Source organism: Humulus lupulus, chromosome 7, assembly GCF_963169125.1.
Source record: "Humulus lupulus chromosome 7, drHumLupu1.1, whole genome shotgun sequence".
In the NCBI taxonomy this organism is placed as follows: domain Eukaryota; kingdom Viridiplantae; phylum Streptophyta; class Magnoliopsida; order Rosales; family Cannabaceae; genus Humulus; species Humulus lupulus.
Genome location: NC_084799.1, coordinates 117,135,928 through 117,208,016, shown reverse-complemented (window position 1 = coordinate 117,208,016; position 72,089 = coordinate 117,135,928). Strand labels below are relative to the sequence as shown.

At 37.0% G+C, this 72,089-nt stretch overlaps 2 protein-coding genes and 1 long non-coding RNA gene across 6 annotated transcripts; 2 read left to right on the top strand and 1 right to left on the bottom strand.

The window, feature by feature from the left end:
* Nucleotides 1-15,320: 15,320 nt before the first annotated feature.
* LOC133788576 (putative B3 domain-containing protein REM4) lies at nucleotides 15,321-32,831 on the top strand. Of its 4 annotated transcripts, none has more exons than XM_062226099.1 (8): nucleotides 15,321-15,792; nucleotides 30,610-30,812; nucleotides 30,909-31,197; nucleotides 31,284-31,441; nucleotides 31,588-31,867; nucleotides 31,950-32,102; nucleotides 32,233-32,356; nucleotides 32,476-32,831. In XM_062226099.1, the coding sequence occupies exons 1-5, from the start codon at nucleotides 15,753-15,755 to the stop codon at nucleotides 31,765-31,767; spliced, it is 870 nt and encodes a 289-aa protein (XP_062082083.1). In that variant the 5' UTR covers nucleotides 15,321-15,752; the 3' UTR covers nucleotides 31,768-31,867; nucleotides 31,950-32,102; nucleotides 32,233-32,356; nucleotides 32,476-32,831. The 4 variants fall into 4 exon arrangements, 2 of the variants coding, with proteins under 2 accessions (XP_062082083.1, XP_062082082.1); XM_062226098.1 differs by having other exon boundaries at nucleotides 32,188-32,356; XR_009873286.1 differs by lacking the exons at nucleotides 31,284-31,441; nucleotides 31,588-31,867; nucleotides 31,950-32,102; nucleotides 32,233-32,356; nucleotides 32,476-32,831 and adding an exon at nucleotides 16,574-16,717 and having other exon boundaries at nucleotides 15,352-15,792; nucleotides 30,610-30,741; nucleotides 30,909-30,923.
* Nucleotides 26,804-29,735, bottom strand: LOC133788577 (probable homogentisate phytyltransferase 1, chloroplastic). Its single transcript, XM_062226101.1, has 6 exons — nucleotides 29,647-29,735; nucleotides 29,143-29,424; nucleotides 28,883-28,984; nucleotides 28,369-28,464; nucleotides 28,164-28,235; nucleotides 26,804-28,082 (listed from the first exon to the last, which is right to left on the bottom strand). The coding sequence occupies exons 3-6, from the start codon at nucleotides 28,940-28,942 to the stop codon at nucleotides 27,984-27,986; spliced, it is 327 nt and encodes a 108-aa protein (XP_062082085.1). The 5' UTR covers nucleotides 28,943-28,984; nucleotides 29,143-29,424; nucleotides 29,647-29,735; the 3' UTR covers nucleotides 26,804-27,983.
* A 6,078-nt stretch (nucleotides 32,832-38,909) lies between the features above and the next one.
* LOC133789869 (uncharacterized) lies at nucleotides 38,910-40,066 on the top strand. Its single transcript, XR_009873751.1, has 4 exons — nucleotides 38,910-38,946; nucleotides 39,066-39,224; nucleotides 39,299-39,375; nucleotides 39,972-40,066. It is a non-coding gene; the product is annotated as an uncharacterized LOC133789869 (long non-coding RNA).
* The last annotated feature ends 32,023 nt before the right edge of the window (nucleotides 40,067-72,089 follow it).

Sequence of the window (72,089 nt, the reverse complement as noted above, 5' to 3'; positions counted from 1 at the left end):
AGAGCTTCGATGGCGACGTGTACATATGCGGCTGCTCGACTACCACAGCAGGGGTTTCTCAGAGGAACTAGGGCCAAACCCTATTTTGTCGCTAAGGTCGGCTTGTTGTAAATTTTTTAGATGTAATTAACCTTTTAAACATTATTTTGGGATCCCATGTATGGTGTGGATGCTCAATATTCCATGCCTGTAAATGAGAGCTCGTATTGGACACTGAGCCCTCTATCAATGAGAGCTCGTTATTGGCCTTTTGCAAATAGTAGAAGCCCTTGGACTTGGGAGAGGGCATGAGGTTATACAGGAAGCGCACCTCTTGCGCCGTAGGAGGACGTTTAGCAAGTATCGCGAACGCCACAAAAAGGCAACTCAAGGTCAACCAACTGTTGGGTGACAGCTGAAGGGGGGCCAGGTCGAAATAGTTAAGGACCGCTACGAAAAACGGGTGCAAGGGGATGGTACCACCCGCCTTCAGAATGTGTTCACTAAGGGCCACGAGGCCAGTCCTGGGGCAGTTGGCCCGGCATGCCTCCAGAGGAGCGTATAAGGCATACTCTGGGGGAACATGATAGTGCTTCACAATTTCTCTCAATTTATTCTCTGACACATGCGACACCAATGCGGATGCCAGTAAAGGAGCGTCATCCGGCTCCTGGGTAGATACCTGTCGTCATGCCCTCAGCATATCTGCAAACCCAAAAGAAAAAGGTGAGAAAGAGACAAAATACTTGACCCTCCATTTTCTCCTCCTAGCAAGAGTCTTCCACCAGGGCACCAGCCGCGGAAGCGCTAAGCTAGGAAAGATCGAATTTAAGGGCTGAGGGGAAGCAGGAGCGGCCCCATGACAGTCATAAGGCGAGGATGGGATGGAGGGCTCAGGTGGAAGGTGTCCTTCCATAAACTCCAACTCCCTCTGCAAGTCTAAAAGGGTCGCCCTAAGGCTCGCTACGTGGTCGCTAAGGTCGGGGGGGAAAGCTGCTCCGTCTCCTCTCAACGCCGAGTCGATTTCACTCTCCACCACCCAAATTTTACGCCTAAGTTCAGTCATGTGCTCAAGATGGCGGATATGGGCCTGCCTTAAGGAGTCATAGTCCTAGTAAGGGTTTTCCTCAGGGGACTCTGAGTCTGAGGATAGGTCAATAAACTCAACCCCCAGAGGTATGTCGAACGGACCGTCACTAGCCATGAGGCCTCGTCTCAAAAGAATTGCTACAAAACACAAAGGAATGGGCTTAAAACCTCTAGGTTCAAGCGCCCTAAATGATCCACTACAGGGTATAAACAGGGGGGCATGCAACTGGGCTAACTCGCAGCAAGCTTAAGCCAAAATACCCCATCTCGAGTAACGCTAGTTTGGACCCAATGAATATGAGGGAAAAAGAAAATGTACCTCAAGCAGGAAAAATAGAGTGCAGTCGTGGTCTACAGGAGGTTGAGGGCCAAACGCGCCGGCAGAGTCAAAAAAGAGCTGAGTGGTCGAAAGCACGCGTCTACAGAAATAAACAAAAAGGATGCGTTAGCCTCCAAATAGACATACCAAAAATTAGCTCATATGTAAAAAAAAAAAATAATAAATTGATGATGAAATGAAATGAAAAAATAAAATGAAGGAAACTATGGCAAAAATGAGGATATGGGGGATTGAACCCCTCACCTCTTGAAAGTGGAAGGATTCTCAAAACCACTAAGCCAAGGAAGTAAGGTGAAAATAATTAGCCTTGCATGAAGGCATATTTATAAGAATCAAGGAGAATAGTCTACAAGAGCACCTAAAGGTCCTCTCCTAGACTGGGGGCCAAGTGTGGATGCTCAATATTCCATGCCTGTAAAAGATCCAAGGCGCGTGCTAAGGTCCCATAAAGGCCTAAATACATGTCTGAGCCGCGGGACGCTCGGGCCACCATTCTCTTGCAACAGCCTTGCATCACCTCATGGCGCATGTGCATCTCGCGAGGCCCCCACCTCGCATCATCTCTCGGCGCGCCCAGCGAGGCGACTAGCGCGTCACAGCCGCACACACATCTCGTGAGGCCCCAGCCTCGCACCACCCCTCGGCGCGCCCAGTGCCCCACGTGGACCGCCTCGCGCGCCACGGCATTCAGCAGGCAGCCTTGCGAGCCCCAGCGCCTCGCGCGCCACGGCATTCAACAGGCAGCCTCGCGAGCCCCAGCGCCTCGCGTGCCACGGCACTCAGCAGATGGCCTTGCCTCGCGCGCCACGACCCTCAGCAGGCGGCCTCGCGAGCCCCAGCGCCTTGCGCGCCACGGTACTTAGCAGACGGCCTCGCCTAGCCTCACCCCGGCTGCGCCATGAGAGCCTTGAGGGAGGGCATCTCGTGCCCTTCACCTGGAGATGCATGTCCTATGGGGATCTGTGGAAACCCCACCATGTAGAGGTGAAAGCCCAAGTATGATTCAGAAAGGTCATGTTAGTACAATCTTGTACGGGGTACGGCTTTTAAGACCCCGTACGCCTGACCATGGCACTCATGCAAGACAAGTAGTTGGAGCACTAGGAGAGAGGGCCTGGCCTACATGCTCCTAACCAGATGTCAGAGTCGACACCACTACCACCTGCACCACTCCTCTAATAGTCGTATAGTCGAGTAGTGGAGACATCCTCATGGTACCTGGCCATGTACTTGTACCAACAACACCACCTCTGAAACCACTCTCCTGACAGTGTACTTACGTACCACCTGGTCCCCTGGACCACAGTGTATCTAGGGCCATTAAAGCCCACTATATAACGAACCCCAATTCCACATGGGAGGGGGTGGGGAAAATTTACTGTAGCAAGTGCACCATAGTGAATACAAACTGATTTCACCATTGTTCTTTTGCAATTGTTCTTGGAGTTTATACTTAGATTTCTAAAGCTTTTCTTTTGATAATCTTCACTTTGCACTTTTTCTAACTTAACTTAGTTTACGAGTTCTCACCGTCAACATATGGAATTAAACGTTTTAATGAAATGGTTGTTCCTTTTGACTAAAAATTTTAACCATAAACCGTTAATCACATTTAGTTACACGTTTATGGCCAAGAGCCTTGTTTAGAGAGTCTAGCACTATTTAAAATACACAGTGTAATGGTCTTAGCTATCCAGGGCGTTACACCCAGCCTTCATAAGAACACAACAAAAACTATGTCTCGGGGCATCACAGTAAACCACAAACTTATCTTGTTCTGTTGGAAGACTCAAAACTGGAGCGGTAATCAAATGTTCCTTCAGTTCCTAGAAGTTGTTCTCACACTTATATAACCATACAAACTTCTGGTTCTCACATGTCAACTCTTTCAGTGGTGAAGGAATTCTGGAGAACCCTTCCATAAAGTGCCTGTAATAACCTGCCAAGCCCAAAAAACTTCTGATCTCTGAGGCATTCCTTGGCCTTGGCCAATCTCTAACTTCCTCAATCTTAGCTGGATCCACCTTGATTCCAGCTCTACTGACATTGTGACCAAGGAAAATCACCTGTGGTAACCAGAACTCACACTTCTAAACTTTGTAGACTGTATGTGCTCTCTCAACCTCTGTAAAACCAACCTAAGATGTTGCTCATGTTCTGCCTCTGACTAAGAATAAACCAATATATCGTCAATGAAGACGATCACATACCAATCCAAGTAATCCTTAAACACTCTGTTCATCAGATCCATAAAAGATTTGGGGAAATACTAAAACCAAATGACTTGACCAGGAACTCATAATGCCCATATCTGATGCGAAAAGTGGTCTTCGGTATATCTTCCTCCTTGATCCTCAGCTGATGATAACTAGATCCAATATCTATCTTCGAGAAAACAATCGTATCCTACAATTGATCAAACCGGTCATCTATCCTTGGCAGAAGATACATGTTCTTAATGGTAACTTGTTCAGTTCCCTGTAATCAATACACATCCTCAGAGAACTATCTTTCTTCCTTACAAATAAGACTGGCACACCCCATGGAGAGAAACTGGGTCTAATAAAAACCCAAGTCTAACAACTCTTGTAATCGTACATTCAGTTTTTTCAACTCTGCTAGGGCCATTTTGTACGGTTCCCTAGACACTGGTTGGTCCTTGATGTCAATTCAATAACAAACTCTATCTCACTGTGTGGCGGCAACCCTGGAAAATCCTCTAGAAACACATCCAGAAACTCACATTCTAGTCTAGTCTCTTCTAGTCCCACTAGCACAACCTAGATGGAATCCACCACACTAGCTAAGAATCCTATGCAACTGTAACGCCCTACTAACCAAAAGTCGTTACCATGTGGGATCAAAAATTTTATTTGACTCGCTAATCGAGGTGTTAAACCCAAAAGTGTAATCAAATTAACGTAATGACTCATTTAATAAAACTTTCATATAAAAGATTTGTACTTTCAATAAGATCATAAAAAAGTTACATTAGGATCCCAGAATATTGTTTAAACCATATTTACAATTAAAAATTCATTGTACAATTGACCTAAGAAACAAAATCAGACATTATAATGTGCTCCTTAGAAGTACCCCAACCGTGGCGGCTAGGTAGGCCAAACATGTACGCATCACTCCCTGCTCTCCAACTCATGGTTGATCGACCTTTTCCTTGCCCTTACTTGCACCATAGAGCACCCGTGAGTCGAGGCCTAGCAAGAAAACTTCACAACACAACATACAATAATTTATTTCAATAAATGCATAACTAATCAAATACAACAGACAATCCACAAGTTTCTATTAAAATTTACAATAACGGCCTAAGCCTATCAGGGTGCGTTACCAGACACAAAGTTCATTGTCTTAACTGAGCGAGTGAGTACGGCACCCTTAGATGGCCTTGCCTTGGCGTCCTACATTCAACATGCTTAATGCCAATCTTGGCCTTTGCCGCTCCTCGCCTTTGCCGCTCTAGGCCTTTGTCGCTCCGTCACAAACACATATATTACGTAATAGGTACAAGCATTTACATATAACACTGAGCACAATATAAGGACAGATAATCAAGTCAATTTTCTTACCTTGAGTCCCGAGCTGACAGTACAAGGCAATCCCAAGCACGATCCCTAATCTCGAGCCTTAGCGGTTAACCTAGTCACAACGTAATAATAAATAACCATCACAATCTAAACCAATTAAAAGCTTCGGAATAATATACTAGCCTCTCGAACCTCGAATTCTACTAAATCGGGTAGCAGAATCCTTCCCAAGCCCTTAAGTTTGAGTTCTCGGGATTATACCCCTAATTGACAAACATTTCCCATTTGAGTCGCGGCTCTCCTCAGAGGCGTTGCGGCCCTCTACAAGCCAGAGAGTAACCTAGGGATTTCCCTAGACACGCATCGCAGCGTGCCCTACCTAGCGTCGCAACTCTAAGGCGGTTCAGCAAACCACCTAGGCCTTCGAAGTTCATGTGGTCGTGATGCTCAAGAACAATACCGCAGCACGACCCAGCGAACCCCGTTTTTCCCCAACTTTTCCTGCGTTTTCCCCGAGCCATACTCTCTAGAATTCAACTTAAATATGCCCTATAGCCATAATTGAGTCTAAGACTCTTAACAACACAACATGGGCATCCTAACTACCCCAAAACAAATTACAAATCCTTCTCCTAACTCAAAATTCACAGTAAACTCCAAGACTCAAAGAAAGCAACTTTTAGAGCTTTAAACTTAAACTTACCTCTGATGAATCTGATCCTAGTTGTCCCTTGCAATTGTGTGCTTCCTCTCTAAGCCTCAATCCCCAGCAATCCTGCTTCAAAATCTCCAAGGCTCAAGAGCTTCAATTCAAAAACTATGAGAAAAGTGAGGGAGAGGGAACTCGCGAGAGAGAGAGAGAGAAGGCAGCTGAGTTATTTTTTTGGTTCTAGGCTTCCTTAGGTTGTCTAAGTCTATACTTAGCATCAAAAGATTAAAAAGCTCATATCCCCATACCTTACTCCCTAATGACCCAAGGGCGATATCAACATTTGCCATGTTTCCCGCTAATTACACAAATTGTCCAATAAATTCTCAATTAATCCCGACATACCCAAATAATCGCTGTATCACTAGTCATTACCTGATAAACTCTGAATACATGTTGCGTACCCCAAAATATCCCTAGGCTCACCCCGAGCCAGGCATTTGACCCCGTTGTGACTATTCTGCTAATCCGCCCACTAGGCCTGCCTCGGACCCCACATCTCAAATGTATCCCCATAACACCGGGGTCTCACTCATAACTCATACATAATACAAATATACCCTCAACGGATCAAAAATTACAAATATGCCCCAATGTTCAGATTCAGACCCACATGCATATTTAATACACATAAACATGCACAACTATTCACATTACCATACAAATCATTTATACTATATAATGACACGTATATTCAACTAATTCCACATATAAATATGATTATGCCCTCCTGGCACAGTAATCAAGGTACATAGCCTAAATGGCAAATTTGGGATGTTACTACTATCCCCTTTTTATTGAAATTTTGTCCTCGATATTTTTTCAAATATCTCGAGATACCGATCCCGAACATCTGACTCTAACTTCGAAGTCAAGTTATTTTCCCTGTTATTTCCTTGTAACACCCTCACTAGAGTGGTAGTCTCATCCCGTAAAACTTTATCTCTCCTATCCAAGATTTCCACTGGCCTTTCCTTAAAAAATAAATTCCACTAAAATTCCAGGGTCTATTCACCCAATCAGGGGTAATACTCAACACTTCTTCCCTTAACATTGGCACCAACAACACCTCATGAGCATTTACCCATGCTAGGGTAAGGCTAATATGTAGGCCCTTGGCCTAATCCTTATTAGGATCTCACAAGTCTATCAAATCAATAGTCAAAACTCTTCTTTCTTTCCCAAACTATCTTACCCTTTTTAGTCCACAATACTCTGAGAAATGTGACGTCTCCAATCTTGTAACTCCATGTTCCCATGTTTAAATATGCAAACTCTTATTGTTGGGAATGGTGCCCTTAAAGAGATTGTAGATGGAAAATGTTTTAAATGAAATAAATAATTTAATTGAATTATTATATATAGACTATGTCTGATATTATGTTGATAATATTAAGTAAATATCATAAAATTCCAAAGTTCATCTATGTGGTCTTAATCTTGTATTGGTATGAGAGGATTGAGATTGAGATAATGAACTTAAAATAGTTTGCAAAAAAATAAAGTTATGGAATATTTAGATTAATTACTGCTACTACAGTTCACTAGTATTATGAATACACGTGACCAAGATTTGGGTCACTAGTGTAGTAGGGCTAAGAATAATTTTTTTGGGGACTCAATGATATATATGGTTGGGGGCATAGTTTAACAGATATGGAATTTATACCTTCTTATAGATTGAATAATTGTTCCCTATTGGGTTGATTTTTGAACTGAAAAAGTTATAAACGCTCACGTCGCAAACTTGCTGTGACACAAACTTCTCTAGTAAAGTCAATGTTAAACTAGGAACAAGATATAGTAAAAAGGGTAGAACGATAATTGTATTCCCTTTTAATTATGAATCATTAATAGAGGATTAACGTTGTATGTAATGATTATATCATTGGGCACTTTATTCTTTAATAAAGTACTTTGTAAATATATGGCTATAATTATCAAGAGTACGATCTTATATATTTATTGTAATGCCTTGGTTAACCAAGACCGTTACACTGTGTGTTTAAAATAGTGCTTCACTCGCTAAACAAGTCGTTTGAATTTAAAAGTGTAATTAAAGACTAAATCAAGGTCAGGTATTAAAAGATTTGGTCAATGAAATGATTATTTTTCATTAAAATATTAAGTTTACACACGGGATCCCAAAATCATTTTACAGACTTGTACAAGACAAATAGAATACATCCTAGCTATCCTTAGCGGCAAAACAGGGTTTAACCCTAGTTCCTCCCAAGCTATCCCGACTGTGGCGATCGACCAGGCTGCATATGTACACACCACCCCTGAAGCTCTCCAACTCATGGCTGGTTCCGCTATCTCTTTCCCTTACCTGCACCACATAGCACTCGTGAGCCAAGGCTCAACAAAAAAACATAAACTAGCATGCAAAACTACGCAACAATATAAATGCAGTAAACATAAATCGTTAGATTCGATTAACAAGGGAATATAAGTAACCAACGAATAGTAATATTCAACTTAGTCAAATACATAAACAAAACTAATCAATCAATAGAAATGATTAAGTGTGAACCACACTTCCATTTATGGTATAATATCCAGGCACAGCTCCCTTAGGCCGAGCCCCTAGTCTCTTAGATGACCCGGCACCCTTAGGTCGGGCTGCGTTCCACATGCTTGCTACCGGCCCCCGGCACCCTTAGGCCGGCCTACAAACAGATATAATTATAAATTCACAATGTTTAGCAAGTAATCAATGACAGCGTATACAAGCATGCCCATCCAGATATTCTTAGCTACAAATATGTTTATATTCATAATATACTCATTAACAAGGGTTTAAAACCCATTCACAACTTGGGTGCAGTTTTCTTACCTCAAGTCCCGAGCAGCTAGCATATGGCAGCCCCAAGCACGATCCCTAATCTTGAGCCCTTGCGTATAACCTAGTCACAATGCGGTAGGGGATAACCATTAAAATCCTAAACCAATTATAAGATTTGGAATAATATACGAGCCTCCGAGACCTCGAATCCTACTAAACTGGGTAGTAGAATTTGTCCTGAGTGCTTAAATTTAGGTTCTCGAGCTAACAAAATTATTCTGGCTAAGTCTGCCTATGCGGGTCGCAACCTGACCCTAAGGGTCACGGCACGCCCCCTAGTCAAAGGCATGACCCCGAGTCGCGACTTGCCCCTTAGGGTCACAGCGCGCCTATGAGACAGAAAGTCCCTGTGCTCCTGGGGTCACGCGGGTCATAGCGCCCATGAACAGGATCGGGACGCGCCCCGCAAACCCAGAAAACCCAGTTTCTTTCTGCATTTTCTCCGAGCTAAACCCACCAAAATTCATCCTATACCCAACCTAAAACTAATTTTAAGCCTCTCAAACATTCCCTAACACCATAAACAAAATAAGCACTAATAGATTAGCCAAAACCCCATCACAGCCCAAAAATCCAAACCTAGAGTTTAGAACTCAAGAACACCATAACCATTCTTAAAATTCATTCAAGAACAGAGAAATTCACTTACTCTTACTGTAGATTATGTGCCTGAGTTAATCCTTCAGTGATCCTAGCTCCATTTACAACTTAAATCAACAAACTCCCAAGCTTTTTCCCTTCCCAAATGATCAAACCGTCAAGGCACCAAGGAGAGGGGAGGAAGCGACCAAGGTGAAAGAGAGAGAGAGTGTTGCCTTATTTCCTTATGTCTATAGGCTTCTAGTGCCTAAGTTGTCCTCGGGTAAGTCTATCTTCCTACTAAAAAGACCATAACAACCCTTAAGCATACTCTTACCCTTTAATAGCCCCATGGGCAATATCGCCATTAGCCCCAATTCCACTAATCCTCAATTTGTCCTATAAATTCCCAATTAATCCCGACATGCCCAATTAATCCCCAAATAATTGTACGCTAACCAATAAATCCTAAATACACACTAAGTCCCCAAAATACCCCTAGGCTCGCCCCGAGCCAAGTATTGGAGCCCTTTGTGACTATTCCACTAATTCGCTCACTAGGATTGCCTCGAGGCGTATATCGCAAATATATCCACATAATAATGTGGACTCAATCATTTACACACATATAATCGCATTTATGCCCGCTACAGGCAAAAACTACAAATATGCCCTTATTATCAAGAACGGGGCCACATGCATATTTAATACACATAAACATGCATTTAAATCCATATTATCATATAAATCATGTATGCCACGTAGTCACACATTTATTCAGTTAATTCAACATGTATACCCTATTATTCCCTTCAAGCACTGAAGTCCAGGCACTTAGCCTTAACAGTAAATTTGGGACATTACAATTATCCCCTCCTTATTGAAATTTCATCCTCGAAATTTATTCAAACGTCTCGGGCCTCCAATCCCATGAACCTGACTATATCCTCAAATCTAGTCCTTGACCTTGCTATCTCTTTGTAACACTCTCAAAAGAGTTATAGTCTTATTCCATAAGACTTTATCTTATTCAACACAAATTCCACTAGCTTTTCCTTGCTCTGTAAATCCCACTAAAATCCTAGGGTCTCCTCACCCCATCAGCGGTAATACTTAACACTTTTTTCCTTGACATTAGCACCAGTAACACTTCTTTCCTTAACACTTTTTTTTTTGAAATATGGTTATAATCTTTTCTTAAAAAGATAGTACCATATTTTCTGGAAGGATTGATTTTAATTAAATAAAAAAATTGCAATATCCCTGAAAAGGGATACTGCTATTCACTCATGACACAGTCCAGGGACTATGCCATGCATGTAGCAGTATACTAATTATGTATCACAATTGTTTTTTATTTTTTATTTATTTAATTAATAAGTTGAAAATAGATATTTTTAAATTTGGTAAGTTAGATATTTATCTAAATTAATTCCTATCATCATTATGATATTTTTATATTACTATTATTATTAGGAATAATAAGGTAATACATAATCTTTTTCTCTATATATATTATAGAATAACAAGAAGAAAACAAGTTAGTGGTAATTCAAAAATAGTTTCAGAATTTGTCAGACAAGAAATTGTCATCTCCTTCTTTTATTCTAACCCTTCTCAAGCCATAATCCAAGTTTTCATGTGTTGAGATATACTTGTGATTTCTAAATTCTAAACTTGTGTTCTCTATGTGCCCACACACATCTTGAGGTGTAGAGAACACTCTAGAAGATTGTAGTTTGGGTACTCAAAGTGTTGGATTGGAAGATCGATATATATACAAAAAGACTCAAGGATACTTTATAGGCTTCAAAAAGGTAAATATTTATGTTCTTGAATATTTGTATAAATGTGTATATGATATATATAAGTATGTGTATATTTATATATATATATATGTTGCATGATTAATGATATTGCATATTAATATTTCTGTCTGGATGTTTTCTTGAACATATAAACTGTTTATATGAGAGATGGAAATATTTGTGTTTAACACACTGGGCCCACCATGCCAATTTCGTTGTGCACTCTAATTGTTTTTCCAACACTTATGTCCTTTAAAATAAGCATACACTCCTACCCTAACAATCCTTAATAACTTCGTTGGTCCTCTGAACCGATTCTTTACCAAGATACTTTTTCTCCCTCGTTTCATTTCCTAAAATAAGTACTTCTCGTTTCCCATTTCACAATATCTTATTATGAGTCACTCTAGTCGTCAACCGACATTCATCATCGTGACAATCCACTCAAGGGACCATACTTACTTCAATGTTCCAAAAATTACATATTCGAAGTAAAATACTCAAAGTTTGAGTTGTTCCTTCAGGTTGTCAGCTTGTCTGAAGGTAGCCAATCATTCAAAATAACACTATTATATTCATCGGTCCCCATGCCCCTTTCTAGAACTTGGGAAAAATAAAATAAAATGGTCTCCTGTTAGGCACTATCAACTTCAGTGCCCCATGAACATGTACGATCCCCTTTCGCACATACTCATTCTAATGATGACTCACTCACCCAACCAAGAGTGTACTAACTTAATACGTCGAGTCACAACTTCTTGTATCCATTCATCTTACCTGTATTCTTAGGTGGTCCACCCCCCTACAGTCCATAAATATATTCCTCCATACTCACTCTAGGATGCCCTAGAGACATAATTGTCTCTCTGTCTTCTGGTTATCATTTCTCACTTGTTAAAAGATTTGGCAATGCGCCTCCTGATATACAAATTTTTGGTCTTAACGCCCATTCAAAATTCTTGGATACAACAATCATAAGGGGTGGTATAAGATTCATCCAGAATCTCTACCTCGATGTCAGCATCCATCGAATCGCTCATCCGATCCTCATATCTTAACCCATCCATGCTAAAATGGTAGGATTCTTATCCATTCCTACAAGAACCTTCTTCTGTATTTCATTGTTCATAGAGGTATATCTATTAATTATCAATCATAGGTTCTATGTCGATCCCGGTCGCTATCTCAATCTAACCATGGCTAACCGGCATTATTGTTAACTTAAAGTCTCATGTAGAGCATCTATGTTCTTATTCCTTTATCCACCGTGAAGCAAGAACAATCACCTTTTCAGTATACACACGAGTGCACCTTAATCCTTGACGTACTGCACTACAACTCCATGTTTTAAGCAAGGACAGTGCCCATCGCACCATCGTCCTATACCAATCCATCACATGCATATTCTAATACCATCGCGTGTTAATCAACCCTTATTTCAACTTCTGAGAATCCGGTACAAAACTATCCACTCAAACAAACTTTTGGTTTCTATGTTACTTCAGTCAAGGGTATGGAAATTCCCGAAGATGCTTCAAGTAAAAGTTGAGATGTCTTACCGATTCCCAATGCTTCAAACCCTAAAGGCGTTCCTTTAGAAAATTCCTTATTGTTTCTATCTTGTTTTACTCATATGCAATCCCATCACTTCCCATAATGTGACCTTGAACATACTCTAGAGAATTTGAAACTTATCCCTACAGGACCCTTATCTGTAACGCTCCGCTTCCTCCGCCTCGGTGGTATCAGCGAAAATGTTATTCGTGTTTTGTTCTTAATCGAAAGTAATCCAAAATATTCTTGATCGACCCAGATACAACTTGTCCACACTATCCCTATATTCTTTTAAGAATTGGTCAGTTCAAGAGCCTTCACTGATAACCCATCACATAATACTTGGTGCGACCGGCGATTCATGAAATGTCTCTTTCCTTTATCCTCGGCTAGTAATAACCAGATCGAGGATTCCTGAGAGCATTGTCCTACCTTGCAACTGGACAAATAAATTCATCATTCTTGGCAATGGATATCTATTCTTAACAATTACTTTATTTGGCTATCCATATGCAGTCCACATTCTTGCAGACTTGGCATTCTCCTTAACAAATGGCATTGACATGTCCCATGGTGAGATGCTCCATCTGATCACCCTTAAGTCAAATAAATTCTTCGACTGAACCTTTAATTCTTTCTGCTCAGCTAGCGACATTCTTCATGATGTCTCTACTACTGGTTCTATTCCTACCTTAATCACGTAGCACACTCAATTCCTTGACGCGACAGCGATCCTTGCGAATCCTTGTAAACCCATATTAAACCTCACTGACCAATCTAGTTTCCCTCTATTCTAACTGACATAACCCTAGTGGTACTTACCACAATAGCTAGGCATCTCGTAAACACAGCCAGGTCCTTTCCTTTTAAACCTGGAAGTCACCATCCTCTCTTACAGTCCATGATTGTCCCTTATTTGGCAAACTAATCCATACTTAGGATCATAGCAAAATCCTCATATAACCATCTCAATCTATTATTACTTTCTACCCATAATACTCTGACCCATCTCCTGGAAATTACCAACTTTCCCTAGCATACACAAGATCTCAAGCCCCCAAGTGTAATAACCATACAATATGTACCACATATCTATGTCTCCACTAAGAGATACGTAGCACCAGACTAAATCAGTACAATATAAAGAAACGAGAACTAGAAATCCAACCTATCACCTCCGAGGAACCAGCCTCGGGCTCTGACTGTATTAAGGCAGACACTCGAGCCGAAGTTGGGCTATCCGCACTCCTTGGTTCTCCCCTCTTCGATCTCAAGCAATTCTTCTTGAAATGTCCAACTATTTCACATAGAAGACATGCCTTCACTTTACAATCTCCTCGATGGAATTTCTTGCACTTGGCGCACACTGGATAACTTCTCCAGACCTCGTTGCCGCCCTAAATACTATGACCCCTCCTATCAGGACCAAGAGTAGTAAAACTATTAGGGGTCTTTCTTTTATGGTCACTCGGGCCTCCGCCCGTACATGATCCCACAAATTGGGGCACCATTGTTTGATCTTCCTGCCCTACGACACTCTCACTCCATATTTCATCTCATGTGTCCTCTATAGCAAAGGACATCCCTACCGCCTCAACGTAGGTAGAAATCTCATGTACTGGAGCGATCCTAACTCTCTGGCCTACCCCAGAGTTTAGTCCTTGAATGAATCATTCCTTCTAGGCCACATCCATTGGTACCAAATCAAAAGTAAAGTTTGCCAACCCATCAAATTCGTTGACATACTCTGTCGCTCTCTTACTACCTTGAACCAAGTTCATAAACTCATTAGTCTTCACAACTCGAACTGCGTCACAGTAGTACCTCTCGTTGAAAAATTATTTGAATTCCTCCCAACCCATCATTACAACATTCCGGGTCTAGAATACCACTTCCCACCATTTCGGTCATCCTCTCGCATCATATACACGGCGCAAGCTATCTATCACTGCCTACAACTCCCATATAGTAAAGGATGGAGCTAATCAAGCCCATCCGTTATTCAGCTCTTAACGGATCCAAGCCTCCATCGAAAACTGGAGGATAATGCTTCTGAATTCTTTCATAAAAAAATTCTCATCTGTTTCCACCCTCAGGCTGAACCGAAACTGGTGTCATTGTTGTCAAAACATACGGAGCAACGTTCCCTAACGAAACCCGCTGTCTCAACCACCTAATATCTTCCTCCTGCTTTTGCAATCTTTCTTGCAACACTAGAAAAACACCCTTTTAGGATACTTTTTGAGGGCACTCACCAAAATGCGAGCCCTAAAAACAACTCCTGGTCTTTTTATGGCTCGCATTGCGAGTCCTAGAAGAATTCTTTGTGAGCCCTAAAAACGGATGCGTGTCCTAAAAGTTTGATTTGTTTTTTTAATAATTGCCTATTGGACTTTTTAGGGCTCGCGTTACGATTCTTTAAAGAATTCTTTGAGGACTCGCTAATAACTAATGCGTGTCCTAAAATTTTTATTTAGTTTTTTTAATAAATACCTCTTGGACTTTTTAGGGCTTGCGTAGTGAGTCCTTAAAGAATTTTTAGTAATAATAAAATTGTGAATAATACATATATATCATGAAATAGAGTTTGGTGTGGTGGTTTGCTACCCATTTAACTTACTATAGGTCCAGGGTTCGAATCTCATCTTTACAATTTTGATTTTTTTTTAAAAAACAATATATATGGAGTTACCAAGTTTCGAACCCTCACCCAATAAGTTAAGTTAAGACATTACCATTTCACCAACACATCATATTGATAAATAAATGACTATAAAAATATTTCTATCATAATATCCACACTTAATTAATTGAGGCTTTAAGTTAGAATTAAGTAGTTTAGGGTTTATTTTTTTAGATCTAAAAACCACAACGAAAAAGAAGAAGAAAAGGGATCTGGGCTTGGGGCTGGCTAGGGGTCGGGTGGGGGGAAACCGGGGTGTCTAGGGGGCTGGCCTCAGGGCTAGCTAGAGGGCTCGGTTGATGGCGCAAGGAAGGGTTCGGGGCTGAACTGGGCTAGGTCTAGGTCGACGGTGCAGAGAGGGGCTCAGGCAGGGAGGGCTCGGGCAGGGAAGGGCGCGGCTCGGGAGGTGGGTGGTGGTCGACGGCGCAAGGGCAGGGCTCGTGGGCTGGGTCGACGGCTAGGGTTCTCGGGGCTAGGCTGGGCTAGGGGTAGGGTGGTGGTCGACGGCGCAGGATGTGGGCTCAGGTAGAGGTCGACGACGATTGGGCTGGGCTCAGGGCTGGCTGGGGATCGGGTGGTGGGCGAGGATAGTAGGGATGGCATCTCAGGTGGTGGGCGATGGCAACAGGGGCTGGGCTCGGGTGGTGGCATCGGGCAGGTATATTTTTTTCATTAAACATTTTTTTATTAATAATTATTTATATTTATTTTATACTGAAATGTTCTATTTAAATTATGTATATTGTATTGAATTTGATTTTGGGTATATTATGTTTTATGTTTTTAGGATATAGATTACCAATTTCATATTAAATATTTCATTGTTTTGAAATATTATGTGGGGATAATTTTTGAATTTTTATTTCTAAAAATCTGAAAATTATAGTAATTGTATATATAATTTAGATAGTTATATATATATATGTAACACATTCTTTAAACATATATATGACATTAATTAACAAGAAAATAAAAGTGTTATTTAGGTTTTGAAAAGTTGCCTTCAAAACAATATATGTAGATATTTTATTGTTGGGTTGATGAGAAGGTGTCAAAAAGTAAATACATAATTTATTATTTAAATTATATTTATGTGAAATTTTACAAAATTAAATATAATGTTGATATTAATGTGTAGGTTAATGTTTCAATTTTTCTTAAAGCATTGGATTAGTAGTTGTCTTGCGAGATGTATGTTGTATTTGATTTTTTTTATTTTTAATATAAATTGTATAACTTTAGTAGAGGTTGGATATCTTATATATTCATCCGTAGTGAAGTACGTTTGAGAATTCTGTGTGCCATGATGATAACGGAAGGTTGAAAACTTGCATGTATTAGTGAAGTAGGTTCTGAGAATTTTGTGTGCTGTGGTGATATATGGATGAAAACGTGTGTGTTGTTTGATTTGTTTGAATTGTTTGTGGTTATTGTGACAGATGGCTAGGCTAGTAAATTAGGGGATATGCTCTCCAGTTTTCTCTTCAAAATTTTAATGACACTACTCCTATAAATGATATCGCAATGAATATGTTGTCACACTTGGACTGAGACATTGGTAGCAAGAGAGTTGTGTAACAATTGTGAGTAAACTTATTTAATTACACTACAATAAAAATCTAGTTATAATTTTTCATGTTTGGTGTATTATAATGTGATTTTTCATGTTTCATGGATGATTTTAGAAAGAAATTAATGGCAGCCAATCCTTACTTTAGAAAGATTATTGATGACGAGGGTGAGTACAAGGACAAGAATTAAAAAGATATGTTGTTTGACAATGAATTTAGTGTTTTATTTTATTTGTAATTTTTATTAGAGTAAAGAATTCTTGTTTGAGTGGTTAATTATTTACTTTGTAAATCTAGTTATATATTTTTTAATGTTAAGATGATTATGTTATAGACAAGGCTATATGATTTTTGAGTCAAGTAGTAGTGTTATATTTGTTCCAAAATTTGTTTGATTAGATTTGTAAATACTTTGTATAAGTTTTGTTATTTTAATCTATAATTTTTTAGATTAATTTGTATATAAATGGTTCATTTAAATTATAATTTTTAATTTAAAATAACAATAAATAAATTTTTTAAAATATAACTTTTAAGGGCACGAGAAGAGAGCCCTAAAAACCTTACTTAAAGGCACTCAGCAGGATCTTTTAGGACACACGGACATTCTTTTAGGGCTCGCTGATATTCTTTTAGGACTCGCAATGTGAGTCCTAAAAAACCTCAGTTTTTAAGGCTCTCAAATAGAGGACTTGCACCCTGCAAGACCTAAAAAGCCTTTTTTGTAGTAGTGTTGCTTGCCAACAAACATCTGCTGTCAATCCCATGGGGCAGATGGAGGATTATGGCCCCGAATATCATTTGCAACCCCAATATTAACAATGTCTTGTCCAATTGACTGCCTTGGATACATAACTTCGAAATCTTTCTGCAGTCAATGACTTAACCTATCATGCATTATAATCATATCCAAAACTATTCCACGAGCAGGGCCAAACAACGCAATAACCACATACAATATGCATACCAAGACATAAGTCTATAACATTCATGCATCAATTATCAAGCCTTACTCCCACAAAATAAATTTATATACGCCATGCTCTCTATATCAACAAGCAGATAGGACGATTCAAATAAGCAATTAGACAAATATTTTACGTAATCTCGAGCTTGTCTTTGGCAATGAGTGTACATGTTCAGTCAATCTGCAGGAACCATAAACCTTGGCACACTCTGATACCAAGTTGTAACACCCTACTACCCTAGAGCCATTACCATGTGGGTTTAAAATGTGTATTTGATTCGCTAATCGAGGTGTTAGACCCAAAAGTGTAATTAAATTAACATAATGACTCATTTAATAAAAATTTCATATAAAAGATTTGTACTTTCATTAAGATCATAAAAGAGTTACATTCGGATCCAAAAATATTGTTTAAAATATATTTACAATTCAAAAGTCACTGTACAGTCGACCTAAGCGACAAAATTAGACATTTTACTATGCTCCTAAAAAGTACCCCAATCGTGGCGACCAAGTAGGCCAAACATGTACGCACCGCTCCGTGCCCTCCAAGTCATGGTTGATTGACGTTTTCTTTGCCCTCACCTGAACTATAGAGCACTCGTGAGCCGAGGCCCAGCAAGAAAACTTCACAACACAACATACAATATTATTTCAATAAATAAATAACTAATCAACCATAACAGACAATCCACAAGTTTCTATTAAACTTCACAACAGTGACCTAAGTCGGTCAGGATATGTTACCAGGCACCAAGTTCACTGTCTTAACCGAGCGGGTGAGTACGGCACCCTTAGATGGCCTTGCCTTGATGGCCTACATTCCGCATGCTTAATGCGGATCCCGCCTTTGCCGCTCCGTAAAAAACACATATATGACGTAAAAGTTACAAACATTTACACATAACATTGAGCACAATATAAGAACAGATAATCGGGTCATGCCCTGGTTTACGGGCACAGACATTTTTCTTACCATGAGTCCCGAGCTGATAGTACAAGGCGATCCCAAGCACGATCCCTAATCTCGAGCCTTAATGGTCAACCTAGTCACAACCTAATAATAAATAACCATCACAATCTAAACTGATTAAAAGCTTTGGAATAATATACTAGCCTCTAGGACCTCGAATTCTAATAAATTTGATAGTAGAATCATTCTCGAGCCCTTAAGTTTGAGTTCTCAAGCCTAAAAACCCTAATTGGCCGACATTTCCCATTTGAGTCGTGGTGCTCCTGAGAGGCGTCAAGGCCTATTGAATTCGTGGGGTAAGATTTCTTGTACATTCTTAAGTTTTCATTAAAGTTTCCATTAAAGTTCTTAATTTTGAATGCATGATAATGGTGATATGGGTAGATGCGCATGGATGATTATTTTTAAATGATAGAAATGCATGCTACGGTCTATATTGTTGTTATATAATGGTTAGAAACATGATCGGAATGAATAAAAGGATGATAATAGATCTAGTGGTTAGAGTTTGAAATAGCTTGACGAGGAAGACAAAGTTAGGGATCTTGAACCCTAACCATGCATGAGCTATGTGGTTGTATTAAATGAACAAATCAAAAGTAGGCAGCGGAATATATGGACCCATTTTAATAAATATTAATAGCAGCCAGGATCATACACATATATAAATATTAAATCACATACAAATAGATCAGGGATTACCTCTTATAGCCTATCAAGTTTCCTTGAGTCTTTTTTATATAAATCAATGATCTTCCTATCCAGTGTTCTGAGATATCACACTCTAATCTTCCAGCCAATCCTCAAACACACAAGGATGTGTGTAGGCACGTAGGACTAAAAATGTTGATTTATGTCACTCCCTAGATGTACTCAACACATGAGATCTAGAGAGTTTTGACAGAGAGAAGGATTAGAATAGTTTTCAGGTTTAGAGAAAACTATCTCTTTATAAAGAGAGTCTGTATTTTTATTATTCAAAATAATAATCAAGCATTTTTCTGAAAGTCACGTACTATCAGACTTATAAAGATATTTAATCTAATTAAATAATCTTTATTTAATTAAAAATATAATTCAAATTAAAAACTGAATAGAAATGTTTATTTAATTATTTATTTAAACATATTTAAAAAGAATAATTATATAACTGATTAAACAAACTTTTTTTAAATTCAAATTTCAAATCCCAGGGATAAAAATCCCTGAGTTAGGTGCCACACATTATACTATACAGTGTGTGTCGCCCAGCACTATTAGGGTTTCCCTAATTTTCTCATTTGTTTATCTAATCAACTTTTAAAACAAGATATTGATCCCAACATAAATATTAGTTAATTCAAAATTAATTTTATCTTAAAATATCAATTTTAAATTAAATAAATAAATATCATATTATAAATAAGATATTTATTATTCTCTCTCTTTATATTAATCCAAACAAGATTAATATTAATTTTAATCTATATTTTTTCAAAATAAAAATAATATAGTTAAATAATTAATTAATTCAAAATTAATCAACTACCCATAATTATCACATAATTATTTCCTTGCCCTGGAAAATTAATTCCTTTGCAATTTAGTCATTTCTCTTTACAAATCTTTCTTTTGACATCCTTACACTTGACAGTGTAGGACAGAGGTCATCTGGGGACCATGGACCTATAATACGAAGCTCCAATAAATCAGATTATTAATTAAACTCTTTAACCTAATAATCTTATTTATTAATTCTATGATTACTCCACTATAAATATGGAATTGCACTCTAAGTAGTTACAGAATTATATTTACAGAGTTTTCTCTAGTATTCCATTGATCTAATCAATATATGTAGTTATCTCCTTCATTATTGGTTCGTTGATTAGAGCTAGTCAAAATTATCATTTTACCCTTCTAATTACTTCTTGATCCTTAAATATCATTAATTCACAAGTGAATAAGTAATCTATAATCTAATTATAGATTTGAGCTCAATTACTATTCAGTTCCAGAATCAACCCTTAAGGGAACCAATAATCGATATTGTAATTCATGTTCCCAGCCATCCATGATATTGAATCTCCAAAACAAAAGTCATTAGCCTAATTATTCTAAGAGCCCTTAACGAGTGAATCAAAAGATCCAATAAACATAAATAGGAGTTCATGAATACTCAGGATTTAGACTGATCTACAAATGATCATCTAATATGATAAGAATTAAATATTTAAGTCAAACAGCAAGTTTATAAAGATAATTAATTATCATCAGTCATGTCATATATAATCTCTATTATATACAACACCTTTACTAAGATGTTTATCCGCATCAGTAATCGGAATCTAGGTTACTTGCATCTCGTATGCTTAGCAAACCGTACTAGTAACCATTCATCAAAGATTCCTTCCTTTAATATGTTACTAACTATTTTATTCATTATATATGATCTTAATTCTCTAGTACTATTACAAGATCATATTCTCATAAATGAATATGGAATTTTATTGATATTATTATATAATTAATTCAAACAATAATTATAACTATCACTAATAATAAAATTGTACTTTTATTCAAAACCAATCAAATGTCTTTACATGCTTTTAGGGCACTAATCCTAACAATCTCTCATTTTCCCTTAAAGCAAGTGAGGCATACCCCTTAATCCCATATTGCGCACGTGACCCATGAACGACTTTGCAGGAGGTGTCTTGGTTAATGGGTCATCCAGGTTCTATTCCGACGCTATCTTCATAGTAGTCACATCACCTCGGTGTACAATCTCTCTTACCAGATGGTATTTCCATTCTATATGCTTCCCTTTCTTGTGGCTTCTCGATTCTTTGGAATTAGTTATTGCTCCACTGTTGTCACAGTATAGGATTAGTGGCTTATCCATATCTGTAACAACTTCCAGATCAGTGTATAACTTCCTCAACCAAACCGCCTCCTTAGCTGCTTCACTAGCCGCTATGTGTTCGACTTCCATGGTTGAATCAGCTATGCTAGATTGTTTAATGCTTCTCCAGACAACAACTCCTCCACCAAGAGTGAACACTGACCCAGATGTTGATTTTCAACTGTCTTTGTCTTATTGGAAATGAGAATCAGTGTATCCAATAGGGTTTAGCTCACCCCCTGAATATACCAGCATATGGTCTCTCGTTCTCCTAAGATACTTGAGAATCTTCCTTACTGCAATCCAATGTTCCAAACCAGGATTTGATTGATAATGACTTACAATCCCAACTACATAACATATGTCGGGCCTAGAACACAACATAGCATACATCAGACTCCTAACTACTGAAGCATAGGGATACTTTCTCATATCCTCTTCCTCTTGAGGAGTCTTGAGACATTGTTCCTTGGAGATATCAATTCCATGTCTGGTCGATAATTGACCTTTCTTGGAATTCTCCATAGAGAATCTTTCAAGCACCTTATCTATATAATTAGCCTGAGAAAGTGCCAAGAGCATGTTCTTCCTATCCCTTAGGATTTGGATTCCCAGAACATAGCTCGCCTCACCCTAATCTTTCATTTGGAACTTTTCAGCTCACCACTTCTTTACGTTTGACAATGTCTCTACATTGTTCCCAATGAGCAAAATTGCATCAACGTAAAGAACTAAGAAAATCACTACTTTTCCTTTGATGTGTTTATACACACATGCTTCTTCGATATTCTGTTCGAAGCCATATGTTTTAATTGTTTAATCAAAAGTGATATTCGAGGATCTAGATGTTTGCTTTAATCCATAAATGGATTTCAGCAACTTGCACACCTTTTGATCTCCCCCTTTCTTTATGAACCCTTCTAGTTGTACCATATAGATACTTTAATCAAGATAGCCATTTAGAAATGTTGTATTGATGTCCATTTGCCATATCTCATAATCATTGGCAATCGCTATGGATAAGAGGATACGAATGGATTTGAGCATGGCCACAGGAGAAAATGTTTCTTCATAATCAACACCTTCTCTCTAAATGTAACCTTGGGCTACAAGCCTCACTTTGAAAGTCTCTAATTTCCCACTCTACACCTATTTTCTTCTTGTATATCCACTTACACCCTATGGGCCTGACATCTTCAAGTGGATCCACAAGTTTCCAGACAGAATTGGAATACATCGATTCCATTTCTTGGTTCATGGCTTCTTTCCATTTCTCCTTTTTCAGGATCACCCATTGCCTCTTTAAAGGTTAATGGATCGTCCTTGTCTGTATCAGAAACAAGGGAAACAAGGACATGTGCCTCATGTTCGTAGCAAGCAAGTTGCCTCACAATCCTCCCACTATGACGTTGCACCAAGGTTTCTTTTTCAGGAATCATGAATTCCTCGATTTTTCGTTTATCATTTAATGTTGAAGATGATTATGATGGAATCTTATCAACTGTGAGTTCCTCCAATACTACCTTGTTCTGAGGTTAATAGCTATTCATATAGTTATGTTCAAGGACGGTCGCATTTGTTGAAACAATTACCCTTTAATCCTTGGGACTATAGATATAACCACCTCTTAACCCCTGGCTGAAACTCTCAGCCTCTGTATAACCACCACTAGGCCTCATAATATGCCTTGGATACAAACCTGCTGATTGAATATGCAGTCAATAACTTGACCCATTAAATATGATGAGCATGTCAAGAGTTTTCCCCACGCGATCAATCTTAACACACCACATTCAAAAATCACTGCAGTGCTAAAAACATGCCCCTGGCATTCATTCATCAATCATAATTCTAGCTCTTCCAACATACATACCATGCCACCAATCCAGCATGAAAATATCACATTAATATATATTCATGGATCAGGTAATCATATAGTCAAGAGCCAGGCTCTATCAAAATCTCATGCTCCCTAATACAATGTTCAGGTAAAGAATTTACATTCTATTAAAGCAGTTAAGCACATAACTACAGAAATAGTTACCATTCCTTGAGTGAAGCTATCTTTGATGATGAGTGTACATGCCCAGCTTTTCTTCAGGAACCCTTAGCCTTGGCTCGCTCTGATACCAAGTTGTAACACCCCAAACTCCAGGGATCATTACGGTGTGCAATTTGAACAGTGTTAAACTCGCTAACCGAGTCATTTGGCCATAATTGTGTAACTAAGTACGATTAGCGGTTTAGGGTTAAAAATTTTGGTTAAGATATAAAGTTTCACTAAAACGTTTAATTTATACACTGAGATCCCAAAAAATATAATTTAAAGGTTCATTACAAGAAAATATTTACAACCAGCCGATCTAAGTGGCAAAACTGGGTTTAACCCTAGTTCCTCTTCAACCCTCGGCCGTGGCGGTCGAGCAGCCGCATATGTACACATCGTCACCTAAACTCTCCAACTCAAGGATGGTCCAGTTTTCTTTTTCCTTTACCTACACGACATAGCACTCATGAGCCGAAGGCTAGCAAGAAAACTCAATATGCTCATGAATAGTAGTATCATGTCACAAAATCATATATGGCATGCCTAGCAATTATAGCTCTATTCAAGCATGCAAATAAGTTCAGATAATGTTGGGGAATCTAGGATGAGAAATCCTGCCCTCCTGATTGGTTGACTATCAAGTCAATCCTAATCAGATGAGTGATTTAACACTAGTGGTTCTGTTAACCATAAGGAGTGACTGACAAGCAAGTCACCACAGGGCTCCCACAACCATGCTAATGATGATCATTATAATCATACAAAGCTTATAGCCCTGAACAGATGAGTGAATATCACTTTTGAGGTTCTGTTTAACCATAATGAGTGACTGACAAGCAAGTCACTACGGGGCCAGTACCCATAGCCATTTGATGAAACAGTCACCTAGGCTTTCTGGCAATGGCTCTAATCAGATGATTGACTAACGAACAAGTCACTACGGGGCTCGGCACCCACATTCATGTGACGAAGTAGTCACCTGGGCTCAGCACCCATAGCCATGTGACTAAACAGTCACCGGCGCTCTCTGGCTCTAAGTGACTAGCCTTAGGCTAGACAAGCGCTTTTAGTTTTCATCAAACTTGAGGTCGGTCTGGCATTAATGCTCATTTGAGTCATTCAATGTAGATGTCAATTAGATCTAATCTTTATCAGCTTGCATTAAACACACTAAGACCGTTCTTGACTTATTAGTCAATACCAAATGACCAGTGCTCAGTACTACTGCCGAATTTGACAAATGATTCATGGCTTCACAGTTGATACTGACACCATTGCCAATTCTGACTAGTTAGTCAGTGCCACGCACAAGTCAGCAATGCTATCAGGCATATATCATATGTCAAATATCCAAATGTAGGGCATTCAGCATGCTTACTTAACAATTTCTAGCATAATTAGGATCATGCAAAAACACAGAGACTCAAGCTCTGATCAATCTCATATTCAACATTCATGGCATGCCCTAATCACATGTTTCTTGTGCATCACATACTGGGTGCAGTTTTCTTACCTCTGGTTCGAGCGAGAAAGAACAATTGAACGACCCTTGAGAATGATCAATCATTTAATCCCTTAGCGATCACCTAGTCATAACCAAATACAATCTCCATTAATGAAATCAACAATAAAAGGGTCTTGACCTAAACCTCACTCCCAGGACCCCAAATTGTACCCAAACGGTGAGTAGATTTGATCTCGTGCCTTAGGAATTGAAACCCTGAGCCAAAAACCCTTAAAAACACCCAAAACATGCATTTGAGAAGTTAGGGAAGCGCTGCCCCCCTAGCGCCTCAGCACTACAACCTAGGCAGTCTGACCCTGGATAGCGCTGTAGCGCCCTCCTTTGGGCACTATAGAGCTAGGACCAGGCTGGAACAGCCCTAGTTCTTCTTCCTTCGAGTTTTCCATTTCCAACCTGAAAAACAAGCTTCCAAACTCCATTTAAACCCCCAAATGAACCCAAATATCATCTACACATGTCCTAGGCATCACAACCCAAGTAACCCTAGCCAAAACTTCCGTCAAACTATCAACTTTCCAACTCAAAACCAAACTGAATCTCCAAATGAAAATAGAGCAAGAACAAGAGATTCTAGGGTTTAAAACCCACCTCAATCTCAGCTTAGCACCCTCTTCAATGGTAGAACCCAACCCTAGCTTATCACAGCTTGGTTCCCTAGCTTGATTCCTTAAAAGATGCTTCAAAATCCTAAGAGAAATGGAGAGGAAATGGTGATCGGTTGAAGGGAAGGATAATGCTCTGTTTTTTTTTCTACATCCTTCTAAGCTTTAATGGCTGAAACATACCCTTTAGGGTGAAAATACCTAAATTCCCTCATGCCTAAATAAAAGACTTAACAGCCACCAAGGACAGAATCGTCCTTACCCACCTATCTCGTTAATTATAATTAACACCCTCCAATTCCTACTATTCTCAATATTCTCAAATGCTAATAAATCATATCACATTACCATTTAATTCCCGAAAATGTTATAATTCATCAAATCACCTCGAGACTCAACCCGAGCCTCGAAATTAACCTTGTTATGACCAGACCGAAAACTTGCATTCCATGATCATCTCATGCCGAATGGCTCGAACAAATCCACATATAATGTGGTATTACTCATAATTCATCAACATGCATAATAATACACAATTATGCCCTCAACGGGCCAAATTATTAAAATGCTCTTATAATTAAAAAATAGACTCATATGCATGCATTTATCATCATATTATAATATAATTCACATAAACATGCATATAATCATTTAATGGCATAATAAATCAATTATGGCCCTCCCGGCCTCCTAATCAAGGTCCTAAATCTTATTAGGAATTTTGGGGCATTACACTAACCCTTGTCACTACCCTTAGTTACACGATTTTACACTACAAGAAAAAACAGTATTCATAACACTTAAAAACTGCTAACTGGGACTATTGATAACACTTCTGAAAATGCTAACATAGCCCCTGTTATTAAAAGTCCAGTCTTTTCTATAACAGTATTTGAATGTTATGTTCGGTGTTATCTTAAACTATTCAATAACACATTTTTAGTTGCTATAATATTCAAATAATAACATTTAAATAGAGTTTTTGGTTATAAATTTGAAATTTAATCTTATACTTTTTTCATAACACTTTTCAACTGTTACATTTAATTATTTTGATCACATTTTTAGTTTGTTATATTATATAAACCATAATAAAGTTTTATAATCTTGAACATTTTTTACTTCAAACTATAGTTTGGATGATGCTATTGTTTCTGATGTTGTAGCTGTTCTTCAGCTTGTTGTGCTTGACTGTGAACCCCATATGGTGTACTAGTCCTTCGAGGGAACTTGTTCAAACTCTCTGAAAAATAAACAGAGAAAGATAAGCAGCAAATATAAAACTGCATGCTAACAAGAATGAAACTATTCTCATAAGAAATATAATCCATGGTGAATAAGTCTTGGAACCCCTTGTAATCTGGTTTTGGTATCAATAAATATTCATTCTAGTTATTCAACATACTAGTGTGCATCAGCAATACAAAGACCCACGAACAGATTAATGGTGTATTCAAGAGACCACTAACACTCTTTAACCACAAAATATAACTCACCATTCAAGAAAATCTTTTACACTACCCACAACTTCATTTATTCATTTTTTTTACCTTTTATTGGGTGCCTAACATCTAGCAGAATTTATCAAAAATTTGAGGCTTTCCAAGTCATCATCCTGTAATAGCATGAAGAATTTAGCCGAAATCAGCATCATTATGAAGTGATAAACCAGATATTTCTAGACAAGTTTAGATCTATTTTGTTCCTTTGTTTACTTTTTAGTTTTAGGATATGCACAATTAAGATTTAACAATAAATATATCTTAAACAGAGAAAGAAAAGAATTTAAATGTTATAAATTCTATAGATATAGGTGCATCTGTAATTAAACAAAGAAAACTTACTGTAAAAGTAGTTACAATTCTTTTGGTGCACAGATCCAGCCTCAAGTCCAGATTCTTTTCATGGAAAGATATGTCTCTGAGCATGTGACGAGCATAGACATGTTCAATCTAAAAGAATAATTAATTGGAGAAAAACACAAACCTCAGAACTTGATGATGAAAGTTAAATATCAACCTGTTTTCTTGTTACAAAATCTACTGTGATCAAGTATAGACTGCTCAACCTCAACTGAACTGAAGCAACAAAATAAAAGATTAATCAAATAACCTATATCAAAAGTTAACATTACAAAACAGTGGTAGATTTCCCTTTTTTTGCTAGAATAAACATCATAGGTATGCAAACACTAAGACTAAATCCCTCTGAAAGACTTCGATTGGCAGAGAGAATTAAAACTGGAAACAACATATTCCCTCATAAAAAGATCTATTTAAACTATCGAGAATAGTCACATTCATACAAAACCAATATACATAAACTATGTTCCTCAACAGTATAAGAAATTTCAAGTAGTGAAATGCATATCCAAAACACCTGCACAATGTGATTTAGTATGGGAACAAAATAAGGTGTACAAAAAGTGGTAACAAAAAAGGCTAAACATTTAATACTAACCCGCTTTTGACCCAAGCGCACTGTAAAAGATCGGATGCCATAAATCCTGTCTCCATCAATATCAGGCATATCCTACACATTATTCAACAACAGAAAAAGGAAAAAAAAAAAAGATTTCAACTATGTCTGAGTTTGGTGTGCCCAACCAAGCAGAAAGGGAAAGCACACAACATAGTTCCATGGAAAAAAAAACAAAAGTTGATACCTTAAATAATGCTATAACAACTGAGAAGAAGCTCATAAATGCAGTTGCAAAGATGAGAGGCCTTGAGAAGGCAGCTGGCCTTTTAAAGACATGGGTCTGAAAATCAGTGCATATTTCAGTACTTGGAATCATTGAAATCTTTTCAATTTTAAAAAAAAAATTATTGAAATCTGAAATGCATTACTATTATAATTTACATGATCATAATAACAAATGGCTAAAATAAGCAACTATTTGGTAAAACAGATACCCAAATAAACATTATTCCTTCCCCTTCTATTTATATGGTACATGTTCCTTTTCATTTACATTCTTAATATCTATGTCATGCATGATTTAGTTATTTTTAGTTTATATCCATACAATAAATGGCATAATGAAAACTTATTTTTATTAAAAGACAATCAGCTTTGGGCACAAGAAATAAGAATGTTTGGATCATGCATAGTATGAGTAGAAAGAGACATCCAAAGTTCAACTTGGCTTGCAACAAGAGGAATAGATATAACATAACCTGCATGTGAAGAAAAAAAGCTAGTTGAACAATCACTGCTCGAACTGCGAGAATGCACATTGCTGCAACTAAAGCAAATCTCTTCCATCTCAAAAGGGGCACCTGACATGAAAGGTGTTAAGCTACCAAGTGAGAAACAGATTCTGTAAAGTTTCCACCTTAACATTTTGTCATTAGGTGACATAAAACTAAGTATATATTTCAAAATATCCGCTGATAAGGCATTGTATATGAAAAATTCTGAGATTAGACAAACTCACATTGATTGAATAAGCAGTTCCCAATGCAAAACTGATGAATAGGGCCCAAAATAATGGCCATGACCCAACAATCCATCCAAGGCCAAAACTCTGAAAAATAAAGTGATAGGTAGTCAGAATATTATAGGCTGCAAATACACAATAATAATTTTACAATATTTTGCACAATACATTAATACAGAAAGCTAATTCCCATTCCAGAACAGAAAAGGATGCGACAATCATGACACCAGTTTGAATTGAATATTCCCCTGACGCCAACGGAAGATATGGCTTGTTAACCTGTGATGAAATACGCCATAGATAACTAGAGTTAGAAAATCCTTGATGTATCCCATGTAACCATGTAGAATTGTAGATAGTCTCTCTAGAAGAAAAAAAATATATTAAGGCAAAGAACTAGGAACTGGTGTAGTGACCTTATGCTCAAATGTAAGAATAAAATATATGCATTTTCTTCATTGAAAATTAAGAGAATGTAAGACAGTAAGAGGTAAGAGCTACCTTGTCTATATCAATATCATACAACTGATTCAAACCAACAATGTAAATGTTCATTAGGAGGGCAGCTGCAATAGCCCGAATTGAAAAGATCAAATTCATAAGAACGAAATTCATGGTGTGAATTAAAAAAAAGCAGTTCAAAGTATTTTAAACTTCACCTCCAACATCCCAGCAAAAAATAATGGTGAAAATTCTGTAAGCTTCTCGACTGCAAGTAGGGAAACTGAGACTATGCTCAATGCCTGCTTCCAGAAAAAATAGGATGAGTCTCCAAAAATTGATAGGAAACAATATTATCAATAAATTGAAGTTTAAATGAATGAGATTAATATAATGACTATTCTGGGACCGCCCCGCTAAATTTAAATAACCTACCGTGCCTATGACTGTAAGTGGCCGAGAAAACCTATAGAAAGCATCCAAGGAATCTTTAACGGAGTTCAAAACATTTTTTGGCTCCGATTCAAGAGGTTGTCCATCAGCAGCATTAACCAGGAATCTTTTATTTGGTCTCTGGTAGGATATAGATGTTTCAATGCATTGCTTCAATGAACTGGGTTGTAACCCAGCACAGCAATGTTTTTCTCTCACATTTCCTCAAAAAAAAAAAGAGCATAAAAATGGAAATAAAATTAATTTAGATTTTTTTTTAGAGTTAAAATCAGCAAGTTTTTATATTACTTCAAAAAAAAAAGTCAACAAACTAACAATCAATCAGATATGGAAATAAGGGGAAACTAACAAATTAACTACTTTCCTATACTTATATTTCATACAAAAATCAATAACGAGAAAGAACTGTTCAACAAACAACAATCAATCTAAAAGTCTTGACCTTTTTATGAAGAATATAGTTTTGGTTGTTCCAAGTCAGGAACCAAATAATGCATGACAAATAAATTTTCAATGGTAATTATTAACATATTTTGAATGATTTGTGAAATCTGTTGAATGTGTTTTCAGTCATGAAGTGGGATTTTTCTGATAAAGTATGTGGAGATTCTCCCCTACCAAGGTGGATGGAACCTGAATATTTTTTAAGGAAGCAGAAGTTGAATGCAAAAGAAATGGCTGAAGCCCTTAAGAGAGCTAAAGGTTTTAAATCTAAAGATCCCTTTTTCATGATTTGCATGCGACCATCGTTTGTTGGAACTAAGCTTAATATGGTAATTAATTATATGCTTCCTACAAGTTCAATTGAAATATACTCACATAAAAAATGTTTTTCATATTGACTTTATTCTTTTTAATCTTCTGCCAAGATTATACCATCTGTCTTTGCAAAACATTACCTCCTCAGTACTAGTAAGCATCAAGATGTGATCCTTAAGGTTCAGGATGGAAGGACCTGGTCTGTGAAATACTATTTCAGATCGCATGGCAGGTCTCCAAAAACCAGATTTGAGGGTGGTTGGAAGGCATTTGCTGAAGACAATAATTTGAAATTAGGTGATGTTTGTGCCTTTGTTTTGAGAAAGAGTACGGGGATAATGTTGTTTGAAGTCGTTATTTTTTGTGAAAATGGAGTAGCAAATTCCCCTATGGTACCAGGTAAACATGAGCTCTACTTATTCTATAATAATATTATTGTTGTCCTGATATCATTCCCTAAATAAATTTTCTTTATGAGGCTGTAGAACTTAATGTCATGACAAAAGAAAGTCGATCAAGTAAAGTAGAATCTTGTAGCACCATGAAGGAGCAAGTTCTTGAAAGAGCAAGTTGTTCTCAAACTAAAAGGCCATCCTTCACAGTCACTATGCGTGCAGTGTACACAACTAGCCGTTGTAATTTTGTAAGTTTTCCAGTTTATACATGTTAAATTATCAGTTTCTTTTTACTCATAAACTTGGCATCTATTTCCATAGCATATATATTCTGTCTTCCTAGATGATCAGATTTGTTTAATATTTTCTGTGTTCTTGTTTTTCATTTGGTCAGTGCTTGCCATACAAGTTTGTGGAGAAGTACAATAGTAAGAAAGAATGTGAGGTAAGGCTTTGGGTTTCGGATGGTAGATCTTGGTTTGTCCAATTAAGGATGAGGCAAAGAAATGTGTTACCCAGAGCTGAATTGTTAAGCCATGGCTGGAAAGCATTCGCACTGGACAATAGTCTGTGAGCGGGTGATGTTTGCACATTTGAACTTACTAACAATGGCAATGAAATTTCATTTAAAGTTTCCATTGTTAAGATAGCTGATGATGCATGTAACAAGCAAGGTGAGAAATGCTCTTAACTAATATAATTGAATGCAATAGTTATGGTTATAGTATTTGACTTACTTACAAGTGTTGTTTTCAGTTGCAAATAAGAGAAGAACAACTACACCATCCAAGAGAAAGAGAAATCCTTGTGTGAAAGTTGAATCTTCTTTTAATTATGATAAAGCCAACATGATTCCACAGAACCTGATTGTAAAGATAGAACAAGAGAAAATTAAAGTTGAACCTTCAGGTATGCTATGAGACTATGATTCAAGAATAATGTTCAACATTCTTAAGCAAAGTCAGCATACATTTTGTTTATAAATTAAATGCAGACAACTTTATGAAGCTGATATCTGAAGCAAATACTGGTAATCAAGGTACTTGTAAGAGGCCTTCATCTTCTGGACTTAGAGAGCTTCTGAAGCAGCCAGCCAATTCTTCTCGAAAAATCCTTACTTCCAAGTGATTTTGCGATCAAATCACGTGCTTGGATGTGTACTGGTTTGTCCAAACGTTGCTTCTACTGTTATATATTTCATTGATAAAAGCATACTAATTTGTATCAAAATTGTTTTTGAGTACTTGAAATGAAAGTTAAATATCAATGCTTTTTTGTGCAGCATATTCCATGTAATTTTGGAGTGCATTATTTTGAGGAAAAGACACAAACTGTGATGCTTTGGGTTGGTGAGAAATATTGGTATGTGAAGTTATTGGCTTATAAATCAGATTATAAATTTTCTGCTGGGTGGGCTGCATTTGCAAAAGGGAACTCTCTTCAGCCAAGAGATGTATGCATCTTTGAGCTGATTAAGAGAAATCAATCTGAGATGAAAGTTTATATATTTAGACAAAGTGGTTTGGCTCAAGAGTAGTAACTGTTGTAATTATGCAAATCTATGAATGAGTTGTTTCAATTTTATGCCTTCCCCTGTTTCTCAAATATGATCCTAATTAATTTTTACTACTTTTTGATTCGAACTATCATTTATTTGCTTGTCTTTCCTTTTCCCATAACAAGCTCAAATACATTACTAAATACAGTAAAATTCACATCAGCCAAGAATCTGTATTATCAAATACAGCAGCCACAAGAAAGATAATGACATTCTACCAAAAGCAATTTCAAGTTAAGAAATTCAATCAATCTTTTATTCTCCTAAAAGAAATACCGTTGAAAAGGGACTGAGAGAGAGACCTAACAAAACCTTGAAAAGGAATGCTTGAAACAGATATGGCTATAGTAATATCAGATATTCCTGAAGCAAATTCAGTCAAGAAAAGACAAAACTCCCACCATCAGAACTCGGGACCAAATTGTTTGATATATAATCTTCTCAACTAAATCAATCCTAATAACCCAATACCCAACATCAAATTATGTAGTAAACACTCTGAAATAACTATCCGAGCAAATAGTTTCAAATTTTCAATCTCCCCCAAATATAAATAAAGTCCCAAAGCTTTCATTTTTAGCAATACAACAGAGCCAAATCCAGAAGAAACGAAAACCCAGCAAATCAAATGAAAGTACCTCATGGAAGTTGCAAACAGGAACTTTCTCAGTTGTTCTATTGCCCGGAGAGCAATCAATATCAGCTGCTATATTAATAATACATTGCTAAAATACAGTAAAATATGATGAAAAAGAAAGTAATGGTATCGTACCTTAAAAATACGTAAGTAGAGGAGAATACGAGTCGTGGTAAGTTGAAGAACTTCAGATAGTCGGCGTGATGTGCAGCTTGTGATACAGCCGTTGTGTGCTCCAGAAGCTCGTACCGATGTCGTGAGGTAGAGATAGATGAGACGAGATGAGAGTGAGAGTGGATAAGTGTGTGAGAGAGTGTGAATGGAGGAGAATACAGAGTGCAAGAAAGAGAGGCAGAGAGGCGGCAATGGAGGCTGAGAGAAATTGTTTGGGTATCTTAGCACTACAACAAATATGAGTAAATATTACGGTAAAATATAACATAATTTTTAAAACGCTATTGTTGAATAAGTAAATGAAAACACGGAGTAAACAGCAAATGAAATTCAGGCGCCAAATAAAATAGTAATATGGCGCCTTTACTTCGTCCCCTCCTTTTAATTCACAATCTGATTATATAAAATCAGAAAACAAAAGAAAAACAAAAAGCTCTCTTTCTGAAATGGAACCTCTCTGCCCTAACCGTTCCGACTCTCTCTCGATCTCTTTTCTCTCTGTTCTTCTCCCTCTATTTCTTTCACATGGTCGACGGGTGAATGGAAGTGTGCAGGGGCTTCTCTCGGAAACTAGCTTTGGAGAGGGACAGTGCGACGACATCATTCTTCAACGGTAACTCTCTCTCGCTCTATCTTTCTCTCTGAGCTACTCTAGTGTTCAATCTTTCTTTCTTTCTCTCTGTTTGTTGCAGGTGTGTAACAAGGTGGTGGAGGCCCACGACTTGGGTCGTGTGACACGGAGGCTTGACTCGTGGTTCTACGGCGTGGCTCACTCATGGGTGCGACGGTGCTTGCGACGGTGGTTTATTCAACGGGTTTGACTTTAGTGAGGTTATTCTACAACATTTATGGGTTTGATAATTGTTTTGAGTTTCCAAACTCATGTTATGCTTAGGCACAGTATGATGCCTCCTTTCTCACATTTTAGTTTTCATAAAGTACAATTACTAATTACCTGTGATAGTTTATTTATAATGTCTTATTGATACATGATTTGAATTTTTACTTGTGCACCGAAGATTCTTTTTGTTGCACTTGTAAGTTATTGTTTTGATGAGCCACATTGTGCTGAGTGTTAGCTGGGATATAGGAATTGGCCAGCATGTGAAGGATGTCTGGGATATAGGAATCTTACTTTTTGTTTGAATAAGTATAAATGCTTAGATGAGATTATATATTAACAAAAAAAATTAATGTCTATTTGCAATCATAGAAAAAATGGGTTCTTGCAGTACTATAAGAAGAGCAAGAAATGTAAAGATTCATTTATTATGTTCTTGTGCAATTTGGTCTTTCCGTGTCAGAATTTAGCTCCTGTTCAGTATACAAGAAAGCAAGGTAATTAGCATGCTCTTTGGCTTTATCCTTTTTTTGTTTGTAGGTGATTTGCCTGTTGTGATTTCATGCGCTAGTGTAGCTCTAGCAGATGCAGGGATAATGATGTATGACCTTGTAACTTCAGTTTCAGTGGTAAGTATCTTGCTCAGTGTTTTTTCCTTACTTTCTATTAAGTGTTCATAAAAGATATCATATCACCCTCTTTGGGCATTCTCAAGCCATTTGTATCTTGTTTTAGTCCAAGTTAGCCTTCTACCATCTTTTCAAAAGGGTGGCTTGCATACATAACCTGTAAGAGAAATGAGGTTTTTATAAATGTGTTGTTATAAGAAAGTCAAATTTATGTGATTGGTGATCATTTTTCATGTTTTACAATATTGGCTTGTGAGCAAATATTGCTCATCTTTTAACCCAATTTTGAGGAAAAGTTGTTATTTTTTTCTTCATGCTTTAGTTTGCTAGTAATTTTTTCCATTTAGCTGAGCAAGAATACAAGAAAGAGCAAAGAGCTTTTATGTGTTAAGAGAGAAACTTTTGAGAGCACAAATGTTGTGAAAGTGTTGGTTCTTGCTGCGTGTTGAAGAACCTGTTTGAAAATTTCTTGTTCTTAATTCGTTTTTGTTCATAACAGTTTGTTTAATTGTTTAAGTGTTAGTTTGAGATAAGTTTTATTATTTTTTCTAAGGTGTCATTACAGGTGCTGCATTGTCCTTTTCAATGTTTGTTGTTGGTCTGCTGCTTTCATCTAATCCCGATGCCATGGGAGACCTGGTGCAGGTTCCAAGCATGCTGTTTCAAGGTTCTTTGCTTCTTGGGCTCATAAGTAGAGCCACTCTTGGTTATGCGTATGTCCCTGTTTTCTTTTTCAATCTTCATTATGCCAAAATAATAGTTTGTTTATTATTCAAAAGAGATCTTAATGAGAGCCTGCTAAGTCTTATTTCATCTTTTGGTGATGTTGTAATTTAAATTAAAGTCCCTGTTCTTTGTCTATTATCACATTTATGATTAAACTTGTACCATTATTCTTAGGCATCATCTTTGGGTATTCTGTTTTTTATATTGGTTTTAGATTTAGAGTTTTTGTGTTTTATGTTTCTGTATATAGTTTGTTTGTTTATCCTAGTTGTGTTTACTGTTTACAACATGCTATACATGCTGCTAGTTTTGGGAATTTTGTTTCTGATAGTGGTGTGCTATGCAGCCTAGTTTTGTTTTCTGGTTTATCTTCTCCTGTATCCAAACTTGTCTATATGATCCTTTAAAATATGTTCCCTTTGGAAGTAAAAAAAATAAACTATGGTTGTTCATAAAAGTAGGAAAGAAATCCATCCATTGATGCAACTCCTCCTGTTTCATATGTGTTCTATAGTGAGACATTTTTCTACTTCAATCTTCCCAATTGAGTATCCAAACTTGTCTATATGATCATTCAAATATATGTTAACTTTGAAAGTAAAAATAAAAATAAACTGAGGTTACATTCAAGTTATATAGCTATTTTTAGTAGGCTGTCACTGCCCTATTTTTTAATTTTAAATCCAAGTACTTATTTTTCTTATAATCAAAGAGAGAGCAATACACTAACACCCTTTCCAAATTTAACCCTTTTTTTTATTTGAAATGAAAATTTTCCAACTTTACACGCCTAACTTTTCGCCCTTTGACTCCAAAAACTAAAGAACAAAAAACGTCCATACTATATTCATAATGAAACTAAATTATGACAGATAACAAAGTATATTCTCTCATCAGAAACAAAAATTTGTTTTTATGAAAAAAAAAGGTTCAAATCACTAACCTGAAATCCCAATATCATAGCCAAATATCGACCCTCCAATGGCCGCAACAAGACAGGCGATGATAACATAGGAGGTGACCTTTCCTTGGTACTGATCTGCTCTCTCCATGGCCAAACCTGCAAAAGACCCACCTGCCATGTTCAAATCTTCTTCTTCTCAAACTTTACAAATTTCTTCTTCTCAAGCTTTACAAATTTCCTTTGTGTCTTGTTCTTCAAATAGTTTTAAATATATGTGTTTACTTTCTTTACTTCAGTAGGTAGGATCATTTATATTTTTTTTTTAATTTTCTTTTTGTTCCTTTTTTGAGGATATGCTCTTGCTGCTCTTCTCTTATTACTTTGTGTGTGTTTCAATCATAAAAATATTGTTTTGTCTTTGAAAAAACTAGTATAAATGAAAGGAGACAAAAACGAAGTTGTTTGAAAAAACTAGTATAAATGAAAGGAGACAAAAACTAGTATAAATCTGGGTCTGTCTTCTATTCTGGTACTTCTGTTTCACAAGCTTAATAAATTTTCTTGCTCCTTTTAGTAAAATTTGTGTGTTTCATGGTTCCATTGTTTGCCTGAATTCTTATTTATACGTATACTTGAATCAGTGAGGCAGCAGTATAAAAAAACTCATGACTTGTTGTCTTCTCAGTATTCTTATGAGCTTCTTCTGCAATTTCTGCATAAGTCTCAATCTACCACTGTACTTGGTATTATCAATGAGCATATCAACTTTCAAGGTACATGTTTCTTCTTTTACCGCTTATGTAAAAATGCTTCCTTTATTTTTATATGATGTGTAATGTATGCATGTGTACTGGTTTGCAGTTTCTCTTGGACAGCCCAACTCAATTTCTGATGATGCGGAGGCTGTTACATTGACTGGCAGCAGCCAGGATGCAGTCAGTCAGATTAATCAGAAGGAAATACATTGGGGGGTGAGTCAACAAAGTTATCTTGTTTCAATCGGGTTTGCTTTTTTCTGTTACCCCCTCTTTGTGCTCTAAGTATTACACTTATGATCCATTGATTCATGTTGGTATGTTGAAGTTAAAATGGAATCTAAATGTCTTTTATTCATTTCTTTTTCATTTGTCTTCTGATCTCAGAATTTATCACATGTTTTTCCCTTTTTCATTTTCATTCAAAATTATTTAGGAAAGATAAGCATCATTCTTCTTTTCTAAATGAATTATTTAAAACTTGGTCAACCTACAGAGAGTTATTTAGTAGCCTAAAAGAGGTTTTTTTTTTTTCTTTCTATATGACAGTTTCCCATATATGTTTGTTAGTAATAGGAAATTTAAGTAGTTGCCATATTTTTATAGTTGCTGTCAGATATGAGGATGCATATTTTTAGCTTTTGTATAGCTTGAGGAACATAGTTTATGTATATTGGTTTTGTGTGAATGTGACTATTCTCGATAGTTTAAATAGATCTTTTTATGATGGAATATGTTGTTTCCAGTTTTAATTCTCTCTGCCAATCGAAGTCTTTAAGAGGGATTTAGTCTTAGTGTTTGCATACCTATGATGTTTATTCTAGCAAAAAAAAGGGAAATCTACCACTGTTTTTGTAATGTTAACTTTTGATCTAGGTTATTTGATTAATCTTTTATTTTGTTGCTTCAGTTCAGTAGAGGTTGAGCAGTTTATACTTGATGACTTGAGAAACCATGTACAGCTGAGCAGTGTTGCTCTGCCATCCGTTAGTTTTTATACATTTATCAATGCACATAATGGGTATTGTCCTCGATTTTTTTTCGGTTCAACATTATCTTTCTGTTTTAGTAAAAAAAAAATTTCTCAATTTCTTATCTTCCTGTTTATCTTTTTCTAGTTTAAACTGTTCAACTATACCCCCTGACGGGTCATTGGTTGCTGCTGGATTTTCAGATTCATCGCTGAAGGTTTTTTCTTGATTACATTTTCGTTGCATGTGACATGTCAATTGTTTGTGTTTTCTACTAAATTTGGTACACATTGTGCAGATTTGGGATATGGCAAAGCTTGGGCAACAGGCTGTTGGTAGTAAGTCAATCCTCTGTTTCTACTGTGTTGAGATATTCTTGTACATAAATCAAAGTTAAAAAAAGATATGCACGTGTTTTACAGTGTATAAATTAGTCTAGGATATATAGAAACACAATTTAAGCCTTCATAAATGGCTAGGTTTTTTCGGCTGTAAGTGCAACAAACATTTGGTTAAAATATTGCTGGCAGTCATGGAGTTAAAAGCTAGTTAAGGATGGTAATATCTCTTTAGGTTTATTAAAGCTATGTTAGTTTGTTGAAAAGTATGTTTTGTTTGCTCTGTATTCTGTATTTTGGTCAAAGCATATCTTATTTTTAAAATACTGCTGCTATTAGCTGTTTTGCAGGGTGACGATGATGCAAATCCAAATGAGTTTGGTTCAAATGGAGGAAAAAGACCCTATACCTTATTTCAGGGGCACTCAGGACCAGTTTATTCAGCTTCTTTTAGTCCTATGGGAGATTTTATACTTTCCTCTTCAGCCGATTCAACAAGTACAGTCATTTATTCTCTCTCCCTCTTTCCCTCTTTGTTTTGTTTATGAAAGAATTACATTGTTTTCGTGCAGTTCGGTTATGGAGCACTGAACTAAATGCAAATCTTGTTTGCTACAAGGGTCATAATTACCCAGTATGGGATGTACAGGTATATCTCATCATTTTCAGTTGTAAATTGTTCATATCAGCAGTTCTTTTGCATCTCTGCTGTTGATTTGACATGAAATGAGTGGCCAATATATATATGTGTGTGTGTGTGCATTCTCCTTTTTAGTTTCCTTTCTTGGCCACTTAAACATTTTCCCTCTATTTGGAATTTGGATTCTAGGATGGAAAAAAGAAAATCCAAAAGATTTTTTTCTCTCTTGTTTGGATTCAAATAAAAATTGAGATTTTTTTTCTCTCTTGTTTGGAAGCAATTTTCTAAAATTTATAACTTTTATAAATATATTGAATAAGGTGTTATACAATTTTAGATTTTCCTCTACTTTACTTTTTTTTTCTCTCAAAAAGAATTTGCTTCTTTAAAGTCAAGTTAAAAAAAAAGCGATATTAGGGGTATTGGTTTTACTTTTGTACCTATTCAATTACTTGTGTTATTACTATTTTCTGCCATACAATTGTTTTGACTTCTTTACTTTGTCTCTTCTCTTTCCCTTCACCACATTAAATAATGGTCATCTTTCCTTAGTAATGATTTTAATGTTATATAATAACTTCTTTGGTTATGAATTCTCGGAGCAGTATAGTCCTGTAGGACACTATTTCGCTAGTGCATCACACGACCGGACAGCAAGGATATGGTCTATGGAAAGAATACAACCTTTGCAAATAATGGCAGGGCATTTATCTGATGTTGATGTTAGTTTCTCTCTGACTTTATTACGTGTTATAAAAGGGAACTAGTATTGCTTTGATGTTATTTATATTGTCGAACAACAACAACCTTAATCCAGAAGAGTGCTTTAATGTTGTCTAAACTTACTGATCTAGTCTAGTTCTTATACACTAATTCTGATTGAGGTTTCATTTATCATTATCAGTGTGTGCAATGGCATGCCTATCTCATTTCCCTTGTATTGAAGCATTTATCTATCTCATTTCAACATTTCATGTTTAAGGTGTAAAATTTGAGCCTCTCTCTGTCATTTTAGATTTTCTCTAGAAATCCAAGTGTCATCTTTTTTTTCTGCAATTTTGGGTAAAATATGAATCTGAATCTCATATTATAATTGTAGCTCTCTCTATAAAATTGTCTACTATATTCATATCTATGTTAATGAAGCAACTAGTAAATTGTTGAAACAATAAATTGCTGCTAGCGTAAATTGTTGAAACATTCTCTATGCCTCAATCTCTTTTTGCTATGTAATCTCCTTTGCTTATGAGTAATTTTATTGATTTGATTTATCAATTTTGAAAAACTAATTATTATAATAGTATACCTTGTAGCTTTTCTGCTGTCATGATAAATTTGCCAAAGGATCATTAAGTGTTGACTGCTTAGGATACTTTTTGTACTCACCTTTGATGACACTTGATCATTGTAATTAATATGCAACTTATATGAGCATAGAAGAGGTCTCTTTGACTCACTGGATTAGAGAGTGATAGATGCCAAGCTTTTGAACTATTACCATACTGTTTATTTGACTAAATTTTGCAGTGTTTTAAAAAATTTCAGAGCAACATCATGAGGAGATGTTTGCCTTGGAAACCTGAGGAGATTTCAATTTAGAGAGCTTCAGATGGCAACAAATAACTTCAGCAGCAAGTACTTGGTTGGATGATGAATTGAAGGATGGAGCAAGTTTCATGCATGGTTTACTTTTGTGTATTTTGTAATGTTTCTGTTTTTCATTTTTAAAGTAAAAAATGTTCAAGATTATATTACTTTATTATGTTATGCTTTCAAATTTAAGTTAGAACTAAGATCTCATGAATTAGACATATTCATGGTTTGAATTAGTTATTGATTAATGTAATACTTGTGGTTTATCAATCTATTGAGAATTACATTTTATGATTAATTTTGATTTTTTTTTTATCAAAATACAATAATGAAAATCTTTTAATTAAAAAAAAACCTTATAAGTATATTTATCAAAATAAAATTTAAAATATATTATCTACACTAAAGTAACAAAATTTTATTACTAGACTTTTAATATGTTATGATTTAAAAACATATTATAAGCGTAAAAAATCGTTATGGTTTATATAATATAACAAACTAAAAATGTTATCAAAATAATCAAATGTAACAGTTGAAAAGTGTTATGAAAAAAGTACAAGATTAAACTTCATATTTATAATCAAAAACTCTATCTAAATGTTATTATTTGAATATTATAGCACCTAAAAATGTGTTATTGAATAGTTTAAGATAACACCGAACATAACATTCAAAAAATGATATAGAAAAGACTGGACGTTTAATAACATGGGCTACGTTAGCATTTTCAGAAGTGCTATCAATAGTCCCAGATAGCACTTTTTAAGTGTTATAAATACTGTTTTTTCTTGTAGTGTAGGTTTAGGGATTAAATTATGGCTGAGAGAAATTAGACCCAATTTTTTCATTTGGCGCCTGGGCATATTTCATATGGCGCCAAAATATTTGTTCCGTGTTTTTTTTTTAATCATCTATCAATAGCACTTTTAAATATATGTTATATTTTAATGTAATATATACTAAAAATTGTTGTAGTGTTAGCCAAATGACCTGATTACCAGGTCTAACACAATTTTAAGTACACAGTGTAACGGTCCTGGATTAGGAGGGCGTTACACGGACAGCTCGACCCCAGCTCGAGTGTTCGCATTGACTCAGGCAAAAGCTGAGGCTTCACCCTCAGTAGTTACAGGTCAGCTTTTTAGTGTTGGAACCCCTTATACTATTTTGATTGATTCTAGTGCTACACATTCTTTTCTTGCTAATAAAATTATTGATAGACTGTGTAGACCATGTGATTATTCTGCTATGGGGTTCGGGACCTTATTACCCTCTGGGGAGTTAGTGGTATCTAGAAGATGGGTTAGATCACTTCCAGTGATAGTGGAGGGCAGAGAATTGTCAATTGATTTGATAGAGTTGGTGATGACTGACTTTGACATGATTCTAGGTATGGATTGGTTAGTGAAGCATGGGGCAACCATAGATTGCAGAAGGAAGATGGTAACCTTTGAGCCTGAAGGTGAGGATCCTTTTGTATTTGTTGGCACTGTGCATGGACCCCGTATACCTATGATATCTATTTTTAGGGCTAGAGATCTATTGCAAGGAGGTTGCATAGGATTCTTAGCCAGTGTTGTGGATACCACTCAGGTCATGCCAGTGAGACCAAAGGAGATCAGATTAGTGTGTGAGTTTCTGGATGTGTTCCCAGAAGATCTACCAGGGTTGCCACCACACAGAGAGATTGAATTTGTGATAGAATTAGCATCAGCAATGGAGCCAGTGTCTAAAGCACCTTACAGGATGGCCCCAGTAGAGTTAAAAGAATTGAAAGTACAGCTACAGGAGCTATTAGATTTGGGTTTTATCAGACCTAGTTTCTCACCTTGGGGTGCACCAGTTCTGTTTGTGAAGAAGAAAGATAATTCTCTGAGGATGTGTATTTATTACAGAGAACTGAACAAGTTAACAATTAAGAACAAGTATCCTCTGCCAAGGATAGATGATCTGTTTGATCAATTGCAAGGAAAAAGGGTATTCTCAAAGATAAACCTTCGATCTGGTTATCATCAGTTGAGGGTCAAGGAGGGAGATATACCAAAGACTTCTTTTTGCACTAGATATGGCCATTATACGATCTTAGTCATGTCTTTTGGATTGAATAATGCCCTGGCTGCTTTCATGGATTTGATGAACAGAGTGTTCTATGATTATTTAGACTAGTTTGTGATCATCCTCATCAATAATATTCTAGTTTATTCTCAGTTAGAATCAGAGCATGAGCAGCATTTGAGGTTGGTTCTAGAGAGACTAAGGGAACACAGATTGTATGCAAAGTTTAAGAAGTGTGAGTTCTGGTTATCTCAAGTAACTTTCCTTGGGAACATTGTCAGTAAGGAGGGGACTAAAGTAGATCTAGCCAAGATTAAGGTAGTAAGAGATTGGCCAAGGCCAAAGAATGCTTCAAAAGTTAGGAGTTTCCTTGGATTGGCAGGTTATTACAAACGTTTTGTGGAAGGATTCTCAATGAATGCTACTTCATTGACTAAGCTGACACGCAAGAATCAAAGGTTTGTGTGGTCAGAAAAGTGTGAGAACAACTTCCAGGAATTGAAGCAGAGGTTGATTACTGCTCCAGTTCTGAGCCTTCCAATAGATTAGGAGAAGTTTGTAATATAATTTTATGCCTCACATCAGGGTTTGGGTTGTGTTTGATGCACTCAGGGAAGGTGATTGCTTATGCCTCACGTCAGCTGAAGGAGTATGAACAGAGATATCCCACTCATGATTTAGAGTTGGCGGCTATGGTCTTTGCATTAAAGGTATAGAGGCATTACCTTTATGAAGAGAAGTGTGAGATTTATACTGACCACAAGAGCCTGAAGTGCTTCTTCACACAGAAAGACCTGAACATGAGACAAAGGTGTTGGCTGGAGTTAGTAAAAGATTATGATTGTGAGATCTTGTATCATCCAGGAAAGGCCAACGTGGTAGCAGATGCTTTAAGAAGGAAAGGTCCGGGATAGATTTTTAGTGCAAGGCTGATAGCCATAGAATTAGCAGAGGATATGAACAGAGCTGGTATAGAATTGCTAGTAGGCCAGTTGGCCAACATTACGCTACAGTATATGATGTTGGAGAGAATCAAGGAAGGTCAGTTTGGTGATCCACAGTTGACCAAGATCAGAGAGGATGTTTTGGCTGGAGTGTCCAGAGATTATTCAGTGTCTGACATGAGTTTATTGAGGTACAAAGGTCGGATATATAATCTGTTAGACACTGCTTTGAGGTGAGAGATTCTGGATGAATCTCATACTACTCCTTACTCTTTACATCTAGGCACCACGAAGATGTATTAGGATGTGAGATCACTATATTGGTGGCCTGGGATGAAGAAGGATGTAGTGGAGTATGTGGCTAAGTTCTTGACATGTCAACAGGTCAAGACTGAGCATTAGAGGCCAGCAGGGTTATTGTAGCCTCTGAATATCCTAGAGTGGAAATAGGAGGACATCACGATGGATTTTTTGGTGGGATTACCCAGGACTGTTGGTCAACATGATTTAATATGGGATATTGTGGATCGATATACCAAGTCAGCTCACTTTCTACCAGTGCGGACTACTTATACAGTTGATCGGTATGCATATCTCTATGTGAGAGAGATCGTGTGCCTCCATGGAGCACTGAGGTCGATCATGTCAGATCGGGACCCCACTTTCACTTCCAAGTTTTGGGGAAGTCTACAGAGGGCCATGGGAACACAATTAAAGTTCAGTACTGCTTATCATCCTCAGACAGATGGACAATCTGTGAGGACGATCCAGATATTAGAAGACATGCTGCGATCATGTGTGTTGGACTTTGGTGGGTCCTGGAGTAAGTATCTACCTTTGATAGAGTTTTCCTACAACAAAAACTATCAGTCGACCATTGGGGTGACGCCTTAGGAGATGTTGTATGGTAGGAAATGTAGATCTCCCATTCATTGGGATGAGACAGGGGAAAGAAGATACTTGGGTCCTAAGGCAGTTCAGAGGACCAATGAGGCCACTGAGAAGATTAGAGCTCAGATGCTCGCTTCTCAAAGTAGACATAAAATTATGCAGATCCCAAATGCAGGAACGTGGACTTCCAGGTAGGAGACTATGTCTTCCTTAGAGTCTCGCCATGGAAAGGGGTGAGAGGGTTTGGGAAGAAGGACAAGTTGGGCCCTAGATTTGGAGGTCCATTTGAGATCTTGGAGAGGATTGGTCAGGTAGCATACAGGTTGGCCTAACCACCGGCATTGTCGGTCGTGCATAACGTATTTCATGTTTCGGCTCTTCGGAGGTATGTCCACCCCAGGTACGAAATATGTATGGGGGTACGGCCCTAAAAACCTCAGATGTCTGACCCTAACCCCACGCCAAACAAGTGGTGGTCGTACGCGCAAGGTACCTGACATGGTCCTTCCCAGCTAGCCTCTTACATTGGTACTCAACATATAGTGGAGGCACAACCAAGTACTAAAATTGAGGCACTCCCGCACACTCTCAGCATGTACTGGAGCCGACCACCATGCTCCTAGCACCACTACCATCTGTAGATTGCAGATGCAAGGTCGTGTCCCCTGGGACCACCATGTACAGTGAGCCAATAGTGTCGTGCTATAAATATGACCACCCTTCACCTGTGAAGGGGGTCGATTTTGGAGAATTTGGTAACCAGTTATTACTAATGAAAATAGATATTCTACATTCTCTCTATTTTTAATTCTAGAATTACAGCATTTACATCTTGTGTTCTTGAAATTATAAGGAAGTTTTCTTGAGGTTTAGTCAGTTTAAGTTCACTTTTTTTACAACTCATAAAGTTCTCTATCTAACTTAGTTGACGAGTTCTTACCGTCAATAGTTTGGCGTCGTCTGTGGGAAGGATAAGTGTCAATCCACTGTTCTTCTATTGATTCCGGCAGAGAAAGATGCGAAGTCGTTCTAAGCGTCTAAGGGAACCACGAGAGGTTGAGGTCCACCTTGACGGAGATCAGCTGAAAGCGTCCATGAGGAATCCTCTGCCACCCGAAAATGTGGATGCACCAAAGGAGCCCAGGGCTCCTGAAGATGAAAGGGAGGCTTCGTCCCCAGCTGTCTAGCCTGATGAAAACTATCCAGGACCAGCGGCTGCTCCTACAGGAGGTTCCGGAGAGTTTCTGCCGCCAAGGTCGCCGCAGGTGCCGAACTCCAGCCTACAAGATCCGATCCATCAATGCGCAGGCCTGAAAAGAATCCCCGAGTACATTCCAGAAGCTCGAGCTCTAGGTCTCGATTTTACAAAGAGGAGATACGTGAGTTACACCAAAAGAACCAAAGGCTAGAAACCACCTTAGAGAATATGCAAGAGGTGTTGAATGGCCTGCTACAGGGAAAGTCAAGCATGCGTCTTCCTAGAGGAAAGGAGAACGGCAAAGAGGGAAGAGATACCACAGTCCCTGTGGATGATGGGAGGACTCGACTCTCCACTAGCAACACCCCTCGGCCAAAGTAGCATGAACATTCAGGATAGGCGAAGCAGCCTAAGAGGCCAGAGCAGAGGAACAACGCTAACCCTCCTAATGAAGTTGAGGTCACTTCAAGGGAAACACCCCTAGACTTAAGGGAAGAACTCAACAGGAAAAGGACGAACAAGAGGACTACACCTCATGTGGCTCCCCCAGAAGACAAAAGGAAAGGAAAGGCCAACCCATCAAACTTGAGAGACTCCTTGAACAAAAGGAGACAAGACATAGATACCGAAATAAGGAGCCTACGGAACAAGATAATCACCGCGTCTGGGGAGCATGTTGTTGACGACGAGTTTGATTACGAATCACCCTTCATTAGGGAAATCCTTGTTCGACTCCCAGCCAACTTCAAAAAGCCTCACATGACCCCTTATGAGGGAAATATGAATCCAAAGTACCATCTGGACGTGTTTAATGACCTAATGAAGTTAAGAGGAATTAATAGCAGAGCCAAATGCCACTAATTTACTGTCACGTTAAAGGGCCATGTGTACAAATGGTTCAAAAGACTCCGGCCAGGGTCCATCAGGTCTTGGCAACAATTTTTTGAAGAATTTATCCAACAACATCACATTGTGCGTGATTACACTATGCCAAGCACCAGCCTCACTAACATTAAACAAGGAGAAGCCTGACCTAAGGGGAGTTAAAAATGGCCATTACAGCTAGAGTACGCTAGGGTAGTAAGTTGTGGGATAACATGTTAAAGAGGGAGGTCACTGACTTAGACAATTTCTATGAACAAGTGCATAAATACATCTATGTTGAGGATGGTCACGAGAGTCTTAAGACTGGAAAAGGTGGGCCATCCCCAAAACCCTCACTCCGTGAAGGCCTAAGTAGCACAAAGAAATAGAGGTTCTACGAAGGGTCGAGATATGATCATCCTTGAAAGCCCCAATGCATTGGTGAACACAAACAAACCCCCATACACCTTTTATACTAACTTAATGCACGCTAGGGAGCATATCTTCATCACAAATGAGAATCAGGTCCCCTTTAGGAGACCCCCGCCAATGAAGAAAGATCGGTCAAAAAGAGACCCCAGTAAGTATTGTCACTATCATAAAGACATTGGCCATACCATAGCAGAATGCACCTATTTGAAGGTAAAAATCAAAGAGCTTATACGCAGGGGACACTTGGGAAGATACGTCCGCAGAGAAAACCAAAGACCGGAAGAAGGAATACCCTCACCACGGGCACGAGATGTAGCCATAGAGGTGCAAGGAGAGGTTAGGACCATCTTCGGAAGGTCAGGGTTTGGAGGCGAATCGAGGAAGGGACGAGATAAATACACCATGGAAGCCAGGCGAAGTCCACCTCCATGCGTCTTAAGTTTAAAGCAATGCCCCCCAAAGAGTTTAAGGGGGAGAATGACTCGGTAACCTTCACAGAAGAAGATGCATGGGGTATGTATTTTCCTGACAATGATCCCTTGGTGTTGACTATACAACTTGCTAACATGAGGGTGCATCGGGTCCTTGTGGACAATGGGAGCTCAGTAGACATCCTATATCACCCAGCTTTAGAGAAGATGGGACTGAACATCACGCAAATAAAGCCATGAAATACCTCCCTATATGGGTTTATGGGAGATTTGATACATCCCATAGGCGCAATTGAGTTAGCCCTCACCATGGGAGAGCAACCCAGACAAACCACCATAATGGCAAACTTTGTTGTGGTAGATTGTGCCTCGGCCTTTAATGCGGTATTAGGGAGACCCTCCCTAAGAGAATTGAAGGCAATAACCTTATTATAACACTTCGCCATAAAATTCCCAACTCCTGGGGTGATAGCGAGCGTGAAAGGGGAGCAGAAGGAAGTGAGGGAAAGTTATAACACTCCCCTCCGCACAGCCATAAAATCGTCAGTGCCTATGGCGATGGTAGTACATGGAAGTGCAAACCTGCACGAATTGGACACATGGGTCGCAGAGGAACCCAGGGTCGAGCCAGTAGAGGAGTTGGAAGAAGTCACACTTATGAAAGAAGTCATAGTTATGAATGAGCCATTGAGGAAGCTGAAGGTAGGGAGAAACCTTCTGGATATCGTGAAAGAAAAGTTGGTAGAATTTCTAAAAGATAACCTTGATGTGTTTGGCTGGAGTCATGAGGACATGGTGGGGATAGATCCAACAGTCATGTGCCATCACTTGAACATTGACCCAAAAGCAAGACCTATGAGGCAGAATAGGACGGCTCTAGATCCAGAGAGATACGCGGTCCTGAAAGAAGAAATTGACAAGTTGAAGGCAAATGGATTTATCTGAGAAGCATTCTACCCAGTATGGGTATCCAACCCAGTCCTAGTCCCGAAGCCCAATGGGAAGTGGAGGACTTGCATGGATTTTACTAACCTCAATAAATCATGCCCCAAGGACAGCTTCCCGCTTCCTAGGATAGATCAGTTAGTAGACGCCACCGCTGGGCACGAACTACTTAGCTTCATGGATGCATATTCCGGGTACAACCAAATACCCATGTACCCATCTGATGAAGAGCATACTTCGTTTATAACATACAAGGGGCTTTATTTCTATAAGGTAATGCCCTTTGGGTTAAATAATGCAGGCGCTACTTATCAAAGGTTGATAAACATAATGTTTGCAAATCAGATAACCAGAAATAAAGAAGAAAACCTTGCAAGGAATCTCTTGAGTTCATGAGGATTAGCTACTCTTATGAACATCAAGAGAGTCAAAAGGTCCTATAGGAAAAATCTCCTAATAAAGGTTGATACCTCCACGAGTGGAAAGGCCTCGAGGAGAGCATCCACCAATAAGTCTAGAGCGGCCACCAAGCCGTCTAGCCAAAAAGGGTCCTAAAAGAGACCCTTGTAAAAATAGTACTATACATAATGATGAGAAGGACGCTTCTCAAAAAAAATAACAAGCGCGTGCAAAAATATATAAAAGGATCCAAAGGGTCAACATATCCTTACAAACACAATCAAGGTGCGCCCAAGAGACCATTACTACTGGTCCAAATAAAACATCAACGAGTTATAAGAAAAAAAAGAGACCTATCGAACCCCTTTTTCTCCTGCATACAGGAGTGAGCTCAAAGGGGCCTCAAGCATAAAGAAACAAAAACTAAAGGTCACATACATATAAAAAAAAAAAAAGTCGTGGTAATGTTGCAGGATAAAGTCAACACCAACCACAACAGGACCTGAAAAAGCTCCTGAAGGAAAAAGCAAAGAACCTGGAGAATCCTCTTCGACATAATAAGGTTTGAATAATTATACAACCAAATTGAAATGGAAAATAAAAGCTGTAGAAATGAAATCTCAAGGCCTCCCGCCGCGAGCATTCCACTCGTCCACCTTAGCAACGGCATGGTCACCGAAGGAAGAGAAGTCAAGGCCAGGATTTTGCCTCCACACTCCATATAGGGTGTGCTCCAAAAACTTCAACCTTTGCCAGATCGGCCTCCAAGAGCAAGTTCCTCTCCCGCAATGCCTCAATTCGAGCTTTCACTCTCCTCTTCTTTTTGGATGACAAAGAGGCCTTCGCCAGGGCTGTCTCCAACTTGAGATTGGCATCAGCAAGTTGTCCCTCTAGCACTTGAACTCTAGTAGAAAGACGATCCTTATCAACGTTGGATGAAGATAAGTCATGCACCGAGTCTATCAAGTGTTGAGCCACCAGAGAAGTCTGTAAGGAAGCAAAAAAGTCAGCAAATAGGGAACCTAAAACACAAAAAAGAAAAAAGAGACCAACGTAAGATGCATGAACTCACCCAAGTAATGGAGTGCATAAAGGTCTCCCTAAGCTCCACCATATTGAAATTCTCGAGACCTTTCCACTCGGTCTCGGGGATATCATCAGTAACCCGGGTATACCTTCGCACATAAGGGGCTGATGTGTGATTCACCCAAGACATCACCTCCAAATTAGGAGCATCCGGGTGAGCAGGGACAGATGACCCACTCACTGAGCGAGGAGGAGGCTTGGGAGCATTAGATGAAGGATTCCTAGAATAGCCTTGACTAGCGGGGGCGTGAGGGAGACTGTCAAACTCATCGTAGGATGGCAGACCAAAGCGCCCTTGCACGGACTATGGACAGTGAGAATGAGAAGCCATGTCGCGGTCCACAGGAACAGAACAAGGGCGTCCCTTGGAGGCTGAAGAGAGCCAAGTTGGATGTTTTAATTCAGGTGAAGCCTCCTCAGGCACCCATTTAACATCACCCTCATCTGAGTCATTTTAGGAATGGATTTCATAACAACGTATGTTAACCTGATCATTGACAGGGAACTATATGTTAACATGATCATTGTCGACATGAAGGACTATGACGTCATTTTAGGAATGGATTTCCTAACAACGTATAACACTAGAATCGACTGTAGTAAGAATGAAGTCATTTTTGCACCGTTAAGAGAAGATGAAGTTCATTTTCAAGGGAAAGTGAAACAAACCCCTTCACCAATGATTTCTGCAGCAAAGGCAAGGAAATTATTAGTAAACAGATGCATCGAATATCTAGCAATGATTTTTGATGTCTCGAAAGAGAAGCTTGCGAGACCTGAAGACTTTCATATTGTACACGAATTTATGGAAGTATTTCCAAAAGATCTTCCTGGAATTCCTCCCGGTCGTGAAATTGAGTTTGAGATCGATTTGTTACCTGGTACAACTCCAATTTCACAGGCCCCTTACCACATGGCACCTGCCGAACTAAAGGAACTAAAGACTCAATTGGAGGAACTTTTGGAAAAGAAGTTTATAAGACCCATTCATTCACCGTGGGGAGCTCAACAAAGTGACAATTAAAAATAAGTACCTGCTACCCAGGATTGATGATTTATTCGACCAACTACAAGGAGCGGCAGTATTTTCAAAGATAGACCTTCGTTCTTGATACCACCAGCTCAAGATGAAGGAACAAGATATTCCTAAAACAACGTTTCGAACTCGTTATGGACATTATGAATTCCTGGTGATGCCATTTGGACTAACTAATGCTCCTGCAGCTTTCATGGACCTCATGAACATGAGGGACATCTAAGATGTATGTTGGAAACTCTCAAAAAGGAACAACTATATGCCAAATTCAAGAAATGTGAAGTTTGGCTCGATAAAATTAACTTTTTGGGACATGTTGTGTCAAAAAGTGGTATTTTGGTGAATCTAGCTAAGGTAGAAGCAGTAAAAGGGTGGCCTCGGCCAAGGAATGCAACTGAAGTAAGAAGTTTTCTGGGCTTAGCTGGATATTATCGACGATTCATAGAAGGATTTTCCAAAATTGCAACCCCACTTACAGTGCTCACTAGAATAAATAGTCGATTCATATGGACGGAAGCTTGTGAGGAGAGCTTTATGGAATTAAATAATCGACTAACTATTGCTCCAATCCTCACCATCCCGAATAGTACAGATGAGTTTGAAATTTTCTGTGATGCTTCAAAGATGGGATTAGGAGCGGTGTTGATGCAAGAAGGGAGAGTAGTAGCTTACGGCTCCAGACAATTAAAGGATTACGAGAAAAACTACCCTACACATGATGTAGAGTTAGCTGCAATAGTTTTTGCCTTTAAAATTTGGAGACATTATCTCTACGGAGTAAGATGTAAAAATTTTACTGATCACAAGAGTTTGAAGTACTTCTTTACCCAAAAGGAACTTAATATGAGACAAAGAAGATAGTTAGAATTAGTCAAAGACTACAACTGTGAAATTTTATACCACCCTGGTAAAGCTAACAAAGTAGCGGATGCATTAAGTAGAAAGACGTCGATAAGCTTGATGTTCCTTCAAGCCTTGTCCAAACCGCTACAAGTGGAAGTAGTAAGATTGGGCATAGAAGTAGTAATCGGAGGATTGTCCAATCTGGCATTGTAGTCGACTCTGTTGGAGGAAATAAAAGAAGGTCAAGAATCAGATCCTCACCTAACCGAGGTCAAAGAAGAAAAATTGAAGAATTTTAATGTTTCTGACTCAGGAATATTAAAATTTAACGGAAGAATTTGCGTACCTGCAAGAGAGGACATTAAGAATAAGATTATGAATGAAGCTCATAACACTCCATACACGGTACACCCAGGCTCAACAAAGATGTACAGAAGTTTGAAGGAACACTTTTGGTGGCCTGGCATGAAGAAAGATGTCGCTCAATATGTAGCTCGGTGTCTTACTTGCCAAAGGATTAAGGCAGAACATCAACAACCTAGACGAGAACTACAGCCTGTGGAAAAACCAAAATGGAAATGGGAGCAGATTGCAATGGATTTCGTTATTGGACTTCCACGAACAAGCAAAGGATATGATTTGATATGGGTTATCATCGATCAATTAAAAAAATCTGCTCATTTCCTTTTGGTAAAGGTGACGTACACAGGGGACTAGTTAGCGGAAGCTTATGTGCAAGAGATAGTACGATTACATGGAATTCCAATTTCCATAGTGTCAGATAGAGACTCAAAATTTACTTCGATGTTCTGGCAAAGGTTGCACAAGGCTAAGGGGACAAGATTGAAATTTAGTACAGCTATCCACCCACAAGCAAATGGACAAACAGAAAGGACTATACAGACCTTGGAAGATATGCTAAGAGCGTGTGTCCTGGACTTTGAAGGATCGTGGAGTAAATATTTACCACTGATTGAATTTTCCTATAACAATAGTTTTTAGGAAACCATAGGGATGGCACCCTATGAAGCGTTATCTGGGCGGAAATGTCGATCTCCTATCCATTCGCATGAGGTGGGTGAAAGAAAGTATATAGAGCAACAAACTGGACCAGATATTGTGACGTCAACAACGGAAGTCGTTCGAAAAATTCAACAGAGGATAGCAGCAGCCCAAAGACGACAAAAGTTCTATGCAAACAAATGAAGAAGACCATTAGAGTTCCAATTCGGAGAAAAAGTATTTCTACGGATAACACCAATGAAAGGTGTTATGAGATTTAAACAAAAAGGAAAGTTGAATCCAAGGTTCATTGGACCTTTTGAAATATTAGACCGAAATGGAAAAGTGGCCTATAAATTGGCACTACCACCAGAGTTGTCGGATGTACATGATGTATTCCATGTGTCAGTGTTGAAGAAATATATTCCTGATTCCAGTCACGTGTTGCAAAATGAAGTTATCCAGGTGGACAAAGACCTTACCAATGAGGAAAAACCTGTCCAAATCTAGGATCGAAAGAATAAGGTCTTAAGAAGTACAGAAATACCTTTGGTCAAGGTATTATGGAGAAGCCAGACAATAGAAGAGGCTACATGGGAGCATTAAGATGAGATGAAAGCTAAATTTCCCGATTTACTCTAGATTTTTGTGGACGAAAATTTGTAAGGAGGGTAGATTGTAATTCCCACTTCTTTCTACAAATGCATTATAACAATTATGAAAAATAAGAGAAGATATTTTTATTCATACTTTTGAGTGCATTACAATGTTAATCGAAGGCTAGAGCTATTATGTAAAGTGGAAGAATAACTAATGAATACGCAACTATGATATTCATGGGCATTTCATTAGTATAATACCCATAGAATGATGCTAAATACAAGCAAACAATCACTAAAGTTATGAACAATAAAGAGAAATTCATGATTTGATGATGAATTTTATCTAGAAGGTTAAGATATGAAGAAGTTGTGCAAGTAAATGGTTGAAGGAACAAGTATTAATAGGACAAAAACTAGCTGTTATGACCGTTGGTTAATAGTGATCCGACCGCTGGAAATAGTAACATGACCGTTGGGGATATAGTTGTATTCTATTGTGGGATTTTAACAATTCTAAGTTATTGAAGTAGCTAACACATGAGTATAATTAATTTATGGATGGTAGAGAAACTATTTTAGAAAAGTTTGTGAGTCAAAAATGTTGGACTAAGTAATATAAGAAGATTGGGAAGTTTTTATTTTTTTCGTTACTATTCACCGGGTACTATTCATAGTGGATCGCACAGTGGGGTCTGCAAGGGTCCCACAGTAGGGTCCACATGGGTCCCACAGCAGGGTCCACCCCATGGTTTCCACATGATGATGCAGTAGTGATACAATGATGACTTGAGCAAACCACCATGCTTAATATTTTGAATATTTTATTATTCCGCTATGCTTGATATTTGTAATATTTTATTAGCGTAGTAACCCAAGGTTTTTCTATAAATAGCTCTTCCAAAACTCATTTTGAATCACAAAACCTTATTTTCTTTCTCTCACTCTACCCAAAAATCTTCTTAACACCCTTTTAAAGTTCTAAACCTCGAAGATCTAGGCGAAGTTCTGTCTGTAACGCTAGCCTACGAAAACCTTTTAGGTAAGCTCTTTCCCGAACCTTTCATTTCAGTTATTATATATATACAGATTATTTTACTATGCTCTTATAATGTCAAAATTTATATATAGATTATTTTACTATGCCACTATAATGCCAAAAGCTATATATAGATTATTTTACTATGCCATTATAATGCCAAAATTTATATATAGATTATTTTACTATGTCGTTATAATGCCAAAATTTATATATAGATTATGTTACCATGCCGTTATAATGCCAAAAGTTATATATAGATTATTTTACTATGTCGTTATAATGCCAGAATTTATATATATATTATTTTACTATGTCGTTATAATGCCAAATTTTATATGTAGATTATGTTACCATGTCGTTATAATGCCAATTTATATATAGATTATTTTACCATGTCATTATAATACCAAAATTTATATATAGATTATTTTACCATGTCGTCATAATTTACAATGCAAAAATTGAAATATAAACTATTTTTTATGTATCCTTATAATACTAAACTTACATAGGCTATGGTCATACTTTGGAATATTATGGACTTTTATTATATGACATTATTCTCTACTATTATGGACTAATATTATGACCTGGACTTCCGTATGACCATGACCATTACCACAATTTTTAGACCGGTATCTTGCCATGGACAATTATAGTATAACCATATGCCTAGACATAAAATAAACAATAAAATAGGAAAAATGGAATAAAAATAATTATAAACTAAAATTACATCATGTAGATTTTATGTAAGTTAATAGTTTGTGTTTTATCAGGAAGCTAACAATTTCGGTTGTTTTATCAAGACGCAAGGTAAGTAGAATCCTCATCTACAACACAAGTCTTTTATGTGTCTTATGTGAAATTATATGATTTACATGTTATTCTACCATATTGTATTTATGCATAAGTTATTTTCAAGCATGTTATAATTATTATGCATAAGCATGCTTAATGTTTACAAATAAGTTATTGTAAGAGTTAAAGTAGAGGTGCTGCTTGGGAGACCTATGTCCCAAAATGTAATAAGGGAGACGTACTTCCCTATATAATGAATGTTTATGAGGGAGAAATTCCCTATTATCATGTTTATGTTCAAGTGGGAATGTGATTCCCTATGTAATGTCGGCACCAGCATCCTCTAGGGCCCAAATGAAAGGAAAGTAAAAGAAAGAAAATACATAACATGTTGCACGTTTATTTTAATGCATATGAGGTAGTTATTCTGCCTACTGAGCCTTAGCTCATCAGATAATGTTTGTGTTGTAGGTAAGATCCCCAAATATAAATTGTTGAAGAGTATACGTGGAGCAAACATGATTGTACATATGGGGATGACCTGAAGGGAGTAGAGTTCTGCTATGCTATATTATAAATAAACGAGAAACTTGATTTTATATTTATATTTCATAAAAAGTATTTTGTGAACTTTATAATTTACATAAAGCATTAAAAGTATTTCATGAACTTTGTAATTTACATAAAGCACTTCAATTTATCGGTTGGATACATCTCAATTTCTACGTTAAGGTGTAGTAACACCACGAAAATTATTTATAAAGGTATTAAGATTGGTATGTAAGATAAAGTTTTTATTTAGTTGTGGGTATTGTATGGTTTGAAGTTATGAACATCAGTTTATGTATTGTTTAATAAAGATTTTTTTTTGTAAATTCAGAATTTCAATATTGTCGTACTCAGGTTAAACTTTTTTTTACACTATATATATATATGTATGTTAAGAAAGGAGGTCGTTACAGAGTGGTATTAGAGTGGATCGGTTTTAAAGAAAATCTCATATGTACAAGCATGATTGTAATACCCCAATTTACTAATAAGATTTAGGACCTTGATTAGCGTGATTGGAGGGCAATAAGTGAATTAACATGATAATATATGAATTTAAATGAGTATGTGATTAGAATGCATGTTTAGGTGGTATAAATATGCATGTGGACCCCGTTTGCATGATAGGGGTAAATTGGTAATTTTAGCCCGCTGAGGGCATAAATGTGATAATTGTATTATGTGATTTGTACCATGTGAGTGTGGTGATATTAATGTGTTGCACATGCCGAGACGGTCCGAGGGAGCTAGTTAACTTAAAGGTCACAACGGGATTTTATACCCGGCTCGGGAGGAGCCTAGGGGTACTTTGGGAATCTCGTAAGTTGGGTTGAGAATTAGTGGTTAATGGTTTTTGGTGATTGAGTAACCTGAGTAACCATTAGTAACTGTTGAGAGTAACAAGTTTAGATGAGAAATGGTAGAATTGTAAGAGAGTATAAATGACAAAAAAGGCCTTGGGGTTTAGTTAGGAAGGAATTCTTATGGAAGGGTAAGGTGGTCATTAGGCAAGGGTTAGATAAGGTTCGGCTGAGGGAAAAAGGATTCACGTTCTACACTTTATCATTTTGGTTTATACTGAATTTGAAGAAAAGGCTAGAAAGGAAGGGAGGAAAGGAGGAGGGCTGGAACTTGAAACCTAGGAGGAAATTCAAAGGAGTTTGAGGCAGCCAAAACCAGATTTAAGCTAGGGATTGTTCAAAGGTAAGAGTTTGTGCTCTGTTTTCGTTGGATTTAAGTCTGAATTTTCAGAGATTAAGTGTGGGAATTTAAAGGAGATATGGCTGGTTTAACTTGGTAATTCAATTAGGATAATCAAGAGGAAGGAGGTTGGAGGCTGGTTATGAGAAGAGTTCAAGCCAGATTCTTGATTGAGGTAAGAGTTCTAGCATGTTTAAATTTTCGTATCTGATGTGGTTTAAGATTTTAGAGGCATGATTTATAGTTTTAAAGCTCTGGTTTAAGTCTTGGAAGCCATGGTTTAAGTTTCAGGAATTTGAAACTCAAGATTGGATTTTGAGTGTGATTGTGTAAATGAGTTTGTTTTTTATGTTTATAGGTTGTTAAAGGGTTCATTTGGGGTTTTAAATTGATTTTGGGGCTTAGGTACTTGTTTGGGTTGAATTGGAGTTGTTTTGGCTCGGGAAAAATGCAGGGGAAAACCCAGAAATCTGGGTTCGCGTAGGGGCACCGCGGCCCTAGGCCATTTTTGGCAGCCAAATATTGTGTTTTTAGGGCTTTTGCCCAGGGACTCGGGGGATGGTTCCAATGCATTGTTTTAGGGAATTAGAGGTCCCAAGAGTACGGGATTTGTCCCGGGAAGTGGTTTTGGGATTGGTTAGTATTAACAGTGTTTTATATGTGTTGTGACTAGGATTTTGGAGAGGCTCGTGATAGAGGACCGTGCTTGTGACCTTGGTGCATCAGAAAGCTCTGGATACAGGTAAGAAAACTGTAGCACCCGTAGAGCAGGGCTTGGGCCCTTAGTATTGTTGTAGGGCGTGGCCCTAGATTGTATCATTGCTAGGATGTAGCTTTAAATGAATTATTATATGATTGACTGCTGTTTGAGAATGCTAAATGTGGTTACAGCAAAAAGAATGGCAAAGGAGCCGGGAACGGCGAAGGACCGAGAACGGCAGTGGGGCCGGGAATATCACCTAGCACATGGAGTGCTTATGGTTAGGGTGAGACCCCAATGGATACATGGGATATCCTTACGGTATGGACCGAGAACCCAGGCTTTGGTAACGCTTCTGGGATGGCATGGCCGTATATGTGTTTAAATCTTATGGATTGTCTGATTAACTGTGAGTTATCTGCTATAGTGATTGTGTGATATGCATATGTTATGTGCTGTATGAGTTTTCTTGCTGGGCTTCGACTCACGGGTGCTCTGTGTTGCAGGTAAGGGCAAAGAGAAAGTCAACCATCCATGAGTACACAGAGCGTGGAGGCGACGCGTACATGTTTGGTCTGCCCGACTGCTTTGGTTGGGGGCATTTTGAGAAATGGCTATATTAAACTATGTCTTTGATAATTAGTCATCTATAAACCTATTTTGAATTGTAAATATTTACAAACCTTATTTTGGGATCCCGAATGTTAAACTCTTGAACCTTTAATGAAATAGAGTACATTTAAAAGATTACAGCCTTGACTTGTTGTTTAATCACACTTTTGTTCTAAAAACCTCGCTTAGCGACTTAATTGCACATTTTAAACTCACTTAGTAACGGCTCTAAGGTAGTAGGGCATTACAATGATGGTAAGCATGGTACTCATCATGTAAGTCCTTATAAATATATATATATATATTAGCATTAAATTTAATTCCTTAGCAAAGTTATATCTAGCGCTACTTGACGTGTAAATAAGTGATATGGTCATTTACTTTCAAGAAAGTTTTATTCATGGTAATCATCCCAATTCATGACCTTTTATAATTGAAGAATGGAAGGGCATGAAGTTGGAGAGCCTACTGCAGAGCAAATTGCTCCAAATGTTGCTGAGCTAATGCAGAAATTTCAAGAGGACAGAGAGAAAAACCGACGGTTAGAAGATTTATTAGAACAATTCCTAAGGCAACAAAGAAATGAAGGATGATCACAAGGTAATGAAGAATCACCACAAGATAGCGCAGACCACCCACCAACAAATGGAGCACAGCAACATGCACCACCTCCGACTCCTCCAATAGAAGTCAGAAATGTAACAGCCAATTACTCTCCGGAGACCTTTATGAAATTCCACCCTCCTGAATTCTATGGAAACATTGATTCAAAAGTAAGAGAGAATTGGATTCACATGATGGAAAGACTTTTCAATCTAGCTCGAGTCCCACAAGTAGACAAAGTTCAATTAGCGATATACTTGTTGAGGGAGGATGCTAGCAATTGGTGGGATACTATGGCAGCCATACATGGAGTTGACACAATGACTTGGGAACATTTTTTAACCTTATTGGAAGAGAGATACCTTACAACTACCTTGAAAGATGAGAAAGCAAGAGAATTCACTTATTTAAGGCAGAAAAAGATGTTGATGGAGGAGTTTATCCAGAAATTTAATGAACTCTCAAGATATGCACCACACATGGTCTGCACCGATGAAAACCCACAAAGGACCAGAAGACCACGTACATGTGAATAATGTGCAGACAAGTAGTGAACCTTGTCCACCCCAAGTACAAAATACGTATGGGGGTACGGCCCTACAAACCCCAAATGTATGACCCCATGCCAGACAAGTGGTGGTCGTACGCACAAGGTACCTGACATGGTCCTTCTTGCCTAGCCTTTGACATTGGTACTAAACGTATAATGGAGGCACAACCAGGTACTAAAATTTAGGTACTCCCGCAGACTCTTGGCGTGTGCTGGAGCCGACCACCATGCTCCTAGCACTACTACCATCTGTAGACTGCATATGCAGGGTCGTGTCCCCAGGGACCACCATGTACAGTGAGCCAATAGTGCTCTACTATGAATATGACCTCCCTTCACCTATGAAGGGGATCGATTTGGAGAATTTGGTAACCAGTTACTACTAATAAAAACAGATATTCTACGTTCTCTCTATTTTTCACTCTAGAATTCCAGCAATTGCATTTTGTGTTCGTGAAATTATAAGGAAGTTTGCCTGAAGTTTACTCAGTTTAAGTTCACTTCTTTTACAACTCATAAATTTCTTGATCTAACTTAGTTGATGAGTTCTTAACGTCAACAATTGTGTACAAGCTCCAAAGGTTCTTTATCTCTATTGCCTTTCGCTGAGAAAGGACGTTTGGTCATTTTTCCTTCTAGACAAGATTCACAAACCGGAAGAGTTCCAACTCTTAGTTCTCTCAAAGGTCCATCTTTCGTTAACTGGTTTATCCTATCTAGACCTATATGACCAAGTCTAAGATGCCAAAGATAAGTGTCATCCCCGTTTGAAACTTTTTGTCTTTTGTTACCTTGCAGTTTTGCTACTTTAAATAATTTTGAATTATTGAGTGTTAGTTAATTTTAATGAAAGCGATAAAGTATAAATATTCAATTGCATGTCTAAAGATAAATTAAGAATAATCAAATTATATTTAAAATATTCTAAAGTCAATACATGCAATAAAACTAAAAAAATGAACTAAACATTGTTCAAACAACAATAAAGTTTTCTTTTAATAAAACTAAAGAATTTTAAATAAATGGACTTTCTTTAACACTTTCTTAAACTAGACAATTTTGCTCTTTTCCTCTTTTCCACTTCATGATCTTCATTAGCAACCTTCTTAAACCGTTACATTCATCCATCTACATAGAAGAATAAACATCGTCAGTGGACCCTGAGTTAAGAGCTCAGGATGACAAATCTCTTTTCACTTAGTTATATGAACAAATAAATCATATTTACCTTTCATATTCTTCATAAATTCAACTATTATTTCACGCTTGGCCGATAGGATTTCATTCTCATAAAACTATTTATCATATATGTGTCCATACGTAGCATGGATGGCCTCCCATATATCATATGCAAATTTAAGGCTTTGTAGAGTATTTTTGGTCTTTATATTCACTGGTTGGAGTAAATAATACCTAGCCATATGATTTAATCATAACCACTTGGTGTACTCAAACTAATCAATCACTGAAGCATCTATTGGCGGTTCATCGATTGGTGGTGTTTTAACAGCCTCCATCAAATTCTCACTTAACAATAATATATCCATATCATATCTCTAAAATACTATATTTTCATCATTAAGTTCAACCAGTACATTGCAGTTGTTTGGAGACATTTTAACTGAAATAAAATACCAATATTATCATTTGAAAAAAAAAATATCAACGTTTTGGAAAGTAAACATGATGCATGGATGCAATAATTAAAACGCATAAATTAACATTTACTATTCCACGATAAAACTACCCAACAAAGAAAGTGTTGTCTTAGGGTCAGTCAAGTTAAATTCATATAGCTTATTAGACATTCTTATCTTTATAATTTAAAACATAAAATAACTCTTTATTTTCTCTATTAAATATAAAGTACCATTGGTTTGGTCAAGATGTAATTTTCCACCGCAAAAGCTTAATTACATCTTTGTAAGTGTAACCCTTTATTTCAGAATTCTTGACTTAACTTAGAGAGTGTCGCCTTAGGGTCGATCAAGCATAAAATACATCACTTTCTCCTATCTTCGTAAGAAGTCAACCTTGGTATTAATATGTCTAGAACCCTTTATTATGGGGACAGAAACAAAGACACCTCGAGGCCCTATTCATATCTCACGATGTTGTACTAATAATGGAGACCATAGGTCACATTAAGATGTTCACATTCTCCCACTTACTATTTTAGATTAAATGTGTTTTATTAAACTAATCAATTAATTCCAAATTGATTATTAGTTTATTAATAACCCTATGAATGTAATTAATTACAAAATTCATAATTATAAAAGAGTCAGTTTCTATAATTAATGTGATCTAAATAATTACCCATTACATTCATCTAACTTTACTAAAATATTTTTTACATAAAGTTGGTTATCTTAAAGTCCTATAAAATCTATTGAATTTATTATGGTGTGAGTTACCAAGTTCTAACTAATTTAATACTTAGTAGTTTACATGCAATTGGTTTCTCCAAAACAATTCATATAAACAAATAGGAAAATCCTAGAAAATCATGTTTCTAAAAGATGTATGATTAATGAGAAACTGTGTGGGGTTTCATGAATGACATGAAATTGACTAATGCATGATCATGTTATCAATCAAACATCAATGAACATTTATTTAAATAAATACAATAAATAAACAATAAATGATGAACCGAGTACTAATGGATATTTCTAAGATTTACAACCACTTGAAAAATTAGAAATAAAATTGCAATCTAAGCTTATGTAGCATTCAAGACTCTCCAAGAATGTTCCTCTTCTCCTTTAGTCATTCTTGTTAATCTTTAGGAACTTTGTTTTGCCCAACTTATTAATTAGAAACAAATTTTCTAATTAATTTATTTAATTAAAACTAACTTTTAATTAAATAACCATTTTGTCATCTTTTTAATTTGGTTATATTTAAATAATTAAAGAATCAAATTCAAATAATTATTTAAACTTAAGATATTAAAATATCTTAACCAACTAAAAGATATTTTATTTTCTAATAAAATCAAATAAGATAATTAAACTTTTAAATTCAAATAATTTACAAATAATTAAATAAAACATATTTTTCAATAACTTAGGAATATATAATCTCTATTATATATAGCACATTTACTAAGATGTCTATCCACATCAGTAATCTGAATCTAGATTACTTGCATCTCGTATGCTTAGCAAACCGTACTAGTAACTATTCATTAAAGATATCTTACTTTAATATGTTACTGATTATTTTATTCACTATATATGATATTAATTCTCTTGTACTAATACAATATCATATTCTCATGAATGAATATAGAATTTTCTTGATTTTATTATATAATTAATTCAAACAATAATTATAACATTCAAATATAATAAAATTGTACTTTTATTTAAAACCAATAAAATATCTTTACATGCTTTTAGGGCATTAATCCTAACACTATGATGAATGCATGAATGTGTTTTGATGTTGCTTTTATTAATAGAATATGTTGAGGGTATTAGGTAACTGGTTTAGGGATGAAACAGGGTTTAAATATGGATTTTCGCAAGTTTAGGTTGAATGGAGGTGATGAACACGAAAAAGAAGTTGCACCTACGAACTCTAGAATGACGTCGGGCGCGAGCGCGCCACACACCCAAGGAGGAGGTTTTCCTTGTGTTTGCTCAGTTTGATTTAGGTTCGACGTTTTTCTTTGAGGTTTTCTGTTTGGTGGTATTAAGACTTTTGTTGACGCGGTTCTTCGCCAACAGATAATTATTCGAATAAACAGGATAGTTTAGTGCTAATTAGTGAACCGTAACAGGAAAATAGTTTACTTCTAGACTTGGGAAATGAATAACATGGGAAGGTGATCACACCTTTCCTTTTTAGGTGGTTCGAAGGTTAAAATCCCTCTAGTCCACCAGTCGATATTATTGATATCTCTTGACTATTCCTTACAGAGTGTTTCTTTACAAAAAATATGCCAACCCTTTACAACGCCCAGGGTCTTGGTATTTATAGGGAGAGGATACCTGGGTTGGTAAAGGGGGTCATCTCGTGACCTCCTTACCCATCACGTTATCTCTGTGACACTGATGATTAATTCCTAAAACCTCACAGTGGGGTGTGGTCTAATCAATAGGTAAGGGGGGATAATGGGCCGCATGGCCCAAACCAGGCGTGGGGAGTCTGAATACGCACGTTTATACTGCGTGCCCTAGAATTCAGGAATGGAATAGACACGTGATGTCTGATATGTGCACGTTTACATTGCATGGTTGTCTTTACAACGATTCGGTGTCAGATCTATGCCGCATCTCAAGCTTGATGTAGCGCTAGCTCGTGATATCCATACTGCTGACTCGCTGCCTTCAAGTAGACTGCTAACTCTCTAGTCAGCTCCTGCTGGAGAGGTAGAAATTTGTAACAGTAGCTCCGGGTGGACAATTTACACGTGTCAAACTGAATTATGCCCTTTTCCAACTCGTCAATAACTTGCGGATATTTAGGGCGTACAACTTTCATGGGGACACTTTAGAGTGATTTGGGTCCTAGAAAGTGTGAGAGTACATACATAATGATTTGTTTTTATATAATTTTCTAAAAGATGAAAGTTGTATGATGTTTGACATAGGGCTCGCTAAGACAACTTGAAAGGACATATTGTGGATTTGGGTCGCTGCTGCATTTGAGGTAAGAAGAGTGGACACCTGTGTACAAAGAAAATACGTGTTATACCTTTTTGTATATCATGTTGACTATATATTATGATGCAAGTAACATGTGTGTAAAGGTTAAAAGGATATGTATTCTTGTAACTTGGTAAGTGGTAAGATCCAAGGGACTGTCACAAAGGCAGTGGGTTGTTGCAAAGGAAGTGGGTCGTTGCAAGGGCGGTATAATGTTCGTGATTTGTTTATGATATGTTGAGATTACATAGTAAACACGATGATTAATTTTGTATATGAAATGTGCATATGTATTGCTATTGTATTATGTATGTTATTGTGTTTTAGGTTTGGGGGGTTGTGTCCTAACTAGATTTTCTTGCTGGGCTTGGCTCACGGGTACTCTATATGCAGGTAAAGACAAGGAAAAATGTGTGCAACAATGAGTTGGAGAGTTGTTGCAATGCCCAACTTCCTTAGAGTCATTACTAAGTGAGTTTTAAACGTGCAATTAACTCGCTAATCGAGGTTTTAGGTTAAAAGTGCGGCTAAACAATAATAAAGGTCATGTAATTTCAAAAATGTAATCATTCTTTTGAAATTATAAAGCATTATACATTTGGGATCCCAAAATACTGTTTAGAAATATTTACAACTCAAAAATATGATTAAAGTCGACTAAACAACAAAATTTGGATTGATACATAGCATCTCCCAAAAATACCCCTGGCCATGGCAGCCAGGCAGCCCGAACATGTACACGCTACTTCACGCTCTCCATACTCATGGTTGGTCGACCTTTCCCTTGCCCTTACCAGTACCATAGAGCACCCGTGAGCCGAAGTGCAGCTAGAAAACTCAACACAAACAATTAACATATGCATAGCTATCAATCAGCATATAGCAAGGCAGCCAAAAAAACTAGACACATAGCGGCCATGCCATCCCAGGCGCTTTACCAGGCCCTGGGTTTGTGGTCTACACCATGAGGATGACTCGGGCATTCGAGAAGGGTCTCACCCTAGCGACTTGCACTCCGCATGCTTAACGCCACTCCCGGCCCTTGCCATACTTGACCTCGCACTCCACGTACTTAACGTCGTTCCCGGCCCCTTGCCGTACTCGGCTTCCTGTCGTTCTCGGCCTTCGCCGTTCTCGGCCTTCGCCGTTCTCGGCCCTTGCCGTTCATTCATAGATATGCAATACATATCATATAATCAACAAATACAAACATAAACAATAGGGCTATGCCCTGCAACACAATCACATAGGGCCATGCCCTGCAATACAAACTATAGGGCCACGCCCTACTCTACGGGTACAACATTTTTCTTACCTGTGTCCCAAGCTTTCTGAGCATCGATATCCTGAGCACAGTCCCCTAGTCCGAGCCTCGCTGAAACCTAGTCATAACGTATCAACAACATCTATCCATCAAGTTAATCCATTAATTAACTTTGGAATGAAATTCTAATCCCCGGAACCTTGAATTCTATCAATCCGGGTGATAAAATTTATCCCGAGCCTTAACTTTTGGATTCCTGAGCCTAAAACCTTCTCGGGGTCCAAAACCCCCTTTAGAGTCACGGCCCCAAGGCCTTGTGTCGTGGCCCACCTCAATCAGAGGCTCAGCCTCCCCTTTCTGCAAACGCACGCCGCGGCCCAGCCATAGGGTTTGCGGCCCGCCCTTCATTTTCGCCTCCCATCGGTTCTAGAGGGCCGCGGCTCACCAAGAACAGAGTCGCGGCCCGACCCCCTTCAAACCCAGAAAATCCCCCATTTTAACAACCAAAACCCAACCAATTTAAACCACAATCAATCCCACAACTCAATTTAATCATCACAGTAGTTCTAGAATGGTCCCAACAGCAAAACCTAACAAATACTAATCCCAAAACTCACCCAAATAACCAAGAGTGATCCACCATTCAGCTTACATGCATAAACTTAAAATTCTAACAAAACTCAGCATAAAATTAGATAATTTAATGCTAGGCTTCTTACCTCAAGGATGAATTCAGGCCACACTTGCTCTTCAACTTCCCAAGCTTACTCCTCCCACAATCCAAGCCTTAGATTTCTGAATTCCTAGCTTAATTTCCTTAGAACTTTCTTCGGCCTTCAAGCACCCAAAGAGAGAGAAACCGAGTGATAGGGAGATAGGGTTGGTTTGGGAAAAATTCCAAATGTTTCTCTGCTTTGTCTTACTTAGCCTAAGTCACTTAAGCTACCTCCAAGGCTCGGGGTACCAAAAACGTCCCCGAGGGAAAAATGGTAAATTTCCCCGATATTCCCTCCTAAACGTTCTAACTTCAAATATATCTCTAAATATTTATTTTCATAACTCGATAACCCAGTTAAATGTCTAATACCCGAAATACCCCTTGACTTGCCCCGAGTCGGGTATCGATTCCTGTTGTGACTTCCTAGCTAAACTGCTCCCTAGGACTGTCTCAGATCGTGCATCTCAAATATATCACTACTCACACGTGGTAAAGATCACAATATTCACAAATATTACATTTATGGCCCACAACGGGCTAAAATTGCAAACATGTCCCTAATAACCAAATGGGGCCCACATGCATATTTAATTCACCTAAATATGCATTTCTATTCACATGCTCATCAAATTCACATATTAATATAATAAATCACTTATTGCCCTCCAGGCACGCTAATCAAGGCCCTAAGCCTTATTAGCAAATTTGAGACGCTACAGCTGTGGTGGCAGGGAGTACATGTTTAGGATATCTTAACCTTAGGGGTCAAGGTCCCACGTTTATTTGACCCGTTTTAAGACTTTATGTGAATGATACTTTTGTTGGAAAAAAATTTAGAGCACGCAGCGAAATACTTTCGTGGTCGGCCCATTGTTGTTTATGAACAACAGAACAAAATCAATAAAAAAAATCATTAATCATATAAACAATTTATATGACAATCGTGAAACATTATCATACAATACTATTAATCTACAACAAATATGTATATAAATATCAATATATTAATATAGAATATATAAACACAAAAATCAAGAACATAAACTTTTACCTCTTGAAGCCTATCAAGTGTCCTTGAGTTTTTTTTATATTTTTAAATTGAAGTCTATCAAGTGTCCTTGAGTCTTCCATGCGCTTCGCGTGCCATTGGCACTTTTCTCTCCTCTTATTCTTCATTGGATCCAAAGCTTTAAGCACTCAAACCACGATCTTCTGGAGTGCTCACTACACCTCAAGATGTGTGTGGGCACATAGAGAACATGGATTTGTCTTTTATGAATTACAAGTATTTCTCAGCACATGAGAACTTAGATTATGGTCTGAGAATGGCTAAAATAAAGAAGAAGAAAGAGAGAGTTTTTGTCTAACAAAAAAAGTCTAAGAACTATTCTTAATTGTGAATTTTGTTGTGTCTGGTGTATATTTTGTGTATTGTGTATATTTTTCTTCTTCTTCTACATCATATATATAGAGAATTATATTACCTTATCATTCTTAATAATAATATTAATACAATACAATATAATAGTGATGATAGGGTTTGATTTAGGTAAATATCCAACTTACCAAATTTGAAAAATAATTAAATATATAAAATAAAAATTACACCAATACAATATATGTATAGTGGTACACACATGGCACAGTCCTTAGACTGTGTCGGGTGTGTACTGCTATTCCCTTTTCAGAGATTTTGTATTTTTTTAATTATTTAATTAAAATCATTCTCCTACAAAATAAGGTGTTAATCTTTTTAAGGAAAAGATGATAACCATATTTAAAATTTAAATTCTAAATTCTAAATTCAAAATTCAAATTGATGATCATCATTATCATCATCTTTTAAAATTAAATAAATCAAAAACTATTTTTGACTTACCAATTTTATTTTCTCCCACTCAAATAATAATTAATTTCATAAATTAATTTATTTATTTTTATATATGAAATTTGAAAATTTATATATTTAAATTAATAAATATATTTTCGAAATTAATAATTAATTCTAAATTAATTATTCAACCTCAATTATCATATAATTGCATATTGGACCCGAAGAATAAAAATTTTCTCAAATTTTCTAATTACAGTTATACATTTGTAGCAACTCTTACCTTGATATGGTGTTGATAGAGCCACCCTGGGGACCTATAGACCTATAATATCAAGCTCCAATAAATTTAACATTATTAATCAAAGCTCTTTGATTAAATAATCATATTTACTAATCTTATGATTACTCCACTAAAAATATGAGATTGAACTCTTGATAATTATAAACATATATTTACTGAGAACTTTATTAAGAATAAAGTGTCCATTGATATAATCATTACATACAGTGTTAATCCTTTATTAATGGTTCATAATTAAAGGTGAATAAAATTACCGTTTTACCCTTTTAGCTATATCTTTTTCCTAGAGTACCATTGACTTTACTAGTGAAGGTTGTGTCACAACAAGTTTGCGATGTGAGCGCTCATAACCTTTTCAGTTCCGAAAATCAACCCAATAGGGAATCATTATTCAATCTATAAGAAGGTATAGATTTCATATCTGCTAAACTACGTCCCCAGTCGTATACATCATGGAGTCCCCAAAACAATTGTTCTTAGCCTGACCATTTCGACAAACCTTAACGCATGAATCAAAGGATCAGATGACATATATAAGAGTTCATAGTAACCTCAGGATTAAGATCATCATGCATATGATCATCGTTTGATGTGTTTGATTAATACTATGAAACGGTGTTTAAACAAGTATTAACAAATTACATCTGGTCCAGTTCTACATACTCTTAGCATGCAAAGTACCTCCACTAAAGTGTCCTACTACACTAGTAACCTAGATCTAGGTCACATGTATTCATAATACTAGTGGATCGTTCTATCAGTAATTAATCTAAAGATTCCATAACTTTATTTTACTATGAACTATTTAAGTTTATTATCTTAATCTCGATCCTCCCATACCAATATGAGAGTAAGACCACATAGATAAACTTTGGAATTTTCTGACATTCACTTAATATTATCATATAATATCGACCATGGTCTATATATATATATACACTAATTCAATTCAATTGTATATTTCATTTAAAATATTTGTCAACTACAATTGCTTTAAGGACACTATTTCCAACAATCTCCCACTTGCCCTAGAGCAAATTGAAGCATCTCTTTTAATATGTCAATCATATTCTCCTGACCGATTTGGTCTAACAAAGTCTTTGTAACAGTTTTGTAAGAAATTTTTTTGAAGTTATCTTGAAGATTATTACATCAATTATGTAAAATTGTCTTGTATTCAATGATACTTCATTTCATGTGCTTTACCCTCTCATGATTTCTAGTTCTTCTAGAATAGTTGTATCTCCATTGCTTTCGCAATGAGATACTAGCTATTTATTCTAGTCTGAAACCCTTTCCAAAATTTCAAAGAACTTAACAAAATCAAATAGCCTTTTTAACTACTTATAGTTGTTATATATCAGCTTTTGTGGTGAATCATATAAATCTGAAACGTCTAACACATTTCTAGATTAATGTGCTTCCTCCATAGTTATGAAATTTGGTTCTGATATCATTCTTTGAAGATTTAATGTCTGATCATCCATTGGGATTTTAGGTCTCTGCCTAAATATACGTACATATAATCTTTATTATATTTAAGATACTCGAAACTAAGTCCTTATAATTATTCAATGACTCAATCCTTAATGGATTGTAACTGCTACGCAAATGTCAATTCGAAAATATAACATTCGATACATTAAACAATCTATCACTGAGTTGTAGGAATGCTGTCTCATGTCCTTTTTTCTAGTAAAAGAATAAATGTAAATTTATTATTTATATAATACATCCTCCTTACCTGGAAGGCAAAAAGTCTTTCTTGGATTTTGTAAACTAAAGTATTTAAGCTTCTTATCTATATAAGATGCTTGAGACAGAGTCTAAGGATTGTTCTTTCAACATCTATAGAATTGAATGTACAAAACATTCTTGGCTTTTCTAAATCCAATATTTAGAAATGTTCAGCTAACCATTTCTTTTCTATTGACGATTTCTCTACATCATTTCTAATGATTAGAACGTTGTCAATATTAAGAATAAGAATCACAACAGAATCTTTCTAGTTGAGATCTTTAAATGATTTTTGTCATGTCAGTCATTCCAATAAAAACTATTTAGACATTCATTTAGATTTATCTCGTAATCCATGCATAAATAAGTGGATAAGAGTATGTAAACAGATTCAAGTTTGGTTACAGTAGAAGACATTTATTCAAGTAATAAATTCTTCTTTCTATTCATAGTTTTTTACTATTAACCTAACTTTGAAAAGTCTGTACTTTCCTCTGTTCTCCTCTTTATCTTGAATATTCTATTTCAAATTGAAGTTCAATGAACTTTAGTTGGATGTTCAAGAGTCCAGATGTCATAGAATTCTAATTTCATTTCTTGATTCATGGTGTTTCAACCATTGTTTTCTGTAAAAACTTTTTTTCTTCATATAGTAGGATGTGAATGAAGTATAGTTAGATTGTGTTACACACAATTTAACTATCCTTACATTTGTAATGGAGTAGTTACAAACTAACGCTCCCTCTACAACTATGCTTTACAAAATTTGTGATATTCTTTGGTTTTATAATTGTTAATTATCAGTAACTCGCTTACTTTACTTGCAGTCATTATTTCTAGTACAACTTAACTAGAAAATATAGTGATTATAATAATCATGCTTCATTAAAGTAGCATTTAAATAGATACAAACTCTTTTGTAATCTTTTATGATTATTAAACTGCTTCACTAAATGACTTCATGGAAAAATTTTAATTTATTCACATAACCACTTGCGAATCCCAACTTCTAAGTATTCGATGTTGTACAATCAACCATGTACAGAGTATAACAAGTGTTAAAATTATAGAAATAATAAAGACGATAATGACTACTCATTATCTATTTAATCTTATCTTATATGATTATATTCCATTTTCAATATACTAATTTTGATTAGCATTCTACTTGTATGTGAGTTGGGTTTGAATTCCAAGTTCACATGTGCAAACTACTGGAATTCCAAATTCGAGTTTAGACTTCCTTTTGATCAGATCAAACAAGTCTCTAAGTGACTTTACTTTGAATGTTGCAAAAAAATTTCTAAAAATTTTCCTTGCATTCAATCAAAGTTTAAACATATCTAAAATAGATGTCAGTCAATATTGACTTACTATTTATTATTTCTTTTAGCTTTGAACATAAAAAGGTTCAACATACATCTCTATGTATTAGCTAAACGATTATGTGATTTTTGAGCCTTTATTAGAGAAAAGTCTTTTGGTTAACTTTAATTAATAGACTATATAAACAGGGATAGAATCATTGAATGGTTGCAATAAAAGAGTGTCTTTTATTTGTTTTATGTTTCTAAATAATTACAAACCAATCTCAAAAATAATTCACATATATGTTTTGTTGGGGTGTTATGCCCAAATTAAAATTCTATTTCTTTGTAATCTCATTTTATTATCAATAAAAGAATAGAAATCATTTTTGACTTGGTCAATCACTTTGCTCACATGTTTTATTTTCATGATTATTTGGTTAATATAAACTTCTATTAAATCCCAAGCATATAGCTAATCATATTTATAGTGACGTAATCACAGTAGAATATAAATACGATTATA

What these genes read in the sequence shown, in the direction of transcription:
- LOC133788577 (XM_062226101.1), bottom strand. Translation starts at nt 28,942, where the DNA reads ATGTGCATTCTCGCAGTTCGAGCAGTGATTGTTCAACTAGCTTTTTTT. An exon ending in CTTTTTTTCTTCACATGCAG is followed by an intron (nt 28,465 to 28,882) that starts GTTATGTTATAT and finishes ACTGATTTTCAG; the next exon opens with ACCCATGTCTTTAAAAGGCC. An exon ending in TTGTTATAGCATTATTTAAG is followed by an intron (nt 28,236 to 28,368) that starts GTATCAACTTTT and finishes AATAATGTGTAG; the next exon opens with GATATGCCTGATATTGATGG.
- LOC133788576 (XM_062226099.1), top strand. Translation starts at nt 15,753, where the DNA reads ATGGCAACAGGGGCTGGGCTCGGGTGGTGGCATCGGGCAG. An exon ending in CGGGTGGTGGCATCGGGCAG is followed by an intron (nt 15,793 to 30,609) that starts GTATATTTTTTT and finishes ATGTGTTTTCAG; the next exon opens with TCATGAAGTGGGATTTTTCT. An exon ending in CAACTAGCCGTTGTAATTTT is followed by an intron (nt 31,442 to 31,587) that starts GTAAGTTTTCCA and finishes TCATTTGGTCAG; the next exon opens with TGCTTGCCATACAAGTTTGT.